The 72,089-nt window shown below is 37.0% G+C and overlaps 3 protein-coding genes across 4 annotated transcripts; 2 read left to right on the forward strand and 1 right to left on the reverse strand.

The window, feature by feature from the left end:
* The first annotated feature begins 15,135 nt into the window (after positions 1-15,135).
* Positions 15,136-19,792, forward strand: LOC104232464 (cyclic phosphodiesterase-like). Of its 2 annotated transcripts, XM_009785678.2 has the most exons (5): positions 15,136-15,183; positions 15,299-15,398; positions 16,999-17,312; positions 18,652-18,706; positions 19,432-19,792. In XM_009785678.2, the coding sequence occupies exons 2-5, from the start codon at positions 15,389-15,391 to the stop codon at positions 19,632-19,634; spliced, it is 582 nt and encodes a 193-aa protein (XP_009783980.1). In that variant the 5' UTR covers positions 15,136-15,183; positions 15,299-15,388; the 3' UTR covers positions 19,635-19,792. The 2 variants fall into 2 exon arrangements, with proteins under 2 accessions (XP_009783980.1, XP_009783979.1); XM_009785677.2 differs by lacking the exons at positions 15,136-15,183; positions 15,299-15,398 and having other exon boundaries at positions 16,685-17,312.
* Positions 19,793-44,242: 24,450 nt separating this feature from the next.
* Positions 44,243-44,650, reverse strand: LOC138884882 (uncharacterized). Its single transcript, XM_070165746.1, has one exon. It carries the CDS (start codon positions 44,648-44,650, stop codon positions 44,243-44,245), a length of 408 nt encoding a protein of 135 aa, XP_070021847.1.
* A 3,432-nt stretch (positions 44,651-48,082) lies between these two features.
* Positions 48,083-58,378, forward strand: LOC104248238 (serine/threonine-protein kinase 12-like). The gene is made up of 12 exons (XM_009804461.2): positions 48,083-48,930; positions 50,423-50,497; positions 50,638-50,733; positions 53,354-53,439; positions 53,574-53,694; positions 53,901-53,980; positions 55,226-55,288; positions 55,445-55,563; positions 55,827-55,912; positions 56,746-56,867; positions 57,460-57,571; positions 58,042-58,378. Exons 1-12 carry the CDS (start codon positions 48,586-48,588, stop codon positions 58,147-58,149), a joined length of 1,413 nt encoding a protein of 470 aa, XP_009802763.1. The 5' UTR covers positions 48,083-48,585; the 3' UTR covers positions 58,150-58,378.
* Positions 58,379-72,089: the final 13,711 nt, after the last annotated feature.

Raw genomic sequence — 72,089 nt, forward strand, 5'->3', positions numbered from 1 at the left:
GCCGCACTAGTTTTGGTGCGGTCCGCGGTGAAGAACAATTCACTGGTCCGATTTCTAAAGCCTATATCTTTTGATCTACAAGGAATTTTGAGATGATTCAAAAATAAAAGTTGTATCCCTTCATGTCTAGTTTCCAGAAAGGTAAAGAAATCACAATTTGGACATCTGTAGAGAAAGTTATGGCCAAAATATTAAAACCTGTCACTGCAGAACACAGGAAGCATGTGCGTCCGCAGTTGATTTTGTGCGGTCCGCACATGGCATCTGAGGGCAGTATATTTAGACGGGATTTTTAGTTATTTTTCATTTTTTAAGACCCCAAAAACATAAGAGGTGATTTTTCAAACAACCTTTCTTCTCCAAATCAATTGTAAGTCATTTTTAACTAGTTTTCTTCAATCATTAACATCTTTTAACATGATTTCAACTTCGAATCAATGATTTTCATGGGGGAAATTGGGAGTTTTGTGTAGAACCTAGGTTTTTCAAAAATTGGGGATTTGGACCTCGATTTGAGGTCCAATTTCAAAACAAATTACATATTTGAGCTCGTGGGGGAATGGGTAATCGGGTTTTGGTTCGAACCTCGGGTTTTGACCACGTGGGCCCGGGGGCGATTTTGACTTTTTGGGTAAAACTTTGAAAAACGCATTTTCATGCATTTAAATTGATTCATTTAGCGTTTATTGATGTAATTAAGTAACTTGTCGCTAGATACAAGTGAATTGGCGGAGGAATCAAGGGGTAAAGCTATAATTGAAACTTGAGTTGTGTTTGAGGCATCGAGGTAAGTGTTCGGTCTAACCTTAGCTTGAGGGATTAGGAGTTGAGTCCTATTTATTAATTGCTTCTTGTTGAGTACGACATATAAGCATGGTGACGGGTATCTATACGTTGGAGTCGAGCATGACCGTGAGTCTTAAATTGATAGTTGTTGTGTTCTTAAATGTTACTACGGATGCTTTAATTGATGATTCTCGATATTGAGCAAAGATTTAGTTTATTCTCGTGGATTTTATTTATGATTGAGTATTGGTATTAATTGAGCTGAGTAGAAGTTGAGTTAGGATTGGTTATAGCTGATTCTCCCTTGCCGGGATGATTGTTTCGATATTGATGCTCCCTTGCCGGGAAGTTATTATATTGCTTTTGTTCCCTTTCCGGAAAGTTATTATATTGCTTTTGTTTCCTTGTCGGGATTCCTTGTGATTTTGTGCTGGCTTGTAAATGGGAGCGGGTGGTACGCCTACCACGAGATTTAATGAAATGGGAGCGGGTGGTACGCCTACCACAAGATATGATAAAATGGGAGCGGGTGGTACGCCTACCACAAGATATGATGAAATGGGAGCGGGTGGTACGCCTACCACAAGATAAGATGAAATGGGAGCGGGTGGTACGCCTACCACGAGGTTTGATGAAATGGGACCGGGTGGTTCGCCTACCGCGAGATTTAATGAAATGGGAGCGGGTGGTACGCCTACCACAAGATATGAGAAGTGGGATCGGGTTGCACGCCTGCAACAAGATGTAAAGTGAAAGTGAAATTTGCATTTATTTTCCTTATCCTTGTTAGAAGTTAAATTTTGGTTTCCTTATAATTTTATTGAGATTCTGCCTTATCTGTTATTCCCCGAAGCATGTTTCCCCTCCCCAGTTTTAATTGTTTGTTTCCGTCTATCTTTCCACTATATATACATAACTGCACATGTTTATCTGGAGTCTGGTCCTAACCTCATCACTACCTCGCCGGGGTTAGGCCAGACACTTACCAGCACATGGGGTCGGTTGTGTTGATGCTACACTCTGCACTCTGTGCAGATACCGGAGCAGCATTTGGTCAGCAGCAGTAGGGGAGCCAGCCTTCGGTCCATTGAGACTCCGAGGTAGCCCTACAGGCGTCCGCAGGCCCGGTGTCTCCTCTATCTTTTATTATGTTATGTTATCATTTGTATCTGAGACAGACAGTGATCTTTCTTTCAGACATTTGTATGTAGTAATCATAGTTAGTCCGTGAATGTTGTGACACCAGTTTCTGGATAGAGGCATATGTTGATTTCCGTATTATTTTGGTTTATTTTGTCTAAGTCTTCCGCTTAAATTCATCTTCCGCTATTACATAAATGTTTATCACCTATTAATGCAATTTGTTAAAAGAATTAAGATAAAAGAGTTAAAGATTTCTAAACTTCGTGGCTTGCCTAGCTTCTATGAGTAGGCGATATCACGACTCCCGAGGGTAGGAAATCCGGGTCGTGATACCAACGTTGGTTGGTCTGCCTTTTGTTTGATTAGTGGAAGGGAGTATGAGCACCCCTGACTTGTGTGTCCCAGCCTACCGTATGCTTTGCATAGTATATCATCTCCTTCATATAGGATAGGTTGTTTTTGGTGACCAATCAGCAAATAATTTTGCACTGGTTGCTCCAATGGTAACTCCACACAAAGCCTGGCATATCTTTCTCTTAATGTGATTGATGTGCAGGCATCCACTTTGAGTAGTTTGCCAATGGAGTTGCCAATTCTTGTAAGAATAATTCCATCGTAAAATTCAGTGAGGAGTTATGGTAGTCGTACCCATACTACTGTATAGTTTTGATGTGCTTCTTTAGCTACAAAATTGGGCACCCATTTTTGAACTGAGAGGAAAAAACCATTGATGAACCAAGGTCCATTATGTAGTATCTTAGTCATACTTTCCTCCTTAGCCAACTTGACTGTGTAATAATCTTCTCCAAGATCAATAAGTGAAAAATTCTCATTTATCTTCCACAGGTCTTGGAGTTTCTTTTTCAAGTAGTGATGCACCAATCGTTTACCCATGAGTTTTATGATGATGGAAAATTTTCAAGGATTGTACATGCGTTTTCTGTCCTCCTCAGATAGTATTATTTGCTTTAATTTGTGGGACAAAACCTCTGGATTATGATCATCCAATTCTGGTGATTGGATGTCCATTGGAAGTGTTGAGATTTCTTCCACTGATTAAGTAGTGTTGTTGATGAAGAATTCATCTTGAATCAGTGTATCTTTGTACGATAGTGTATTAGGTGTTTGAGGATTAAATTTATCAGGGGGTTTGGGAGGAATGTGATTTTGAGTACCTGAATGTTGTTTTAGTGAGAGGTCACTCATTCTCTCTCTAAAAACTAGAATCCCTCTTACTATTTGGTTTGTTACTTGTACTTAGGGGTGTCAATGGATATTCGAAAACCGACTAAACCGATCACACCGTACCGCACTGAACCGGTTTTTAGGTTTCTTTTTAAGAAACCGTAGGTTTTTATATAAATATATAACCGCACCGAAATTAGGTTAGGAACCGAAAAAATACCGAACCTTACCGAATAAATTTTACATGTAGAAAATATATTTATTTAGTAAGTTTAAAAATAATAATGCATTAAATTTTTTTTTAGCCTTGGAATTATGAATACTATTACAAGTCAACAAGTAATTAAACTCAAAATACTAATTCCTAAAACCTATTATGCTACTTCTACTTAAACTAAGCTATTTCAAGTATCTTTATTAACAAGACACAACGTATTCTAGCGATTATGAGTAGCAAACTACAATGTATTGAATATGTTTCCTTTCATATAATTTAGATTTACCTTTTTGAATATTTAATCTTCTATAGACTTTATTCTTGAGTCCCAGCTTGGTATATCTTTCAACTCGTGTGATTAATATTTTCTTTGTCTTTGTTTGATTTCTTTTACGTTGTTGTAGAATAGTTGATGGATCTATACTCTAGCCATCTTTTTTTTTTTAATTCATCACTCTTTAAACAGTAAAAATGTCTAGAGAGTTTTGCTAAGTCCTATAAAAGAACGTATGTTATTGCAATTCTACTTCTACTGGTGACTTTTACATGATATTAAAAACAATACCGAAAATTAATCGAACCGTATCGATACAGAAGAGAAACCGACATGATTGGAATGGTTTCGAAAAGTCTAATTTTGGTTATACATAATAGAATAACCGAAAAATTAGTATGGTACAAATTTTATAAAATAACCGGCCGAACCGAACCATTGACACCCCTGCTTGTACTATTGTGTATGTTTCCTTGTAAGCCCATTTTTCTCTTAACTTAAAAGTAAGACAACTTGCTCATCTTATTAAATCAAAATAAATGGCAAAAGCATTTTTCTTGAAAAGGAAAATCTGATTCCAGAATTAATTTCCTAAATTATTAATTCCTTTCATGTGAGTGATTGAGATTGACTAAATTATTTGAATTTAGTGATGTAAAGTAAATCATAAATCTTGGGTGGTTATAAATTATTTTATTAAAATTAAATGAAATATTAAATTATATTTATTCTAAATATAAAAATATGCTATTATCTTTGTATTCAGAACAGACTAAACATGAAGAGTATCAATAAGGGCTATTATCATTTTTAACCAGCACCAGAAACTATTTATATCTGGTAGCCGAAAAGTGTATAAAATTTGTATATAACATATATATATATATATATATATATATATATATATATTGTACACACACACAGTATATTAAAAGTATGAAGACCCTTAGCGAAATGTTGTTTGCCTTTTTTACCCTTTAAAAATAAATATTATATTGGACAAAATTATAATTTAAATTATTTTTCTAATATCTAGGACAATAAAATCAACTAAATGTTTGATTGTTATATCTTTCCTTATGGAACTAAGTAAGAAATCCTAATATTTAGGTTTAATTAATTAATTTTTTTGATATTGGAAATAACATGATGCATAGGTGGTGGAAGATATCTATTTTTTTAATTTTCTTTTCTTCTTACAATTAATATTATTTTTGGTAAGTAAAAGAATTTTATTTACCAAGTAATATTTACAAAGTATAAAAATACTTTACAACCTAGACATAAATTCCCGTCTGTCGTAAACTCTCAATCTTTAGCTATAACTACGAATCCATCCTACTTTGCAAACAAACTAAATTGTACAATTAATATTATTCTTATCTTTTAACAATATACTAGTATAAGCACCCGTGTGACGCGCGGACACAAAGTATGTCAAATTATAATTTGTATTATTTAGGTTATGTGCAAATAACCTTACTATTAAATTTTCACATAAAAATTATAGATAATCATTAGATATTAAGAAAGAAGAGTACATGAAATCATTTTCCAAATCTCGTAGTGGATAAGATATTTTTTTCTTTTTGAATTTGTAAGAACATAATCTCTTGATTTTATTACTTTCATCTCATTTCGTAATTAATATTAAAGAATACTAAACATGTCATGTTGTGATCTAAACATAATTAAATCATATTATTTTAATAAAATTGTTACTAAAACTTTGTTTTACATCTCAAGTTAAAATATATCTTATCTTTCTACATTTTTTTCTCTTTTTGTTCTTTGCTTATAGTTATTGTATTACTCATTACTTAATGTTGTCTACTATCATGTGATTTTTTATTAGTTTGACTTAATGTCTTGATAATTTTTCTTATAATAATTATCGATAATTATAATTTTTATTCTTGAAATTTAATGTCTTTTTACACTTTACCCTCTTACTCGAGACTCTTTTATCATTTAAGTGTATCAATAATATTATATTATCTAGCTACTTAATTTATTTATTTAAACTAATTCAAAGTATAAGTATAATTCAAAGTATATATTTAAAGTCTAATATATATAGTATTATCACATTTTCATGTGGTTTTCATTAACTTGTCACTTCATTTAATATCATTATCCAAATATAATATAAATAGATAAGTAAAATTTTGATCTTGAATAAATATTTATTTTGTTTTTATACTATTACTCTAAATTCTTAAATTATTTCAATTAGTCAATAATTTTTGTAAGGGTTGCATATTTATTTTATTTATCTCTAATTTATTTTTATTCTTCCATTTTTTTTTTGTTTTATCTATCAGACTTTAGTTACGGGGCCTTAGCCACAATATGACACTTTTATTAATCTACTAATGTTAAGTTCGGCATTACAATTATTTATTTTAACTTTCTTAAGTGTAGCAACAACATAATCTCTTAATTTTCTTACTTGTATTTCGTTCCGCGATCAATATTAAAGAATACTAAATATCACGTTGTGATCTATCTTGTTTGAGCATATTAAATTATATTATTTTAATAAAATTGTTACTAAAATTTTGTTTTACATCTCAAGTTCAAATATGTCTTATCCTTCTGCATTTTTTTTCTTTTTGTTCTTTGCTTATAGTTATTGTATTACTCATTACTTAATATCGTCTACTGTCATGTGAATTTTTATTAATTTACCAACTGACTTAATATTTTGCTAATCTTCCTTATAATAATCATCGGTAATTATAATTTTTTATTGTTGAAATTTAATGTATTTTTACAATTTATCCTCTTACTTGGGACTCTTTTATCATTTAAATGTATCAATAAATTATATTATCTAGCTATTTAATTTATTTAGTTAAACTAATTCAAAGTATAAATATAATTCAAAGTGTATATTTAAAGTCTATATATAGTATAATCACAATTTCATGTGGTTTTTCATTAACTTGTCACTTCATTTAATATCATTATCCAAATATAATAATAGATATGTAAATTTTTTATCTTGCATAAATATTTATTTTATTTTAAACTATTGCTCTAAATTCTTAAATTATTTCAATTAGTCAATAATTTTTTTAAGTATTACATATATATTTTATTTATCTCTAATTTATTTTTATTCTTCAATTTTTATTTGTTTTATCTATTAGACTTCACTTACGTGGCTTTATCCACAATATGACATTTCTTAGTAATCTATTAATGTAAATTCAGTATTACGATTATTTATTATAACTTTTGTAAGTCTGATATATAATAGCCTATTATAAAACATGAAAGCTGAAAATGAAAAACAAAACAAACCAAAAAAAAAAGAAGAAGAAGAAGAAGAAGAAGAAGAAGAAGAGGGAGATAGAAGATTTACGTTAAATTTAGGATAGAATTGAACTAATTACTTCCATTAAATAATGTTTTTTCTAATTATTAATTGTTAATTTTATCCTAAAAGCCAAATGACTTCTTATTATTTTGCTACTTGATTTAACCACATTATAAACTATCCTCTTATTTTATGTATATAAAAAATATTGATATAGATATGAATATGGCTATGGATATATATATATATTATTAAATCAAAAAATTTTATTGCAATTTTTATTAGCTTATTCCTAATTTTGTTATGTGTCTTAACTCGGCTTAACCACATTGTAAATTACCATTATCTTATTAAAAATAAAAATTTACAATATAAATATAGATCAATAATTACTCTGCCTATATATATATATATATATATATATATATATTATTAAATAGGCACCTAAATTAAAGGGATAATATCACAAAAACTAAACCTTGAGTTGGGAAATGTATCATGAACGAAAATCAGTCCAAATTCACTGCTATTCATTTATCACTTGGACCAAAATTGAAGGGAGAATATTCCTTAAATAGAAATTTTACTATAGAAATATTTCTTGAACAATTTAATTTTGATTTTGTCATAATCTTGTTAATCTATATTAGATTTTATCATAAAATCTATTTAAATTTTATTTTAAAAGTGCCAAGTGGCTTTTTCTCAATATGCCACTTGGCTTAACCTCATGCTTGACTACTCTCTTTTTAATATAATATAGATTATAGCAAATAAAAAGTTAATTTTTTGAGAAAAAAAAAGAACAAAAAAAGCTGAGAGCCTCTAGTTGTAATTTAGTTTGATGGTAATATATATATATTTTTTAAATCTTGTATCATTTTCAAGTACTTCGGTGATATTTTTATTAGCTAGAGGCCTGCAATCCACTTGAAAACTTATCTACTTTTTACTAAGTTAGTTAAATTGGATAAGTATTTTTTAGAAACTTAAATTATTTTTATAACTCAAAATATATTTTTAATAATATTTAAGTGATATTCAACATTTTGTGCTTATTAATTCTAAGTACAAATGTGTTCTTAAGGAATTATCATTAATTATTTTTCCTTTTAAAATATGTATTCTAAATGAGTTGTCCTTCATTATTATTCTTTTCTGAATCTATTCCGACGAAGGATAACTTCCCATATTCTTCATATTTTAAGTTATTTGTCGCAAAATATGAACTCAACATTAGTCAATTTTATATTTTCATTATTAATATTTAGGAGGTCAATGCCATTCTTTTCATTCTCAAATTCTAAAAGACGAAAAGATTCAATCTAAGAATCATGAAAAAATATTTTCGTATTTTATTTTAGTATTAATCACGTAACAATAAATTTTATAAAATTTTCACATAAGTCCTCATAAATCACAATAAGGTATTTGAAAACTTCAATTGGACATAGATTTCATCATCTATTGAGCTTGCTGAATACAAAAATATCTATTTTCAAAAAAACTTTTATGTTATAATTTTATATAAATATCTAATAACATTTACATAATTTTCAAAAAAATCATATTCATTACCTAGATTATATAATATATATATATATATACATACATACTATATTAAAAGCACGAAGGTCATATCGAAATGTCGTTCGCCTTTTTTTACCTTTTAAAATAGAGCTCAAATTAGACAAAATAGTCATTTAATTAATTTTTTAAATATTTAGAACTTTAACATTAATTAAACTGCCTTTTATGAAGTCTTTCCTTATAAAAAAAATTTGGTTTGATTTCGGTAGGGCCTCCCTATTATGTTTAACCATATAATTTAGAAGAAGTCAGATTTTACGGAACCTGCCGTATAAGAAGTTAATGATGGTTCCGTAAAACGAACTGGATTTTTATTGTATGTTAAAAGTTCTAATATGGTATCCAAATCAGTCTCGAATTCGTTAAGAAGTACTTCTTGTATTGGTCGAAATCTGACCGCTACGGCCGATCCAACCGATATCTTGTTCAAGCGGCGAAGCAGCGAAAGACGACATGATTTATTTCAAATCTCGTACTCACAATACCCGTCAAGTCAAAAAACAACGTTTAGAGGACGACAAAGGCGGAGTAGTATGAAAGAGCATCAAACCAAGTACATAGCAAAGATTTCTTAACTATATATATATATGTGGGGAAACCTTCTTAAAGGGGGCGGCGGCTTCTCTCTCTGTCCCTCTCTTTCCTCTCCTCTCTAACCTTCATAGTAGAAGGAAGAACAAAGCAATCTCCCAGAAAATATGTAAAATGGTCTCCTCCACTGATTAAGGGGAGACAAAATGAAAATTATCAATAAGATTGATTACCTTTATCTCATCTTATGCATTATTTTCTGATTAGTTTATAGATCTGGAGTTTATTAAGTTTAACTAAGATTTACCCCTTCATTGTTTCTATTGATTTAATCGAAAAAGTTTCAATATCTTTTTGGTCAAATAATTTGGCGCTGTCTGTGGGAATTTCTTAGTGAAATTTCCTAGTCTCTTACAGATCAAAAACCGGAAACACGATTACCCACCAAAAAGAGCGTTAAGGCAAAGCCCAACCCACGCAGGGCAAAAGCACAACATAGAAGGGGAAAAAGAGCAGAATACAGTCACCGAATTTAGAAACCATCAACCATTGAAACGCCAGGCAAAACGAGCAACGTTGTAAATCCACCCTCATTCACCGACTCACCGGATCGGGGTAAGGAAAATATCATTTTGACTCACCTTCTGATCTTTGCTCAAACAGGAACACAAGCGTCGTGCAGGCGAGCGAGCGAGCATAGAAACATCTCAATCGGAGAATGGGAAACTACTACAAAACAACCAAAATATCGCCCACCAATGACATCTCCAGACCGGAAAGCGAAAAGATTGGACAGGGAAACTCCAATGTATGCACGAAATGAACGTGAGCAAAACAGTAATGTTTCATACTCTCCGACATTACACTCTCCGATGCAAACAAAATCAAGCAAACTGGGACTCACCCAGGAAGCGCAGAGGTCGAGCAGAACTGAGACTCCCCCAGAGGATACCCGATTCTCCAAAAAACTGGGACTGACGAAGGGTTAATATTTTGACAAGTTCGAAATAACACCCTAAAGGACAAGGGCCTTCCAAAGATTAGAGTTCGACCTTGATCGAACAATTACGGGTTAATATTTCGACAAAAGTTCGAAATAACACCCTTAAGGCCAAGGGCCTTCGCCAAAAGAGATGTGTTCGACCTCGATCGAACAACGACGGGTTAATATTTCGACAATTTCGAAATAACACCCTTAAAGCCAAGGGCCTCCTCCAAAGAGAAGAGTTCAAACTCGATCGAACAACGACGGGTTAATATTTCGGCAAAAGTTCGAAATAACACCCTTAAGGCCAAGGGCATTCGCCAAATGAGACGTGCTTGACCTCGATCGAACAACGACGGGTTAATATTTCAACAAATTCGAAAATTCACCCTAAAGGACAAGGGCCTTCGCCAAAGAGAAGAGTTCGACCTCGATCGAACAACGACAGGTTAATATTTTGACAAAAGTTTGAAATAACACCTTTAAGGCAAAGGGCCTTCGCCAAAAGAGATGTGTTCGACCTCGATCAAACAACGACGGGTTAATATTTCGACAAGTTCGAAATAATATCCTAATGGTCAAGGGCCTTCGCCAAATAGAAGAGTTCGACCTCGATCGAACCAAGACGAGTTAATATTTCGACAAAAGTTCGAAATAACACCCTTAAGGCCAAGGGCCTTCGCCAAAAGAGATGTGTTCGACCTCGATCGAACAACGACGAGTTAATATTTCGATAAGTTCGAAATAACACCCTAAAGTCCAAGGGCCTTTGCCAAAGAGAATAGTTCGACCTCGATCGTACAATGACAGGTTAATATTTCGACAAGTTCGAAATAACACCCTATATGCCAAGGGCCTTCGCCAAAGAGAAGAGTTCGACCTCGATCGAACAGCGACGGGTTAATATTTCGACAAAAGTTTGAAATAATACCCTTAAGGCCAAGGTCCTTCGGCAAAAGAGATGTGTTCGACCTTGATCGAACAACGACGAGTTAATATTTCGACAAGTTTGAAATAATACCTTAAAGGCAAAGGGCCTTCGCCAAAGAGAAGAGTTCGACCTCGATCGAATAACAACGGGTTAATATTTCGACAAAAGTTTGATTAACACCCTTAAGGCCAAGGGCCTTCGCCAAAAGAGATGTGTTCGACCTCGATCCATAATTAACACGAGCCTCTCGCGCCTTCACCCGTGATCCTTCATATGCGGCATCGGTAACATTGCTCGCCTCCCACAAACTCATATATATATATATATCCCGCTGGGCTTCAGCATGAACCCAAAGCTCGTGCAAGTGATGGGGAACAACGGCGGAGGAAGACTCGATTTAAGCCAACAATCGCTCCCTTTTGGCCTCCAGAGCGGCGACCCGATCTCCCAAGGTCGATGCTTCCCGATCTATCTCACCAATGTGTTCCTCAAGCCTCGCCTCTTTTAGCGTGGTCGTCGCCCTCTCCGATTCCTGCTCGGATTGGAGGACGAGGATAGTGTTCTCCAGGGTCGCTGACCTTGCCGAAGCCGAAGACCAGGCACTCTCGATGTTCTCCAACCAGGCAACCTTTCTCTCCAACTCAGCCAATTTTCCCATCCACTCCGTGCTCATCGCCTCCACCCGGATAAGGTTCTGATCCATCTCAGACTGCATTGACCTCAGCTTTCCCTGAAGATAATCACACTCCGCGGCAACCCCTTTGCCTAACTCAAGCTCTTCGTCCTTCGCACGAAGTTGCTCTTCGAGCACGCTACTTCTGCGAATGGCCTCCATCAATTGCTGGTCCCTCTTCTCCAATTCCTCGCCAAGGGATCGAGCATCGGGATTCTCCTTCAGCTGCTCGTACATCTCATGGCACTTATTGCGATAGCGCCAATATTTATCCAATGCCTTCAGGAAAATCTTAGTCCGAATGTGAGCCCTACGAGCGCTCTCAATATCCAACATGTACGTCTGAAAAACGAAAAGATGGGTCAAGATCGTATCGTCCTGAAAAATAAAAGAAACATGAAAGAAAAGTGGAATGTACCCTCAGGCCCATAGCGGCCACTTCATGCATCAAGTCGATATCAGGAACGTTCCGAAGAGCTTCGTTCTCGATAGTGGAATAGGTCGAACTGCGGCACCAGATCCTCTATGTCCCTCAAGAGATTAATATTTGATGGGATCTCAAGACTACGGGACGGGCCTCCCGCATGAACCACCGAGAGGGTAAGACCCTCTTCAAACATCCTAACATCATTAAGATCGAGGTCCGACTCGGATTTGTAGTCATCGACCACGACGCCCTTTCCCCTTTCAGCAACCGAGGAGGAAGCACGACCAGGTATTGAGGACGAAGGCCCGTCCAATACAACAACAACGGCCTAAAAAATCTGACCCCCCATCGTGGCAGGTTGCTGATCAACGACAGTGGCGGGAATCTCCGTCGACAGGGCAGATACAATGGCTGGCTCCGTCTCTACAGGCGAAATAGTGTCAACCCCCGCCCCAGATCCCATCAAGGGAGAGTCTTCTTCCAAATGTATTACAGCCGGAGGTGTTGTCTCGGACTCCACTCGCTGCCTCTTGGATGACCCCTCAGCATAGGAATATTCACCCGTCAGATGAGCGGCACGAGTCGGAGCCTCAGTCTGAGGGGTGGCCTCCATAGGTATGACCACAACCGTAGACTCACCTGAAGCAGCCCTCGACGAAGGTCGAGCAGTAGACACTGCAGTAGGGCGAGTAGACGATGCAGGATGGCGAAAAGATAATGGAGGAGCCCTCGCTCTCTGCACTCTCTCTGACATCGACGAATAGCACATAAGAAACCAAGTAAAAAGAGAAAAGGGAAAAATAGCGAACAGAAATGACATCTCACCTGTAAGGGGCTTGCATCCATATTTTTCATAAAAGGTCGACCATGTGCGGACCCCCGCTATATAAGGAAGGATGTCACTCACCCACTCGCAGATACCTTCAACAGGTGGAGAGGGTAGTTTCGCAGTTGCAGAAACATAAAAGGGTTTAGTACTACAACGGAAAGCGGTCAGACATCTCTCCGACTAAAAGTATAGAAACTTACGCGCAAAGTTCCACTTCTCAGGGAACCCCATAGGATCCGCCACAAGGTGCTCAATCCGCACATAGAAGTAATTCTTGTAGAAGTGAAGGTTAGCCCTGTTGTCAATCTTCACCACCAGACTCTTCGACCCTCGATGGCACATGTGAATCGTCGTGCAGTGAATGAGCTGAGGGGCGAAGATATTGAGCATGTTCCCCAAAGTGATCTCACGACCAGCGAGCTCCGTAAACTTGAGCAACATAAGGAACAGTTTATACAGGTACGACGAAAGTTGAGCGGGGCATACCTCGTAAAAGCGGCAGAAATCTACCACCAGGAGAGGGAGAGGAAGCGTGTATCCAACAAAAAAGGGGTAAGCGTAGAACACGCAGTACCCTGGGCGGTCAAAATGGACTATGTCGTCCCCTACAGCCGGCAATATTTCGATGTAGCGAGGAATTTCCCACCTAGCCTTCAATTCTGCGATCTCCTCCTCTTTTTTAACAGAGTGAACAGGTTTCGGCTCCTCCCCGGCGGGACTGCAGAAGTCGGTCCATGCTTTCCCAGGGCGAGGCAAGATCTCGGCTACCGACGGGACCTCCTCATCCTCTACCACTTCTTCTCCTCCGGTGGCCAGAACATCATTCTCCAGTATCGGAATTGTGACAGGGAGGTCAGCGCAAGAAGAATCACCAACCATTGTTTTAATTTGGTAAAGCAAATGGATAGAGAAAAGGAAAGATGAAAGTTTTTGGCTAACCGGAGAAAATAAAAAATTCAAAGTATCAGGAGGAAAGAATATTCGCAAAGTTCTTTCAAGTAAAGGATAAAGAAGTGTGCCAATCGAATGGTGTATTCCTTCTATTTATAAGAGACATAAATCCTCCAAGCACGAAATCCAAAAGTCGCCAATCGAATCTGATAGGGTACGTAACATTTCAATTCCCTGGGAACGTGTGTCATAATGGCGGCAACCACGAATAACATTTCAATCCAAACGACGTTTCGGTTCCGAAACAGCCGCAACGGTCCAAGGATACCAAAAGGGCACTGTTACCTTACTTAAACCTAAGGATCAAACCCAAGGGGTAGGTAGTCAGATTTCTCTCAGATATATAACAATCATAGTCCGTCTGCCAGGCCCGACAGGGGATGACCCCGGCAGACGGAGGGACTAACTGTATTGGTCGAAATCTGACCGCTACGGTCGATCCAACTGACATCCCGTCCAAGCGGCGAGGCAGTGAAAGACGACATGGTTTATTCCAAATTCCGTACTCACAATACCCGTCAAGTCGAAAAATAACGTTTAGGGGATGACAAAGGAAGACGTAGTATGAAAGAGCATCAAACCAAGTATATAACAAAGATTCCTTAACTATATATATGGGGGAAAACCTTCTGAAAAGGGGTGGGGGGGGAGGGCTTCTCTCTCTCTCTTTCCTCTCCTCTGTAACCTTCATAGTAGAAGGAAGAACAAAGCAATCTCCAAGAGAATATGTAAAATGGTCTCCTCCACTGATTAAGGGGAGACAAAATGAAAAGTATCAATAAGATTGATTACCTCTATCTTATCTTATGCATTATTTTTCGATTAGTTTATAGATCTGGAGTTTATTACGTTTAACTAAGATTTACTCATTCATTGTTTCTATTGATTTAATCGAAATATTTCAATATATTTTTGGTCAAACACTTCTAATATGATAATACCAGACAAATATGGTTTTTCTCTCCTCTCAGATTTCTCTTCCCCTTCTTTGTTTATACTCTTTTCTTTCTAATAGCCTTTTTACGGAGAGGTAAACGTTTAGTTCCCCCCCCCCCCCTACTATTTAGCTTCTTATCTCAAGTTGTTGGAATCGTATTATCAAGTAATTAAAATATGTTACAATTTTTTATGATGCATTGACGTTTACTTTGTAAAAGAGAATCGGATTCTCCACTTAGTTAAGTTAGTTAAATTCGTTAATAATTTACTTTGACTTTTACTCCATTGGTTTATTTTTAATATATTTCTGTAGCATATAAAGGTGTAATGGCCTTGTCACATCTTGCATGCTAATTAAGTTTACATTATAAATTGGGATTAGCTTCTTCAATTTACGGTACTTATTTTCACCTTGGCGCTATTCTGCCTCATACTTTCATGCAAACATGGTTTTGAATCTTGTTTCTATCTTTAAATAGATATATGTTATTTGATGTCTACTTCTACACCAGGTATTTATTAAATACGGGATAAAAGATTGTGAATATGGTTTTCAAGATTTAGAAAGCCAAGAAAAACTAGAGCCCAAGAGCTTGGAAATTATGAGAGCAGGTAAGATATTTGCTATATTTTTTTTTAAAAATGTGATATTTGATGTTTTTCTTGAGTTTTTTCAAAAATAATTTCTACTGATTTTTTCTGCTTTATTTGTGGTGTTTAAAATTTCTAATGAAAATTTTCACTATAATTTAAGTAGGTATTATTTTTTGCTTCAATCTTAATCAATAAATTATTTTTTAAGAAAATTGATTAGTTATGGGTGTCTCAATGAGTAAGAAATAATTAATTGGTAAAACATCATGTTGTATTTATCAATTTATGAAAATAGCAGCTGATAAAAAATTGGAATACTTTAGAATTTTATCTAATGTCTTGAAGAAACAGGATGCAGGCCTGATACAGTTTTGAAAAATTAGAATCATGATAAAGGTATGTAGTATTTTGATATTTGTTTGTTATATGCATTTTCTTTGCTCGATTCTTCTGTTGTCATTATGTTTTATTATTTGGTGGTGTAAACATATGTCTGATTGTATGTAGCATATTAAGTTTATAAGAAATTTGCAACTTTTACCAAACGGATATAAGAAAAATTTAATTGAACATGAGATGTCAAATTCAATGTATACTTTGTTGCCAATATATTTGTTAGTGTGTTGTATACATAGCTGGAATATGTACGCGCGTGTGTCATAATAAAATATCGTTCAGATAATTAATTCAATCTTTTACCTTTAAAAGGGTACTTAATGTCAACTCAAATCACCATAGAATGTGTAAGACATTAAATATTTTTATCCCAAATATAGGCTATCACGTATTTTGCAACCAACTGCTATTAGTTGTAAAGTTGCCTATAAAAGACTTGCTTAAATGTTATTACTTACTTCAATTAATTGTTATTTTCTTTAAATTGGACGATGATTTGAAAAGCTTGTGAAGGAAAAAAAATCATTATATTGAATATGGTCTGCAATATAAACTATGTTTGTTATTGGATAAAAAAACAATTAGGATAACAATAGCTAATTGATTTATCACTCAAACAAGGAGTTCAGAAATGGGATTACCTAAAATTTTATATCTTTCTACACAAATTTTATATTAACGGACATGGACAAATGTGCACTAAATTGTTCTTCTTTACAAGTTCAAAAGATAAATAAATTTTTTATTTAACTATTACGTCAATGGAATAATTGAGCATTGCATCTTCTTTAACGTACTTTACTATTTCATATGAGTCGTTTTTGTTGTACACAAATATTAATTGATTAACACGAAATACACGTACTCTAAAGCTAATATATATAATTTATACATTTTTTTGTATCAATAAACTGGAACACCGGACTCCGGAGTGTGTGATTTTTGAAATATTTGAGCCACGTGCTACGCACTCGAATATTCCGGACTTCGAAAAATTCGTTATTGCCACCCATTTGTGCTTTCCCTAAGATTTCCATTACCTCTTGAGTCTTGACAATTGCGTTGCCAAATCATAAACCAAAAATAACTGAGAATAAATAAACCATAAAAATCAAATCTCAACACCCACAATTTATTTCCCATCAGATTCCTTGGTTTTCTTCGAATTATTTGTTTCATTTCCTATCATTCAATTCCGTTCTGATGGAGGCTGGTACTGCAGTTATGCAGCAGGTACAAGTCAGTGAAGCTGTGCTGGAAAAACACGTTTACTCTGTGTGGGCTCTGCCCCGGGAGGATGTGAGAGTGAGGGTGAAGAAGTTGATGGAGGGTCTCCGATCGGAGTTTGGTGGGCCCCAGTTTGAACCTCACGTAACGGTCGTCGGAGCAATTCGGTTGACGGAGGCTGAAGCACGTGACAGGTTCAAGAAAGCTTGTGAGATAGTGAAGAAGCCTTATAGTGCTACAGTGGAGAAAGTGGATAGTGGCACTTTCTATTATCAGTGTGTTTACCTTTTGCTTCACCCTACCACTGAGGTAACGTTTTGCAATTTCATTGATTCGCTTTAGCTACTCTGTTTGTTGTCATTTTGTACTAATGTTGGTAATCTCAAATATCTTGTTTTTATTTTCAAAAGGTGAATATAAGAAATGTTTTTGGCATAATGAGTTGGCTTGATGAACGATGTTATGTTCGTTCAGCTTATGTAGTTGTAATTTGTTCAATCGCTTGTTTATTTTGTTATTTATTTTATTAGTATATTTGATGTAGAAAATGGTTCATCCAGCAGTTGTTGAATACAGCTAATGGATGATTTTGCAATCAGCAAAGTGGACTGTTTTAGTAAGAGAAACTGCACGAAGATTAGTCTAGTGTGCTGAGCAATACTAATGTTCTTGATTGTCTCCTCATACCGTCATACAGTGTGCAAGATCATATGAGGAGACAATCGCCCGTATGTGTAACACTTGACGAGCTGAATATGTTCAGGTCCTATTCTTAATTTCACCTATGTCAAACAAAGGAATAGTTTCCTTTCACTTTCACCCCGATCTTGCCTATTATTTTTCTTACATTTGCTTATTTCCAAGGAGAGCATAAGTTTGTGTGTTCACACATGTTACCCAAGTATAAGGAGACTCAAACATGAATGTATATTGAAATTTTTCCTCTAGCAGGGTCTCCAGATGCCAAGGTTTTACATTTTCATCACTTTCAATAGGAACTGAAGGCAAGTCGACAAAAATATCCCTGTTGAATTTCTGTGTTGGGAGCAACGCATAGAAAGGCAGTTGAACATGCTTTGAGACTCGTCCCAATGTGAAAGGGGCTCAAAATTAACCGAGTCAGTCATGTTGAGCAGAAGCCTCGCGGGGCAAATGTCTCTATAAGTGAGGCTGAGCAATAGCCCTCTGCATCTTAGCTCCATACCTATAAATGCCTTATACACGTGTTACACCTTAGATTGTCGCTCTTTTACATCCCAATTAGTCTTCTTTTAATTTTTTTTTTTAAATAGTTGGTTATAACTTATATAGCAGTGTAATATTTTTTCCAAATTCAAAACTTGGTAACTTAATACATTGTTATGTACATATGTCATTACGTCTAGATACTTAAATTAATTTTATACCTTTTTAGCTTTTAAAGTTTATACATTACTAAAATAACTCGTGGGGCTTATGCCCCATAACTTGGGTAATGTCCTGCTCTTTACACCTTCTAAAACACTGATTTGGAGCGACAAAAGGAAAAAGGTTTTTTTTTTGGGGGGGGGGGGGGGTGTTCAGAAGCAGTCTTACCTTTGCCATGCTTTTTTGTGTACAACTTTTGTTGTAATTACTGAGATCAGTGACCTGAAATTTGTTGTTCCAGGTTGTGGAGGCTAGTGCTCACTGCTGCAGTCACTTTGGTTACAACCGATCAGGAAGTAAGATAAACGTTCTCTGTGCAGATTTGTGCCTCATTCAGTTTCTAGAGTTGTAGTCAGAAAAAGTTTTTGCTTGTTATCTTTTTCTGTTTCTTAAATTATTGCACTTCCTGAGTAATAAAAATGGCTCCAACTGCTTTCTATTTCCCTCATTTTGGTCATCAGTCTACTTCTGTGGCAAACTCCTTCAAGCTCTCCTTCCCACCTCATTCCTAGACTCCTTCTTGCCCTCACCATCATATCCCCTACTTCGTGGATGTTCTCATTTCGCTCACACTATATATTATAGACAAAATTGGTGCCGCATGTGGCTGAAATCTAGGAGATGGTTTGGAATCCCTTGCCTGCTGTGAAGGGTAGAGTTGTAAAATCACCGCTAATTTCTTTTGAGAAAATCCTCAATTTTTTTTCTTCTCTTGTTGGAAGGGTTTGGGGGTTGGGCATGTAACAGAGAGAATATGTGAAATACTAAAACCATAATTCAAAAGCACTGATGCTAGATATTGGAAGTAATGGATGATTAATTTGTATCAATAATTTGAAAACTTGCATTGATCACATCAAGTACAAATTTCAAATTGTCAACAGTTTGGTTGTTTAGCATGTGCTATCTTTGTAGTCAACCAAATATAGTACATACAATTACCCAAACTTTGGCTGCTATTGGCTATGGAATTAATCTCCTACTCTTCCTTGGCTGATATCTTACTTTTGTGATCACGCAGCATATATGCCGCATTTGAGCCTTCTCTATGGGGATTTAACTGATGAAGAAAAGAAGAAAGCTCAAGAAAAGGCTAAAATGCTTGATGAAGGCATTTGCAGCTTGAGCTTCCCGATATCTCATCTCGCATTGTGTAAAACAGACACTGAAGACAAAAGCTGCAAATCATGGGAGAAGGTTGAAGAGTATAGTCTTCATCCCTAGCTAGCATGCTGAAACAATAACATGTCCATGAGCAAAAAACTCATCCTGTTTACTTTTACTTTACACCTTGAATTGCAGTTGCAAGGTTGAACTTTGTAATACATGTACTACTTACTACTCTTTATGTGCTATAAATAAGAACTTTGGACTTCCCTTTACTTGTATGCTTTCAAGGTTTCTTCAAGGGGTTCATTACTCAAAACAAAGCTTAAATTATCTTAAATTTCCAAACCTTCAGTCACTTGCTAATAAGCATGACAATCAGTTGGTACATTAATTTTAGTCATGACTTATGAGATTACTTCCTTTCATACACATTGACATTGGTGTACAAATTCCTGACAGGTTCATCTGTGAATCTCGTTATGGAATAGAAAAAGAAGAAAATGCTAATGCAAGGGCAAATAACTAAACTCCTGGTAACCCTTCATGAGTTGTGGCAACTGGCAAGGAACGTCTTCTGGTGATTCGTTGGAAATTGACTCCAACTTCTGGCCAGGAGGCTATTATCGCACGCTTTTTTTAAGTAGGATTAAAAGTTAAGCAGCGACACTCAAATATCCTACAACAACAACAAACTTAGTTTAATTCCGCAAGTGAAGTCTAGGGAAGATAGTGTCTACAGCTCTACGTTGACCTTATATATGCCTTGTGGAAGTAGAAAAGTTATTTCTGGTAGATTCTTAGCTCGGTACAGTGAAATAGCCTATTTGCAATAAATTTGTGCAGAAAAATAAGACTGCAATCACAAACAACTATAAAGAAAAAAAGTATTTTTTGATAAACATTGCGGGTTACAACTCCGTTTATCCTTTAATTCTTTCCTTCGATTTGTTAACCGTAATTCGAGGGTCTTAGCAGCGTATTTCTCAAATGTAGAATAATATGCATCTTCTTGATGTATTTGATGATCAAGAAGGATATAGCAGCACTTCGTTTGGATCTTGAATGTTGCTAGAACTTTGAGCAAGACATATTTGACTTGTCTTTGATCTCTTAATGAATATTACAAAAGTTTTATGGAATTTCAGAGATTGCATATTTGAATTATGGAATTGCTGAGATGGTTTTTGAAGGACATACCTAGCTTCATTTATAGGCATAAATTAGGGTTTGGATGGAGCAACCACCAAATAACCCTAATGGGCTCAGGACCTAGTCTAAATTTTTTTTTATGCACTAATTTTCAATGTCCACATAGCCTATTTGCATAAATCTCCCAATAGATACTTGGCTCAGCCATTGTTGGCAAATGCTTTCATTTTATTCATAGAACACACCAGACAAAGGGGCGTGGATTTTTTTTAACATTTTCCAAGAACATTTTGGATTCTCCAACATTTAACATATCTAATAGTAGTATTTTATTCAAGGAATATTTAACCATTTCTCGCTTACTAATGGTACATTGAACAGCGAGAATATGCTGAAACACATGAAGTCGTTGTATTTTATTCACTGTAACTAAAATACGTAAAATTCCTTAGGTTTTTAGTGTAGGAAAAATAAAATAAAAAGAAGGTTTGAAAATTGGCCGTTGTACAATTTTTCTTAAATGGCGAAACAGTCGGAAATAAGCCTCGCCCTCGTGGCAGCTTATTTTCCACAAGGTTAGACAAACAGCCAACACAGAATTATTACTAGGCAATTCACATTATAATGTATTGGCGGCTTCCCTATACCTAATTTAACACATGATGCAAGATTACTATTGGCGGTTCCCAGTTGTCACCTAATTTTTCTATTTAAGAGAAAGCCTTAGTCTTATTAGGGAATTGAAATGTAATATTTTTATTTGTTTGTTATTAATTTTTTTTCTTTATCAATTTAGAGAAAGAAATATTTTTATTATACACATTCTTGTTTCGAAAATACTCCTCATTTAGTGAAAGAAACATGTGTCATAAGATACACTTAGAAAAAACGTTTTCCATTAAAAAAAAACATTTTCCCCCTAAAAGAACTACTAAGTACTACTTTAGAAGGTATATAAGTTGATGGAGGGTGTCGGTGTGTAAAGGGTAATTAAATCAACAACAAATTAAAAAAATAGTTCTTAATTTGCAACTTGTACAACTGCTTATGATCATGTTAGTAGTAAAGAATTGAGGATAAGATCGAGAGAACTTTTCAGCTTATAGACATTTAGAGCTGTTAATATTCTTCTGATTGCGACTTACCATATCATTGGCTAGCTAGGTCATACAAATATTTCATGAATATTCTCTTTTATACTTTTTCTTTAATGAACAACTTGAACTTAATTCAACCTAGCCGGCTAGAACAAGTGGCTATATATATTATTACCTTCAACTAGCTTTTTCGTTGAAAATTTCAAAATTTTACAAGTGCATGTGTAAGAATATACCAAAGCCCGTACAATAAGAAAATAGTTAGTGTTTACAAAAATACTACACAGAAAATGTTGATTAATGAGTTTCATACTGAAAGTAAACGTTGTGCTATTTTTCGTTTCTTTGATGGTTAACCAGTAAGAAACTTGTTGAGAAGATGGTACCAAAGTTCAAATTTGGTGATTAAAATTCTCCAGCCATTAGAGCATGTGGGGTGTGGAATAAATCATAAATCACATTCATTTGGCTGCGAATGAGTTGGAAAATAGGTAGATTATGAGTTACACAAAAGTCAGACTTTGTTATTGTGCCTACTCAAACTTCAAAATCACGCATCTTTTGTGGTCGATATACGGACGACTTTGGGGCTGTAACACTTCCAATTGATTTTAGATGTTAAGTCAAAGTTTTAAACACCAACGTTAGGGTAAAACCTTTTTCGCACCACCAGGTAACATTGAGCTGCTGTAACATGTTACCAATTTTTCCTATTTATAAAATTCAAATGCTGCTTTTCCTCCCTCCCTCTCTCCCTTCAAACCCTCGTCTTCCCCGGTTTCTCAAATTCTCGTCCATTATTAGTTTTTGTAGCGACTAAGTTTGTACAAAAAGTAAACAAATATTGCACAATATATATATATAGCAGTACTTTTGGTGCCGACAAATTAAGTCGCCTCTAAATGTCGTCTCTGAAAATCGTAATTTTAAATAGGTCGCTAATTTGGATGGCCACTTGTTGACATCTTTTGCTGGCGACTACTAAAGCGCCACTAATGTCGCCTCGAAGATTTTATTTCCTATAATGCTCTAATAGTAACAAACCTAAAAGAGAGTTATTGAAGCCAAGTACACTATTATTTAAATTTTTACTTTTATTAGATAAAATATTAGCTGATCGAGATCATTTTATTTTACCTATAATTATTGTAAAAAAATTTCGCTAAGGTTTGGACCAATTTGAACGTGCATCTGTTGATATTGCATTATGTTACTTATTTTTATAGTTGCTTTGTGACAGCTAAGCTCGCCACATAAATAAATAAATATATCACAAAATAGATTTTAGGTAGGTTGTTTCAAAACACATATTGTTTTGGATATGGCTGAACAGTGACAGCAGCATGCAATAAATATTCTAGGAATATCAAAAGCAATAATGTAGCATTCAATATCAACAAACAACAATAAATGACATTTAAGTAAATAGAATGAATGCGTCACCCAAGAAAGGATGGAGTAAGTAGATGTTCTTCTGAATTTTGATAATGATAAATGATAGACAATTATCTCTTGAATATTTGAGTTATTCTCGGATCTAGTGGAAAAGCATAGGCAAGAATCTTAGTGAAAATATAATGTTTGTATATTAGCAATGAGATCTGATTCTCTTTCTTAAGTCAAATTGTATTTTTTACAAAATGAATATCACATGCCCGCTATCACAGTATCTTTTTCTATTTATAGGGAACATGCTCTTAAAAACCCTAATAGTACAAGTGCAGAAAATATCCACTAGAATTATCCACTAGAATATTTTCTGTAATATCCTATCTCGAAACTAGCCATTATTACTTCGTCAAAGGTACTCGACCTTGATCTTTGTTGACTCCTCGACTCTGTCCCTTGTTGACTCTTCGATCACAGACTTTGCTATTTCTTGGGCCATTTCGACAAATGACGACTTGGGAATTCTTCCCCTAGTATTATCTTGACTTAAATTGTCATGCTCCGAACCATGGTCTGGGCGTAACACGGCACCCGGCGCCTGACTGCATGTGACCGAGCGAACCAACTGTATGGCTAGATCAACGTGTGGTATAACTATGAGCTAGAGGTAAATATAAAACATGATAATCTACTAAAGAGTCTGACTGAAATATCATAGATGCGGAAAATACTAAAAGGTTTGCAAGTATAAACAAGTAGCCGACAAGGCTAACATATGAAAGCCTGCTAATATCTGACTGACTGGATCATAGTCTATGAAGCCTCTAAAGAACACTGAAAATGCTAACTGTTTACCAGGAGAAGGTCCCCGGTATACCTTATTAACTAAAATATTATAATGGCTAAAACAAAAGAGAGAGATAAGGCCACAAAAGACTGGGGCTCACCAATAGCTGATACGAGATGTCCTAGCAAGTAGAATCGTCAACCTGAAAATCGTTACCTGCATCGTGAGATGCAGGCCCCGAGCAAAAGGGATGTCAGTACATTTGAATTGCACTGGTATGTAAAACATATGAAGAAAAGAACTGTAAATACTGAAACTAAAACTGAACTGCTAGTTGATAAACTGATAACTGAACAAGGAAGTAAGGATATGAATGCTCCCTCTTCTGAATGATGAACAACATGTTTAACTAAATATTAAACTGCGGTCTCATGTCCTATATATATATATATATATATGCACAACTGCGGCCTCAGGCCCAAGTATACGTATACATAACTGCGGCATCAGGCCCAAAGATACATAAAACATAAACTGCGGCCTCAGGCCCAAATACAGGTGTTCAACTTTCAAGAATATAAAACTTAGGAACTGAGAATCATGTTGTAGTACATGATACTGAAATAATGAGCCATACTGGGTTACATGATACTGGAATAGTGAATAGGATTAGACTGAGATGGGTACTCATAATAAGTTGATTTGTTATAACTGAAACTCATAGAATATCGAATGATTATGAAACTATTCCATCTAGAGAATAGAAGTTCTACTACTATTTAGGGAACTAAGGCATAGTTACTTTCTGAGGAAACTGGTAATGGTCATAATGAATGGGACGTAGGGAGGATCACAGATATTTCCAAACGTAAAAAGTTAGTCTTACATACCTTAACTTCCTTCCCTTGAGCGTAATACAACGTTTGTCAACCGTCTCAACTTTAATCTACAGCAATACAAAGTCAAAGGGATTCCGTATTAGCTATGATGCTCATGTTTTGGTCACTTAAGTATCCTATCAAACACTTGGTGAGAATAAAGCTTCATAGTCCTTATTAATGGTGTCTCTACACCCAACAACCCATTCTCTTGTTCCTAGATAAATTCTAAAGTCTCAAATGATTATAATCAACATTATTCTTCATCACCCATAAGGTAAACAACACCCTTAACCAATAATCAACACTCAACACCCCAACCCTATAATCGTTCATGCTTTTCTATCAAACCCATCAACTCATATCTCATGAACTAGGGTTTATAATCATTAAGCCAATGCTAGAATCAATTCAAGGGTGAAGACATTACCTTTTTGAGGTTCAAACCTTTTGAATTCGAGTTCTAGGCTTCCTTCTCTCAACAATGATGTCCCAATCGAATATCTAATGATATGGAGGATTTACCCATGTTAGTAAGATGTTGGAAAATTGCAATTAACTTAGAATCACTATTAAAACTTACCTTGGGTGGTTGAGGGACCCTTAAGGAGTTAGATTTTTAAGAGCCTTTCTTTCTAGAGCAAGTTATGTTTTGGGGCTGTGGGGGACGAAATAAGGCTAAAAAAGTGACTTCCCAAGTCGTCCACCGCGTCCCAGTTGGCCCGACCGTAGTAAATCGCTGGGACACTCACCACCGCGGTCGCGGTAAAAACGCGGCAGGACCGCGGTGGTTACATACCATTCTGTAAAATGGACATAACCTTTTGCACAGAGCTCTGTTTGGGCTCCACAATATATCGTTGGAAAGATATTTCAAAGGCCTACAACTTTCATGCTTTGAGTGTTTTCCAATTCCTTACATATGTTCACTAAACCCTACTGGACAACAGACTTTCTGCAAACTTAGTCGATTTTATCAAATCTTATGCACCTCACTTTCCATCTTGATTTTTAAACAATTATTTTCACCTATAATCATCCCGATGGGACTTCACGTGTTCAAAATATATCCTTACTACTCCTTTAACTCATTCTTATACAAATTTTTACGGGGTGTTACATTATCTCCCCCTTGGAATCATTTGTCCTCGAATGATGGTCCTGGCTGTAACTACGACTATCTATGGACATTAAACGGGTGTGATGGAGATATGAGAATACTGAAATATCATGAATACATGTATATCAAACTGGACAAGCATGTGATCACTAAATACTAAGCTGAGTAAATACTGAAGGACATGGAGATTATAATATAAGACCTGAATGGAAAGGTTAATTTCCTTCCACATTTTCCTTTTGCTCTTCAAAGAGATGGGGATATCTGGACTTCATGTCCTCCTCGGCTTCCCATGTAGCCTCTTCAACCTTTTGATTCCTCCAGAGCACTTTTACTGAAGCAATTTCCTTAGTTCTAAGCTTGCGGATTTGACGATCAAGAATAGCCACTGGAATTTCTTCGTAAGACAGGCCGTCTTTAACCCCTATAACCTCTGTAGGAACCGCAAATGACGGGTCTCCCATGAGTTTCTTCAACATGGACACATGAAACACTAGGTGTACAACAGCTAGTTCTTGTGGCAATTCTAACTCATAAGCCACATGTCCGACCCTTCGCAGGATTCTATATGGACCAATATACTGGGGACTAAGTTTCCCCTTCTTCCCAAATCTCATAACGCCTTTCATGGGTGATACTTTCAGAAACACCCAATCATCAACTTGGAACTCTAAGTCTCTACGCCGCATGTCCGAATAGGACTTTTGGCGACTTTGAGCCGTCTTCAAATGCCTTTGTATCAAGTTGACTTTCTCCATAGCCTGATAGACCAAATCGGGTCCTAACAACTCCGCTTCTCCGACTTCGAACCAACCAATTGGTGATCTACACCTTCGCCCATACATAGCTTCGTATGGTGCCATCTTGATACTAGAGTGATAGCTGTTATTATAAGCAAACTCAATGAGAGGTAGATGATCGTCCCAATTACCTTTAAAATCAATAACATACGCCCTTAACATATCCTCAAGAGTCTGAATGGTGCACTCCTCCTGACCATCTGTCTGAGGATGAAAAGTGGTGTTGAGGTTCACCCTTGTTCCCAATCCTTTATGAAAGGATTTCCAAAAGTTTGTTGTGAACTTAGCACCACGATCTGAGATAATGGACAAAGGAGTCCCATGCAATTGGACAATTTCTTTGATATACAACTTGGCATAATCCTTGATCAAATCTGTAGTCTTCACTGGCAAGAAGTGAGCTGACTTGGTAAGTCAGTCTATAATCACCCAAATCGAATCATGCTTCCAGAACGAGTGAGGTAGAGCTATTATGAAGTCTATGTTTATCATCTCCCATTTCCAAATGGGAATTTCTATATTCTGAGTTAAACTGCCAGGTCTCTAGTGTTCGGCTTTCACTTGCTGACAATTTGGACACTTAGCCACAAAGTCTGCTATATTCTTTTTTCATATCGTTCCACTAATAAACCTCCTTAAGATCATGATACATCTTTGTGGAACCTGGGTGAATAGAATACCTGGAATTGTGGGCTTCTGACATAATCCACTCTCTAAGCCCATCTACGTTTGGAACGCATAGTTTGCCTCTGTATCTCAAAGTACCAGCATCTCCCCCTTGTTCAAAAGCCATAGTCTTGTGTTTGTGAATTCCTTCCTTCAGCTGCAATAAGTAGGGATCACTGAACTGTTTTTTTTTTACTTCGGCTACTAAGGAGGATTCAGCCCTGTTCTGGAGAACAACACCACCATCTTCGGAGTCCAAAAGTCGAACTCCTAGACTTGCTAAGCGGTGGACTTCTTTCATCATAGTTCGCTTGTCTGCCTCAACATGAGCTAAGCTTCCCATAGAACGTCGACTGAGAGCATCGGCTACAACATTTGCCTTTCTCGGATGATAGAGGATATCAACATCATAATTTTTAAGTAATTCGAGCCACCTCCTTTGACGTAAATTTAATTCTCTTTGCTTGAAGATGTACTGGAGACTCTTGTGATCTGTAAAAATGTCAACATGTACCCCATACAAATAATGGTGCCAGATCTTAAGCACAAACACCACAACTGCTAATTCAAGATCATGAGTCGGATAATTCTTCTCGTGAGCCTTGAGTTGCCTCGACGCGTAGGCTATGACTTTACCATGCTGCATTAATACACACCCAAGACCAACCCCTGAAGCATCACAATAAACAACGAACCCTTTGGTTCCTTCCGGTAGTATCAGGACTGGAGCTGAAGTCAACCTCTTCTTTAACTCCTCAAAACTTTTCTCGCACGCGTCTGATCATTGAAACTTGACTTTCTTCTGAGTTAATCTAGTCAAAGGGGACGAGATAGAAGAAAATCCCTCTACAAAACGCCTATAATAGCCTGCTAGACCCAAGAAACTTCTTATATCGGATACGGAGGTGGGTCTAGGCCAATTCTTCACTGCCTCTATTTTCTAGTCCACCTTCACGCCTTCCCCTGAGATGACATGGCCCAAAAACGCTACTGATTTCAACCAAAATTCACACTTAAATTTTTTTGCATATAGCTTGTGATCCTGCAGTGTCTGCAACACAATTCTGAGATGTTCTGCATGGTCAGTCTCGCTACGAGAATAAATCAAGATGTCATCAATAAACACGATAACAAACAAATCAAGATAAGGCTTAAAGACCCTATTCATAAGGTCCATGAAAGCTGATGGTGCATTCGTTAAACCGAATGACATTACCAAAAATTCGAAATACCCATATCGAGTCCTACAAGCTGTTTTTGGAATATCAACTTCCTTAACCTTCAACTGATGGTATCCCGATCTGAGGTCAATCTTGGAATAACACTGGACACCCTGAAGTTGATCAAATAAATCATCTATTCTGGGAAGAGGGTGTAAGCACGTGATTTTTGACCCTCCCCGAGGATTTTCACATTTTTTTAGCATAAATATGTAATTGGGTCTACTATAGTCATTTTAGCTATTTTACTTTATTTCGTTGCAAAAAGAAAAAAATCACAAAAATACATATATAAATTTTAGTTTATGTATTTCTCATAAACTTGAAAAAATACGAAAATTGTACTTTATATAAATTCGAAAATTACAAAAATATAGTTCTATTAATGTTTGCAGTCATTATAATTTTGAAAAAATACAAAAAAATATATTACTTCATATTTTGTCTTTACATATAAAAACGAAAATTACAAAAATAGTTTTATTAATATTTTGTAGCTATTTTAAATCTTGAAAAAATATTTTAAAAAAAAAGAGATATAGTGTTGTTTAAATACTAGTCTTATTTTTGGTAGTTGTTTTGCTTACATTTGGCTAGTTAAGCAACGTTTCCTATTTCTCGAGTCCGGGCAAAAGAATAATATTCGGGTTCAAACTACCCGGTTCTAGGCTTAATTCCAGACCTAGCCCATAATAAACCGAGTCCGGGACACATGGGGAACCCCACCACGCGTGGGGGACACAAATCTCGAACCCCACCACGCGTGGGCTCATTTCCCTGGGCAAAGCCATGTCAAATACACGGACAAACATTTTTGAAGGGGGGATTTTTGAATTTTGGGGTTACTGTGCATCTTCTTCTTTCTCTTTGAAAGAAGAAGCAAAGAAAAAACCCTACTGTCCCACGAAAAACCAGCAAAACCACCCAAACACCCACCTCCTTTCACCGTCGTCACTGTTCGCCATCGTCTTCCCCGGTCGCAGCCCCACTCCCCCGACGCCATAAACACCACCTCCATCAACGCCTGAACCACCGGCAGTCCACCACTGCTGCCTCACGTTCTTCACCACCAAACGACCACCCTCCTCCTCCTAGCTCCATCACCTCATCGCCAAATACCTACCCAGACCACCACCAAACCCTGCCTCCATCCAAACCAGTCCAAGGAAAACCCTAGCGAACGACCACACCATCCCTTCCGGTAGCCCCACAAACCCGTCGACCTACTGTCACAACCAAACAGGCTCGTCACCTTCCCCAGCACCCCTACACCCTACTGTCCAAACCAACGTCACAACCAGCAACCCCCGTCAGCAGTCTCCTTCCCGTCATAGCCTCGCCAGTCGACAACCAAACAGCCCGTCGCACGCTCCACCGTGAACCATCGTAGTTGCTCCTTCCTCAAGCCAAACGACCCACCACCACTGCTTCAGTTGTTCTGTCCAAAACACGACAACCAATCAGCCATGTTATCGCTGTACTTTCACTGTCGTCGTGCAGTCCGTTAAGGTCATCTTTGTTCGTCGAGGTCCGGCGCGTCTAGTTTGTTCGTTGAAGTCGATGTTGAGGTTTGGTCCATGGCCCTATGCATTTCTGTTTATTCAGGTTAGTAAACCTCGATGTATTGGATAAAGAAATTTTACGTTCAATGTTCGAAGATGCAATATATCAATTGATATGATAATTTTCTGCTTATGTTTCACCGTATGCATTTTAGTTCATTTTTGTGTTATGTTATTATTGTTTACTTGATGTCATTTGATTTAGTTGTATTAGTAGTCCTAAGACACAGTTTGACGTTGATTCGCTCGTCCCTTCATTGTCTTAGTTTATTTGGACAAAATTAGTATTAGTACCTGTTGTTACTACGCCCGAAACACTCATTCGCTTAACTTCTTTTATTAAATCCAACAAGTTATGAGATTTTAGTTGTAAAGAAGCTGTAAGGTTTAGTATGGTTAAAGGCATAAAAACGGCATCCTTTAAAAATAAAAATAAATAAATAAATAAAAAATGAGACGAGCCTCTCCAAATAAAAGAGACAAATTGCGGGACCCTCACAAAATATATGTATTAAGTACTTAGATTCCGGGACGGGCCGTTTAGCAAATTTCACGGCCCTACAAAAAAAAGTAATAATAATGCGCTAGTTGCTTTAGGCGCGCCTTTAATAATGTTATCTCCCTAAACTCGGGTGCACATTTATGTGACCCAAATCCAAATCTCAACGGAGTCGAAATATGTCTCTAGTCACGGGCACATTGATTGTGACGTGGCCCGAGATGCATGTCCATGACGTTGCAAATTCCTTTTAAAAAATAAGAATGAGATGAGCCTCGCCGAATAAAAACACAAATTGCGGGGCCCTCAGTAAATACTTGTTTAAAATTACTTAGAATTCAGGAGGGTCGTTTAGCGAATTTCACGGCCTCCGCAAAATAATAACGCGATAGTCTCTTTAGGCGCGTGTTTAATAATTTACTTTCTTAAGCTCGGGTGTGCATTTCATGCGACCCAAATCCAAATCTCAAAACATCAAATAAAATGCGTTCCGGATTGTGGGTGCATTTCATGTGACGCAGTCCAAAGACGTGTTTTAAGCGATGTTCACATTCTTGTAAAAACAATAATAATAAAGCGGTTAAAAGTTAAAATTTGCACATAAGTTCATATTCGTATAAAATCAGATAATCAAGCCAAATATAACAGTTGAGCGACCGTGCTAGAACCACGGAACTCGGGAATGCCTAACACCTTCTCCCGGGTTAACAGAATTCCTTATCCGGATTTCTGGTACGCAGACTGTAATATGGAGTCATTCGTTTCCTCGATTCGGGATTAAAATTGGTGACTTGGGACACCCTAAATCTCCCAAGTGGCGACTCTGAAATAAATAAACCAATCCCGTTTCGATTGTCCTTTAATTGGAAGAAACTCCCTTGCGCCCTCTCGGGTGCGGAAAAAGGAGGTGTGACAGCTCTGACGACTCTGCTGGGGACTTAGTGACCCAGAACCACTGGTTCAGGGTTAAGAATTCGAGCTTAGAATAATTGTTATTATTTGGCTTTATTTATTATCTTATTTTTACATGATATATGCTTAATGTGCTAAATGATGCTTTTACCGCTTTAATATTATCTGAATTGTGTATATAAAACTGCTACGAAACCCTTCTTTCTGAGTCTTCGTAATTTATGGTGTACACGTGCGCGTGACCCACCTTTCTGTTAAAGTCATACCAAATAAGACGAAGTTGGGGCAAGTAACTAGGCCGGGTAGACTTTCGTGCTCCCGGTACGTTGCCCCCACTTCAGCTCAAACTGTCCGTTTGGGTAAGCCAGGTTTAGAACAATATGCCTCAGGTTTTTACCTAGAATAACTCAACTTCATGCCGGATCCCTAGTAAAAGCGTTTATTTGCATCATGTGCATTTGACTTAGGGGACTCAACACAGGGGTTGGGTCCGTCTAGGACAAGCAACCTGAAAATAATAGACCATCTTTCGGCATCCTATGTGCTACATGTTGTATTTAGTCAAGGGCGAATGGGTCATTTGGTCATTTCCAGCATGGTGTTATTTTAATCAAAGCATGGGGAACATTTGTGGAATCCAAGAAGCCTTGGAATTCCCTATGTCCCCCACGCTTCATTTTTGGGAAAAACACCTAGGGAACATTTGTGGAATCCAAGAATTCTTGGAACTCCCTATGTCCCCCACGCTTCATTTTTGGGAAAAGCACATGGGGAACATTTGCGGAATCCAAGAAGTCTTAAAATTCCCTATGTCCCCCATGCCACATTTTTGAAAATATAATAAATATAAAAAATAAAATATATATGAAAAAAAAGAGCATGAGAATTCAAAAGATTGTGTATATTTTCATCATCATCCACAAATTAGAAAATAGTGGAAAAGAGGAGAAAATAACAGTGTAGAGATATAACTACTTATTGTTAGAAAAAAAAAACAAAAAAACAAATGTCCAAGTAGTGTCGAAACTCTGCCGAAATTTTGAGGATATAAAATAAAAAAATATATGTCTTATTAGTTTGTTTTATTAAAGCAAAGGAAAAGTAGAAAAAATAATCATTGTTTTGTCTTATTTTTTTTCTTTTTTTTTAAAAAAAAAACATTAATAGAAAAGAAAATAGTTTGTCTTGCCATAAAAATGAAAAAAAAGAGTCTTGTTTTTAAAATATGTGTTATTTATTTGTTTATGAAAATGACAAAATTAAAATAATCCAAAAATATTTTCTCCATTATTGACTTCTTTAGGAAGTCTTTCTAATTGTTTTCAAAAAAAATAATATAATATAAAAAAAAATAAACAAATCCGAAAATATTTTGATTCTTTTTTCAAAATTGAAAAGAAAATTCAAAATTCAAAAAAAAACATTTTGAGAAGCATTTCTTTTATTAAAAGCAAAATTCCGAAAAATATTTTCTTCGTCTTCTTTAGAATAAAGAAAAAAAAAGAGCAAATGAAAATTCAAAAATATATCTTAGAAGTGTTTCTTTTAAAAAGAAATCAATCAAAAAAATACTTCCTTTCTTCTTTTAAAGTAGTTCTTTTGCCCGAACTACGCGGGTTTGATTCTCACCGGATGTGAGATACGTAGGCAACCCTCATCGGGTCCAACCCCACCTTTTGCTAAAAAGCCAAAAAAAAACAAATAAATAATAATAAAATAAAAATATATATATATATATATATATATATATCAAATTTTAATTTTGTCATAAAGAAGTCGGGTGACGCTGTTTTATCAAGACATAACCGAATGTTCCCGAAAGGGACGCCGGAAGGCTGACTTTGCATAAACAGCCACTTTTTGGGTCATGTTTTGGATTTGGTCCAATTGGCCCACACAGCCTTAAAAATCTTCGTCCCCGAGACGTTGAAAGGTCGTGCTTGCGATATGGAGTTTTCTAATTTGAAAAAATGATAAAAAGAGTCATAAATAAGTCAGGTGATGTTGTTTTGCCATAAATAGCCGAATGTTCCCGAAAGGGACGCCGGAAGGCTGACTTTGCATAAATAGCCACCTTCGAGTCATGTTTAGGATTTTTGGTCTAGTTGACCCACACAGCCTTATAAATCTTCGTCCCCGAGGCGCTGAAGGGCCGTGTTTGCAATACCAGGTTTTTATTATAATTTGAAAAGAAAAACAAAAAAAAAATAACTAGTCAACAGTCAGGTGAATACCGTTCAATTTTGTCATAATAAGCCGAGCCAGCTTCGGCCGCGTCTTAAACCGTTCTTGCCGAAATAGCCTTAGAGTATCTTTCAGTTGTCGAAAGGTTATTTTCGTAAAAGAATGGACAAATTTGTAAAGTGTCATAAAATAATCCTCCCCGGCCTCAAAATTTATATGAAATTTGGAAGGGGCCACATTTGCAAAAATAACCGTCTGGTTGCATTTGGCAAACGGGGAAAGGAACTGGCCGTTTCGTTTTTGAGTTTGTAATTTTTGATTAGAGTATGCGAATTATTTTGATTTTCGAGTCCGTTTGTTGTCTCTTGCAAAAGTCTGTTAGTTAGTTTTTAAACTTTTGCAATCAAGTTTGTTTTAATTTGAAAGTTGGAAATTCCAAAAAAAAATGTGTGTTTATTATTGTTTATCTTTTATTGGTCCGAACTACGCAAGGTCTGATTCATGCGGGGTCATGATACGTAGGCAATCTCCATAAGATTCGACCACAACAAAAGAAGAGCAGAAAAAAAAGAAATGAAAAAAGAGGATGAAAAAAAAAGAAGGAAAAAGGGGAAAAAGAAAAAAAATGAAAAAAAAAACGAAGAAAAATGAAAAAAGAGAAAAGGAAAAAATCGAAAAAAAGAAGAAAAAAAGATGTTAATAATGGGGACCGACTAAGTCCATTCTAACCTGTTTGTTTTGAAGATGTTGTTAAGGTGGTTGGTTTGTGGTAAGCCGGACAATGACACCCAGAATCCTTCACTGGCATCTCATGATACACACTCTGGGGGGATTGGGCCTGATAGCAGAAGCACTCAAATCCTATCGGGAACTTGTTGACGGAGGTTGACGATACTGAAGCTGGCAATGGTCTTCACAATACTAATGCAAAGCTCAGTGGCTAAGATGCCAGTTTTGATAAAGTGGGAGGACGCTCCGTTCCTTGGTTAGCAAGAGAGAAGCTTGTGGTGGCTTATTTTGTTGTCATTTCTGTTGTTCGGATTATTAAGGTTGTAATTGGGATTTTGTCCTGTGTCAAACCTTCTTATCTTTCCATTTTGTCATAGCAGTTTGTTTAAATTTTGTCCAGTTTGTGTTAGGATTTTATTCTGGTTGTTTTGTTTGTTTTATTATTCAAACCATTTCGCCGGTAGTCTAATACAAAGTCGGTCTTTTGTTAGTTCCAGTCGTCTTTTGTTTAGTCCTTTTATCATTTCATTCAATGCCGATTCTAGGGACATGACATGCGCACACACTTTGGGCCTAGTCTTTAAAGTTAATCATAAAACCCTGGAAAGGCGATCAGACCATTTAAAGAAAATAAGGACGGTTTGAGATTATTCAGAGCTCGAGTCATGTGGAACTGGGGCAAGTTAAGCACAAAGAAAACCGTTAAAAGCAAGATTCGCCAAATTGGCATGAGGGTCGGTCATGATAATGAGAGTGTCGCCCAACGGTGCTTAGAAATGACAAAGGAAAAATAAAATGTTTAACATAATTGTCAAGTCCAGCACCATCAGAAGAGACTACAAATTTAAAGTGTGTTGTTTGCACTTGGCATGTTTTGAAGACTGGAATGGCGAAGGCATTTTGTTCTACTACCTAAACACTTTATCCTTTGTTACCCCTTTTGAGCCTTATTTATTTTTTCTTTCATACCCCTCGTTCGGAATCAGTAGCAACGACTAGAAGATGCGAACATGGAAGATAAAAAAAAGAAGAGAGAATAGCAAAACAACAAAAAACAAGCAAGAAAAAAAAAAGCAAAAGAAAAAAGAAAAGAAAGATAAGAAATGAGTGAAAAGAAAGTCACAATGAAAACAGAGGAATTGGGAACTACGTTTGACCTGATTCCTCAAAGAGGATACGTAGGCGCTTCACGGCTCGGTCATAGTTTTGAAAAATGAAAAAAAATCAATTAAAATATCCCCAAGCAAGAAACTGGGGCAAAAGTTGCGTTTGTTGTAAATAAATCTAATTCCGAAGGTTGTAACTAATAACCCAAAAATTAGTGTATTTTTGAGCCTTTTATACCCTTTCTTTCTAGCCTATCCAAAACCCACATTACGGTCCAAAGAAAGACCTTCTGATCAGTCTTTAAAAAATGCCAAGTCAGACAAATGAAGAGTCTTACCGGCGAACATAGCATTCTGTTCCACAGCAGAAAGGACTCTAATCTCCAACAGAAAGAGTCATACCAGCAACACTCCAAATCCCCAGCTGGAGAGAAATATAAAACGAGAGAGTCTTAGTGGTGAAAATCTTCACAAGCACCATAAGGCGATGAAAGTTGAGAGAAGAACCAAAAATGAGAGAGACTTGATGGTGAAAACCCTTCGGGCACTACAAGTCGAATAAGGTTGAGAATCAGATGGGGAATCGCCAATTGAAGATCTTGAAAGATGATTGACGGTAGAGGATAGGCCACATACGCATGTCATGGCCATTAGAGTCGGTATCTGCGTTTGATAGGTTTTTATTTATAGTTTCTTTTGTAAAAGAGTCATCATTTCCTTTGTCTTTTATTTTGTTTCTTTTATCTTTCTCCTTTCATAGAAAAACTCCCCAATAGAGTCTGTCTGGTCATAACAAGTGTGAATTGACTTCAAAATATGTCATCAGCTTTCCAAAATGAGATCTGACTAGTACATCCCAGTGGTATAGTCAGCAGGGAACAAACGCGAGGCCAGTGTCAAAAAGATATCCCCAGCAAAAAGGAATTGACTGAAGGATTGACAAGTGTCAAGAGGGGTACCCTTGCCAAAATCAAAGGTTATAAACCTCAAGGCCAAAACCCGTGGGCAAATCAAGGAGAGCAATGAGCATGATTTGGGAAATTTATACTAGACTAAAAGGTCGGGGAAATGCCAGTTTCCGAGCTATGTCACAAAAGAAGAGGGATATCCCCAGCAGGAAGGAATATCCCCAGCACATAATATCATCCCCAACAAGTTGTGGAGCACAGAGCAAGGAAGAGAGAAAGGGAAAGCCATCCCAATAGGAGTATCACAACCAACCACCGCGTTTTAAACTAACAAAATTTTGTTTGATTTGAAGCAGGTAACAGAAATGGCATTGATGCCAGAACCACATGCCACAAGGGATATTATCAAACTGGGGCAGAAAATTTTCCTTCCATTTAGAAAAATTTTCTGGAAGTCAGGTACCCCCAACTGATAACATTTTATCCCCCAGCAGGTAAGTAAATAATCCCCAGCAAGTGTTGAGGTAAGACATTTTCAAGCCTTAAGGATATTTTGGGTTCATCCGCCCTCGAATAGGATATTTTGGGTTCATCCGCCCTCGAATAGGATATTTTGGGTTCATCCGCCCTCGAATAGGATATTTTGGGTTCATCCGTCCTCGAATAAGATATTTTGGGTTCATCCGCCCTCGAATAGGACATTTTGGGTTCATCCGCCCTCGAATAGGATATTTTGGGTTCATCCGCCCTCGAATAGGATATTTTGGGTTCATCCGCCCTCGAATAGGATATTTTGGGTTCATCCGCCCTCGAATAGGATTCTATTTTTAAAGTTGTTGTCTATACCAGGCGCCCACCTGTATAACGAGAGGAATACTTTCAGTCTTTAAAATTCTTACCAGGCGCCCACCTGTATAACGAGAGGAATACTTTCAGTCTTTAAAATTCTTACCAGGCGCCCACCTGTATAACGAGAGGAATACGTTTCAGTCTTTAAATTTCATACCAGGCGCCCACCTGTATAACGAGAGGAATACGTTTCAGTCTTTAAATTTCATACCAGGCACCCACCAGTATAATGCGGGAATACATTTAAGTTCTAGGTCGCCCACCAGTATAATGTGGGAATACATTTAAGTTCTAGGTCACCCACCAGTATAATGCGGGAATACATTTAAGTTCTAGGTCGCCCACCAGTATAATGCGGGAATACATTTAAGTTCTAAGTCGCCCACCAGTATAATGCGGGAATACATTTAAGTTCTAGGTCGCCCACCAGTATAATGCGGGAATACATTTAAGTTCTAGGTCGCCCACCAGTATAATGCGGGAATACATTTAAGTTCTAGGTCGCCCACCAGTATAATGCGGGAATACATTTAAGTTCTAGGTCGCCCACCAGTATAATGCGGGAATACATTTAAGTTCTAGGTCGCCCACCAGTATAATGCGGGAATACATTTAAGTTCTAGGTCGCCCACCAGTATAATGCGGGAATACTTTTAAGTTCTAGGTCGCCCACCAGTATAATGCGGGAATACATTTAAGTTCTAGGTCGCCCACCAGTATAATGCGGGAATACATTTAAGTTCTAGGTCGCCCACCAGTATAATGCGGGAATACATTTAAGTTCTAGGTTGCCCACCAGTATAATGCGGGAATACATTTAAGTTCTAGGTCGCCCACCAGTATAATGCGGGAATACATTTAAGTTCTAGGTCGCCCACCAGTATAATGCGGGAATACATTTAAGTTCTAGGTCGCCCACCAGTATAATGCGGGAATACATTTAAGTTCTAGGTCGCCCACTAGTATAATGCGGGAATATTTTTAAGTTCTAGGTCGCCCACCAGTATAATGCGGGAAGACAGTTGTTTGAGTCATTGAGGTTTTATTTTAGCAGACGCATTTGCTAACAAAAGTTTTTGTTTTACTCGTAGAAGATGCACGTCCTGGCCTAGTCTTTAGTTTACTCATCATTGCATCAGTAGTATAAATGAGTTACAATTTTGCTAACGACTCACGAATCTTCCCAGCACAAACTGGGTTAGGAAATTTTGTTTGTTTTGTTTGTTTTGGTTGTCAGGGACCCGCCTGTAGAACGGAGGTTGTTGTATGCCAAAGAAAAAAGAAATCAGGCGTCCACCTGGAGAACAAGGACAAAGAAAAGAAGTAATCAGGCGTCCACCTGGAGAACAAGGACAAAGAAAAGAAGTAATTAGGCGTCCACCTGGAGAACAAGGACAAATAAAAGAAGTAATCAGGCGTCCACCTGGAGAATAAGGACAAAGAAAAATAGAAATCAGGCGTCCACCTGGAGAACAAGGACAAAGAAAAGAAGTAATCAAGCGTCCACCTGGAGAAAAAGGACAAAGAAAAGAAGAAATCAGGCGTCCACCTGGAGAACAAGGACAAAGAAAAATAGAAATCAGGCGTCCACCTGGAGAACAAGGACAAAGAAAAGAAATAATCAGGCGTCCACCTGGAGAACAAGGACAAAGAAAAGAAGAAATCAGGCGTCCACCTGGAGAACAAGGACAAAGAAAAATAGAAATCAGGCGTCCACCTGGAGAACAAGGACAAAGAAAAGAAGTAATCAGGCGTCCACCGGGAGAATAAGGACAAAGGAAGGAAGAAATCAGGCGTCCACATGGAGAACAAGGATAAAAGAAATAGAAATCAGGCACCCACCTGGAGAATAAGGGAATACAATTGAAGTATTGAAGTCAAAAGCCCGCTCATATGAGAAAGGAGCACACTTAGAATCAATAAAGCAGAGGAATACAACAGGAATCCCCAGCAGGAAGCAATAAAAATCCCCAGCATTCACAAAAGGCTGGTAAAAAAAACAACAAGAAAAAAGAGAAAAAATGAATGATGAATCCAAAGCACGGAAGTGGAGAACAGAGGTGGTCTGCTCAAGAACTAGCGCCTACAACTAACAAGTATCAAGGTTCAAATCCAAAGTCTGTATGAAGCACCATTCAAGACTCAAGATCAAGTTTCAGAAGACTTAGAGATAGGAATCCTTTTAACTAGTAGCTGATAGGTTTAGTTAATCTTTTCAGTTATCATTTTTGATGTAATGACAGGACCGCGGACCGGAACCTCAACGGAACGGCACCTCGATCGGCTCTTCACCTCGGTACACTCTACCATCTCTCTCATTCCCGAACTACACGTGGCCTGATTCCTGTATAACCAAGGATATGTAGGCAGCTCAGATACCAGGGCTCGGTCACATTCCCTCCCTTTCCTTAAGTGTAGTCCGTCCAAGTAATGGTCGGGTCAAAAACACGTCTAGTCGTTCTTTGTCGGAAAACTCTTCGTGTTTCCAGTCAAAGAGGGGCAGCTGTAAGCACGTGATTTTTGACCCTCCCCGAGGATTTTCACATTTTTTTAGCATAAATATGTAATTGGGTCTAATATAGCCATTTTAGCTATTTTTACTTTATTTCGTTGCAAAAAGAAAAAAATCACAAAAATACATATATAAATTTTAGTTTATGTATTTCTCATAAACTTGAAAAAATACGAAAATTGTACTTTATTTTGGTACTTTATATAAATTCGAAAATTACAAAAATATAGTTCTATTAATGTTTGCAGTCATTATAATTTTGAAAAAATACAAAAAAATATATTACTTCATATTTTGTCTTTACATATAAAAACGAAAATTACAAAAATAGTTTTATTAATATTTTGTAGCTATTTTAAATCTTGAAAAAATATTTTAAAAAAAAGAAAGAGATATAGTGTTGTTTAAATACTAGTCTTATTTTGGTAGTTGTTTTGCTTACATATGGCTAGTTAAGCAACGTTTCCTATTTCTCGAGTCCGGGCAAAAGAATAATATTCGGGTTCAAACTACCTGGTTCTAGACCTAATTCCAGACCTAGCCCATAATAAACCGAGTCCGGGACACATGGGGAACCCCACCACGCGTGGGGGACACAAATCTCGAACCCCACCATGCGTGGGCTCATTTCCCTGGGCAAAGCCATGTCAAATACACGGACAAACATTTTTGAAGGGGGGATTTTTGAATTTTGGGGTTATTGTGCATCTTCTTCTTTCTCTTTGAAAGAAGAAGCAAAGAAAAAACCCTACTGTCCCACGAAAAACCAGCAAAACCACCCAAATACTCACCTCCTTTCACCGTCGTCACTGTTCGCCATCGTCTTCCCCGGTCGCAGCCCCACTCCCCCGACGCCATAAACACCACCTCCATCAATGCCTGAACCATCGGCAGTCCACCACTGCTGCCTCACGTTCTTCACCACCAAACGACCACCCTCCTCCTCCTAGCTCCATCACCTCATCACCAAACACCTACCCAGACCACCACCAAACCCTGCCTCCATCCAAACCAGTCCAAGGAAAACCCTAGCGAACGACCACACCATCCCTTCCGGCAGCCCCACAAACCCGTCGACCTACTGTCACAACCAAACAGGCCCGTCACCTTCCCCAGCACCCCTACACCCTACTGTCCAAACCAACGTCACAACCAGCAACCCCCGTCAGCAGTCTCCTTCCCGTCATAGCCTCGCCAGTCGACAACCAAACAACCCGTTGCACGCTCCACCGTGAACCATCGTAGTTGCTCCTTCCTCAAGCTAAACGACCCACCACCACTGCTTCAGTTGTTCTATCCAAAACACGACAACCAATCAGCCATGTTATCGCTGTTCTTTCACTGTCGTCGTGCAGTCCGTTGAGGTCGTCTTTGTTCGTCGAGGTCCGGCGCGTCGAGTTTGTTCATTGAAGTCGATGTTGAGGTTTGGTCCATGACCCTATGCGTTTCTGTTTATTCAGGTTAGTAAACCTCGATGTATTGGATAAAGAAATTTTACGTTCAATGTTCGAAGATGCAATATATCAATTGATATGATAATTTTCTGCTTATGTTTCACCGTATGCATTTTAGTTCATTTTTGTGTTATGTTATTATTGTGTACTTGATGTCATTTGATTTAGTTGTATTAGTAGTCCTAAGACACAGTTTGACATTGATTCGCTCGTCCCTTCATTGTCTTAGTTTATTTGGACAAAATTAGTATTAGTACCTGTTGTTACTACGCCCGAAACACTCATTCGCTTAACTTCTTTTATTAAATCCAACAAGTTATGAGATTTTAGTTGTAAAGAAGCTGTAAGGTTTAGTATGGTTAAAGGCATAAAAACGACATCCTTTAAAAATAAAAATAAATAAATAAATAAAAAATGAGACGAGCCTCGCCAAATAAAAGAGACAAATTGCGGGACCCTCACAAAATATATGTATTAAGTACTTAGATTCCGGGACGGGCCGTTTAGCAAGTTTCACGGCCCTACCCCAAAAATAATAATGCGCTAGTTGCTTTAGGCGCGCCTTTAATAATGTTATCTCCCTAAACTCGGGTGCACATTTATGTGACCCAAATCCAAATCTCAACGGAGTCGAAATATGTCTCTAGTCACGGGCACATTGATTGTGACGTGGCCCGAGATGCATGTCCATGACGTTGCAAATTCCTTTTAAAAAATAAGAATGAGATGAGCCTCGCCGAATAAAAACACAAATTGCGGGGCCCTCAGTAAATACTTGTTTAAAATTACTTAGAATTCAGGAGGGTCGTTTAGCGAATTTCACGGCCTCCGCAAAATAATAACGCGATAGTCTCTTTAGGCGCGTGTTTAATAATTTACTTTCTTAAGCTCGGGTGTGCATTTCATGCGACCCAAATCCAAATCTCAAAACATCAAATAAAATGCGTTCCGGATTGTGGGTGCATTTCATGTGACGCAGTCCAAAGACGTGTTTTAAGCGATGTTCACATTCTTGTAAAAACAATAATAATAAAGCGGTTAAAAGTTAAAATTTGCACATAAGTTCATATTCGTATAAAATCAGATAATCAAGCCAAATATAACAGTTGAGCGACCGTGCTAGAACCACGGAACTCGGGAATGCCTAACACCTTCTCCCGGGTTAACAGAATTCCTTATCCGGATTTCTGGTACGCAGACTGTAATATGGAGTCATTCATTTCCTCGATTCGGGATTAAAATTGGTGACTTGGGACACCCTAAATCTCCCAAGTGGCGACTCTGAAATAAATAAACCAATCCCGTTTCGATTGTCCTTTAATTGGAAGAAACTCCCTTGCGCCCTCTCGGGTGCGGAAAAAGGAGGTGTGACAGAGGGTACTTGTTCTTGATGGTGAATTTATTCAACTGATGATAGTCAATGCACATACGCAAAGACCCATCCTTCTTTCGGACAAACAAGACCGGTGCACCCCAAGGTGAGACACTTGGCCTTATAAATCCCTCATCTAGGAGATCTTTCAACTGGACTTTTAACTCTTTCAACTCTGCTAGAGCCATTCTGTAAGGCGGAATAGATATCAGCTTAGTTCCTAGAAGTAGATCAATTCCAAAGTCAATCTCTCTATCGGGAGGGACTTCAGGGAGATCTTCGGGAAGCACTTCTGGATACTCATTTACAATTGGTACCGACTGGAGAGTGGGGATATGAGCATCTGCATCCTTAACTCGAACCACGTGATAGATATATCCCTTGGAGATCATCTTTCTGGCTTTAAGATAGGAAATAAACCTACCCCACCCTTCCATTCTAAGACTGGTTCACCAGGAAATTCAAAACTTACTATTTTGGTTCTACAACCCATTGTGGCATAACAGGACTCTAACCAATCCATGCCCATGATTACATCAAAGTCTACCATCTCCAATTCTACTAAGTCTGTTGCAGTAAGATGATGATGCACTTTGACTGGACATCCCCTATAGATACACCTTACTATAATTGATTCTCCAACTGGAGTGGATACTTCAAAGGGTTCACACAACTTTTTTGGTTCTATCCCAAATTTCTTTGCAACATATGGGATTACATAAGATAGGGTGGACCCCGAATCTGTAAGAGCATAGACATCAAAAGTGAATATTGTTAGCATACCCGTGATAACATCTCCACGAGCCTTTGTATCCTGATGGTCTGCCAGTGCATACAAGCGGTTTCGACCACCGCCTGCATTATTAGACTTTGCTGTATCGCGCCCTTGTTGGGCTTGAGAGTTATGATGGGCTGCTGAATTAGTGGACTGAGCTGCATTGCCTCTATTGTTCTGCTTTGCCTATGGACAATCCATCAAGAAGTGACCCTGCTGACCACACCCAAAGCAACCATTTGTGCCCAAATGACACAACCTTAGGTTCCTCTTACCACACGTGTTGCAAATAGGGTAACCAGGGACTCTGTAGCCCACACTAGCCTGTGACTGTGAGTCTGCTGTTCTGAAATTCTGATTTTTCTTGTTAAACTTTGACCTTTGAACCGGTGCACTAGCTGAAGATGGAACAGGTCCTGATTTTGATTTCTTGAAAAACTGGCGATTGCCTCCTGTTTGAGATCCCCCATGGTTGAAATTTCCTGCAGACTTAACTCTCTTGTTGAATTCCCTCTCCTTCTCTCTCCATAGCCGTTCTTCTTCCTTCAACCTGTCTTCGTTCCCTTGAACAAAGGCAACCATCTTAGTGATGGTCATGTCATTATTTTGAGCAGCTATATTAGCATCAACAAACAAATCATCCGAAATCCCCAACATAAACCGCCTAACTCTGGCCCTCATATCACGTACCATTTCCGGAGCATACTTGGCCAGAGACGAACTTAAGGTAGTACTCAGTCACACTCATATCATTCTATTTGAGTCTCTCAAACTCTAAAGCCTTAGCTTCCAAGACCTCAATAGGTAGAAAGTGCTCAAGGAACACATCTGCAAACTCCTTCCAAGTCGCAGGATCCGCATCCTCCCCTCGGGACTCTTCCCAGGTTTCATACCAAGCGTTGGCTACATCCTTTAGCTGGTATGCAACAAGCTCTGCTGCCTCAGTGTCCGTAGCATTGATCACTCGAAATATCTTCTGAACCTCATCAATGAAGTTTTGCGGATCCTCATCCTTTTTGGACCCTGTGAAGACGGGAGGTTTCATGTTGAGGAATTCACTAGACCTGGAACTACCCGTACCATGAACATCACTTGTTCCCTGCCTTTGAGCTTGAGTAGCAACAATCTGGGTGAGCAACTGGATAGCTCCCCTAACATCCATGTCTGAAGCACTAGTCTCTGAGCCCGGTGCAACCCCTAGGCCGGAGTGTCCTCCTGAGCAACGTTAGTTGTGGCCTCCTGGCTAGCAGCTGAGGCCCTCCTGGTGTACTTTCTTTTTGCAGGCATTCTTCTGAAATACGCAATTCGCATGGGTTAGAAAGATTCCTGAAAGCATAGCTCTAACTACACGATCTAGAGTGTGAAAGAAATGGAACAATCCTAGATATCTTGGTGGTCAACTATTTACATGTGTGGCGCGCACACACACATAAAAAAGACCCCACTGGACACGGCTTCATAGACTCCCTAGGACTCTTGAACCTAGGGCTCTGATACCAAGCTTTGTCACGCCCCGAACCATGGTCTGGGCGTAACACGACATTCGGTGACTGACTGTATGTGACAGAGCGAGCCAACTGTATGGCTGGATCAACGTGTGATATAACTATGAGCTAGAGGTAAATATAAAACATGATAATCTACTAAAGAGTCTGACTGAAATATCATAGATGCGGAAAATACTAAAAGGTCTGCAAGTATAAACAAGTAGCTGACAAGGCTAACACATGAAAGCCTGCTAATATCTGACTGACTGGGTCATAGTCTACGATGCCTCTAAAGAACACTGAAAATGCTAACTGTTTACCGGGACAAGGTCCCCGGTATACCTTATTAACTGAAATACTATAATGACTAAAACAAAAGAGAGATAAGGCCCCGAAAGACTGGGGCTCACCAATAGCTGATACGAGATGTCCTAGCAAGTAGAATCGTCAACCTGAAAATCGTTACCTGCATCGCGAGATGCAGGCCCCGGGCAAAAGGGACGTCAGTACATTTGAATTGCACTGGTATGTAAAACAGTTGAAGAAAAAAATTGTAAATACTGAAACTAGAACTGAACTGCTAGCTGATAAACTGATAACTGAACAAGGAAGTAAGGATATGAATACTCCCTCTTCTGAATGATGAACAACCTGTTTAACTGAATATTAAACTGCGGCCTCAGGCCCAAATACAAGTGTTCAACTTTCAAGAATATAACAATTAGGAACTGAGAATCATGCTGCAGTACATGATACTGAAATAATGAGCCATACTGGGTTACATGATACTGGAATAGTGAATAGGATTAGACTGAGATGGGTACTCATAATAAGTTGATTTGTCATAACTGAAACTCATAGAATATCGAATGATTATGAAACTATGTCATCTATAGAATAGAAGTTCTACTACTATTCAGGGAACTAAGGCATAGTTACTTTCTGAGGGAACTGGTAATGGTCATAATGAATGGGATGTAGGAAGAATCACAGACATTCCCAAAAGTAAAGAGTTATTTCCCGTGGTGAACGCACATACTTATCAAAAATTAAAAGTAATAAACTGGATCGAGGTTATGAATTTTGATAAAAATATTCAATAAACCATTATACTGCCAAATCTAGTTAGCTCTTGATCACTGAAAGCTTCTATGTTAAAAAATTGTAAAAATGAGGATTTCAACTTTACAATTATTTGCACTAAATATATTCAGAGATAAAAAATTTCAATTAGTAATTAAAGCCATTCCCAACAACCGAAAAAGAACAGAAGAATTGAGCACATCATGGTGGCATTTTCAGATATACTAAAAACTTTGGATGCAAACCGTAAACTAGAGAAAAATCTTAATAAGTTCGAGCACCCACAGCGTGAAGGAGCTCGCAAGTCCAGAATGTCCAAGATTATCTGTTTGGCTAAATTGGAAAAATTAATTTATTTTGAGATTTTTTTTAAAAGTATTTTTGGTGTGAAATATTTTATGTTTGACTAATTAATTTGAAAAGCATTTTTAAGCAGCAATTAGTATTTGATCAACCTTTTAAAAAGTGCTTCTAAGTGTATTTTTTTCAAAAATATTTCTAAAAAAAAGTGTTTCTAGGAAGAAGTTGTTTTTTTCTGCTTCTCTAAAACTGCTTCTGCTTCTCCTCAAAAATACTTTTTTTTCTCCTAAAAGTTTGGCCAAACACTTCAACTTTGGAAATGGAAGTTTTTATTTTTATTTTAAGAAAAACATTTTTCAACTTGAAGAAGTTTGGTCAAACATGCTATTAGAATGTTTGAGGCGTTAGAATTAGTTATTCTCCCCTTTCAATTTAAATGACACATTTTCCTTGTTAGCACGTTCCAAAGAGAATGACACATTTATATAGTTGGAAATAACAACAACAATAACAACCCAGTATAATCCCACTTAGTGGGGATCTGGGGAGGGTAGTGTGTACGCAGACCTTACCCCTACCCTAGGGTAGAGAGACTGTTTCCAATAGACTCTCGGCATCCTTCGTCCAAGAACTTTCCACCTTGCTCTTGGGGAGACTCGAACTCACAACCTCTTAGTTGGAAGTGGAAGTGGAGGTTGCTTACCATAGTTGGAAATAACTTAACTTTAATTTTTTTTTACCTACTTTATCCTTAATGAGAAGCTTTTATAGCCACACAAATATCATGACACCATAAATCTTTTACCCATTAAACTTTTAAGACCACATATTTTAAAAATCTTCGATAGAACTAGGAGATTATTTTGGTACAGCTAGGATTGGACTTGTCTTAAAATATATATTTTTAAAATTAATACTCAACAAAGAAAAAGTACAATTAATGTGACTACCTTTGAAATTACGTGATGGTGTAAAAGGTTTTACACACCGACGTGCACAAAACTTAAACTCATTATAAAAGTTTGATTGGGATTTCGAAAACGAGTTGTTCATAGAAAATTAACAATAGGTACATACTTCTTTATATATAGATGATAGTTCAGTTTCTAAATTACAAGTCAATCCTCAAAATGGTCCAATTTTAAATACTTATAAGTTATAACTAACTAATATGTCATCCTTATATATGGAGTTTAAGTACTAATTATATAGGAAAAGAATTAATCAAAGTCATAATTGAATTGAAATTCAAGAATTCTTCCTACGAAATTTGTGGGTTTCAACATAAGATCATGTTGAGGTCAAGCATTCCTTTGTTCTCAAGGCAATCAAAGAAAAGGTCAGCTGTCATCTTGTTTAATATGATCCAAATCTAACTCAAAGAGATAAAATTCCAGATAATCAAGAACCAAATTGGCTAACTTAACAATAAAATGCAAAGAGCTAAGTTTGACCAAACACCATAAATGCACTCCTAATTTTCCATAAATTTGGCCAAACGTGCTACAGTTTGAATAAAAACCCCTATGAATAATGATTGTCGACAAAAAACTCCAATATTTAGATGAAATTACATACTGACCCACGTCCGTTACAGTTGGTTTAACTTCCTTTCCGACCAACTTGCGCGTAAAATTAGATTCTCCACCAATCGCGTCCATCGACGCGTGAATACCATGCGCCTCCTTCTTCCTTATTTCCAGTTGTCAACGTTTACCAAACCCCCTCTTGACGTCTAACTTTTTTCACTTTCCTAAAACCCTCTGAAACTCTCAAAATCATCACATTGTTATCCTTTTAAAAGCCCTCATTTTAAGCAAATTCTCATTTTAAACGTTTCTTCTTAAAATTGCTAAATTTTCCTAAGTTTCTGTGTCTTTTCCTTTAATCAAAAGTTCAATTTTTTTTTCCTTCCCTTTTCTGATTGTTTTCAAAATTATTTACCTCTGATTCAAAAATTGTAGTGAAGCAATAAGTTTGGAGGCTACCCTTTTGCCGATTTTGGATTCTTGAAAAGGCTTTAGTTTGAAGCAATAGGTTTTGCTAATACCTTTTGCTAAATTTTGAATCATGAAATAAAAAGCTTTAGTCTTTTTTGATTCTTTTAAGCTTCTGAAGCTGCATTATTTATTCTTTACTGTTTTAAAGTCAAATTCATGTTTCAGTAGGCTTGTTAAGTAGAGTGATTGTAGATCTTCAAAGGGGTTTTAAGCAAATTAGTTGTTGGATGAATCCTGATCTAGAAATGGAACCGGTAAGATTCCCATTGGGTAAGCAATCGTCCCTTGCACCGGAAAAGGGGGTTGAGGTGGCAGTGGAAATTGAGAGTGAAGATGGAGAAGAAGGTGGTGTTGTAGATATTGATCCAAAGATCAGGTTGATGTATTCAGCTAATGAGGGTGATATAGAGGGGATCAAGGAGCTTTTGGAGTTAGGGACTAATGTAAACTTTCGAGACATCGATGAGAGGACTGCACTGCATGTTGCTGCTTGCCAAGGTTACAGTGATGTTGTGAAGCTGTTGCTCGATAATGGGGCTGAAATTGATCCCAAAGATCGATGGGGAAGCACGGTATATCTCATGAACTAGTTTAATTAGCTTAAAATTTCTGTTATTACTACTGATTGCTATAGTATGTCTGATTAAGAATATGATTTTCTATTGTTTGTTAGTATCATCATTTTTTCGGGAAAAAGTCTGTGAATGTATCTTTATTGGTGAAATAGGATTTTCTTAAGCTATCAGAAAGATGTGTATGTGATGTTGAATATTTGTGACTTGGTTTTTCTTTCCAAATTTATTCCAGATAATTGTGGGCTTGAGGTAATCCTCAGATGGCATGTGTTGTTGCCCTTTGTTCGTTCTGTTTACATTGATATGTATTAATCAAATGCACACTTGATCGATTGATGGTACTTTCGCCGGCATTTTGCTTGATGAGTAATATTTGCCCTTCCATTTGCCTCATCTTGCCTTTATGGTAGTTTGCTTTGTTAAATGGCACAATATGGTGAAGAACTTATACTAAAAAAGGCCTTGGTGGATGTTAGTACCCATATATGTCATGTGAATATTGTAAAATAAGGAACTATATCAACTTAAGATATTTCAAGGGTTCTAAAGCTCACATGATATCTGTTCCTTGTGAGAGGAGAAAGCAATTGTATGACGAGCTATTATAGTCTTTTCGTTTATATGATCAATGTCTACCGTCCTAAAGTTATTTTTATACTTTTAGTCTCCAAAACCACAATAAGGTTTACATATGAAGACTTGACAGCTTTTTTCTTTCTTTAAGAAGCTCTATGTCATTTCACACAAATATGCAGTGAAATGAAAGAGTTGTTTTATATGCATGTTATGTTTGTAACGTTCGAGGAACTTCAAATTGATCGTCAAGGAGCTGGTAGCCAAAGTGTTTTTGACTTAAACAGTTTACACATTGGTTAGATTTGAATCTTTAAGCAAGCTTGAGTCTTCTAGCTCCTCATTATTCTATACATAACAATTATTTGCGGAAATGATTCAGTTATTAAAAAGATGTCTTGAAAATAAAATCTACTTTTATCAAATGAGTTGTGTACATTATGAAGTTTATTTGCTAATGATTTCTGCAAAGATTAAAATTACATTCGGGGTTTGATCTGATTTAGAGAACCTCAGCTTTTATTAGTTTCTTCTCCTGGTCTGAGTTCCTCATTCCCATCTTGTACAGACTGCTAGATTCTCTAGAGCTACTTCAATTTTCTTAGGCATCACTTCATTGTTATTCTTTTAGAACGACAGTTGTTATACTTGTGTACAAATGATTTGTAGGTCATAATATCTGTACAATTTCAGTAGACCTGAGAATTGCAGCTCCCAGTTGTTTTACTTACAACTCCCTTTTGCATTGAGGGAAGAGTAAAAATGACAATAGCATTTTCATGAATCAATCACCTGCGTTTTTTGACTCCTCAAATTATTCATGACACAATGTTTCCATCTAAAACTTAAAAAACAAATATCCCGCTTTTCCTATTGATCAATACGTTCTGCACCAATGTGATATTTGGTTGAACAGCCTCTTGGAGATGCAATACATTATAAAAATCATCATGTGATCAAGTTACTGGAGGAACATGGTGCCAAACCTCCTGTAAGTTTTACTTTCCGTTCTATTTACTCATCAAGTAATTAACAAATAAATTAAGAAAGAAAAACTTTGTTTCGATAGAAGAATTCGCTTGGCTTTATTGCTGTCTAACTTTGTTTTGGCAAAATAAAATTCCCATCCAGATGGCACCCATGCATGTCAATAATTCACGTGAAGTTCCAGAATATGAGATTGATGCTAAAGAACTTGATTTCACAAACAGCGTTGAATTGACCAAGGTAAATATTTTGGTTTTAGTCTGGTGACCAGCAGAATTTTGTTTTTTATTTTAGGGGGTTCGCCATGCCTCTCTGCCAGAGTCTACACATTGCAATGCTTTTCTCTTTTCCTTTCTCTTATTTTTGCTTTAATTTTTGGCGGTGTACTGGTCTTTTTCGGTAATATCTTTGTCTTTAAGTAATCTGGTATGGGTTCTGGTAGTAACATATATAGATACTTGTTATAAATTTGCATTGATGTGTCATAGTAGCCCGACAAGTCCAGGAAATTACCTTGTTTTTGAGTTGTGAATGTTATGTGTCTCAAGCTATAGACTTATTATATTGCACTTCATAGAAGGGTCAGTCACCTGTGTGACAGCTGCATAAGGCTCGACTGCGGCTGCTGCACCTAGAAAACAAACCAGCTACAAAGTTATCAAGAAAGTTAAATAAAAATAGTTCCAGTTACAAGCAGCATACAGGTGAGACGAGGTGCCTAAACGCAGATGTCAAATGAGAAATGTTAACTTGAGCCTCCAACGAGTATCAGTCCTGTAATGGATGATTGAACTATTCTACTAAGAAGTTTCTAATGTTGAAATTGCTTTTCTAGTTTTCCACACTCTATATTGCGTGGCTTGCCTATTGTTGAGGGGTTCCACACCTTAGACGATCAGGTAAAGCAAACTGAATGTATTAATGTAATCTAAATTGGAATTCAGAGTATGAGTACGGTACATGACTGAGAAGGGACGAAAAGAGGAGGGAGAATGGAGGATCATAAGAAAAAGTAACAAACCATTCTCGGCACCTTTTAACTCTGCTATCCAACCCTCCAAATGAACATTGTCCAAAAGAAGGAGATAGCAGAACATGTATATAAGATGCGAAAGAGAAAAGCTACATAATTATTAGCTACAGAATAGGGATCTATCATTGTTGCATGGATTGTGAACAGTTAAATGATAACATTTAGATAAATTTGATTGGTAATTAGTTATTTGTCTTCAAGGCGTTGGTCTAGTGGTAAGAGCGCAACACGTGATGTGTGGATCAGGCACACGTCGGGTTTCAAAACCTTGTTGTGGACAAAAGCATAGTATTTAAGTGGAGAAGGGTAAAGGAGGACCCATTATCTCCCGAGCGTCAAATCGTGCGCCAATGGCCCTCGGGGGTTTCTCGTTTTTAAAAGAATTAGCTATTTTCAATGGGCTAGGTACGGTGATTTTCCTTACAAAATACTGTCTGTTAACCTATTATCTTGGAACATTCCCAACTAAATTGAGTAGGCACCTCAGATTTTAATATTATGCTAATACAACGATAGATCATTAGGACCACAGTTGCATGATAAAAGAATTTAGAACTATCAAACTTTTAGAGGTGAGGTCCTTATTTCTTTCATTGAGCAACTTTGGCCCCATGTACATCCATAGTCTGATAGATCCACTGAAGAGTTGATTAATGGGACAGGAATAAAGACAAAAGGTTTTATAGGTAAGACCCCAAGGAGATGGCTTATAGTTGAGGCAACGGAGAAAAACCAAGATATCCTAGGTTCGAATTCCCAGTTTAATGCTCAGTGCAAGTCCATTTGCTCTAACCTTGGTAGGTAGATTGTTGGAGGTGACCACGCATGGCCGGCTCCAACCTTATGTAGAGTAAGGCATGTGCCTTAGGCCCCCTAATTTAGAGGACCCTATTTTAAAAAATAATAGGTTCATAGGTATTTAAAAAATAATATTTAGTATTTTTAATACAAAACTAGAGTTTTTAATATAAAGGAAAGCAAACTTTTTAGATATATAAATAAATAATAATTTGACTTGCTAAAAAATGTGTAGATGAATAGTTTTCATAACTTTTAGTTTTTCCTTTTTACTCCTTCATTAAAAAATTTGCTCTCTCTTCCTTAATTTGTATAAGTCAATCTTTTTTTTTCCCAACCTCTTCATATTTCAGAAAACCCTACGTATATTTTGTGTTTCTCTTTGATATTCTTACTCACTTCTTTCTCCAAGATTTCACTAGTTCAAGTGTTCAACAATACTTTTAAGCTTCCAATAGTTCTATACTTATATTGCTTTGTAAAATCTTATCTAAGATCAACAATATCTCAAAAAAGATTAGATAGGTTGGCTATATTATCAATCGAGCAAGAATTATTAGAGAAAATCAATTATAAAAACAATTATTAACAACTTTATGTCTCAAAAAGTTAGAAGAATAGATTTCAAATAAAAACATATCTTATAACTTTCTTTTAAAAACTTAGGTCTCCTATTAAACTTTGACTTTAGGCTGGTAGACTAGCTGAGGTGCAGGCCCAGACTATAGCACCAAAAAAATAAATAAAAGGGGAGAAAAGAAATGAAAATGAAGCATTTATGAGGTAAGATCACTAACGGATACCAAATGTAGCTGACACATCTTTGCTTGATCTGATGAAAGCTGCTCAGTTGCTAGGGATAAGTTGATCTTCTTCATTGTTTCTTTCATTAGAAATCGTCTGATTGATGTGGTATGTTTGAAAAATCTGGGAATGTTCATCTGATTCTGTTCATATTCGGCTAGTATATCGCTCCAATCTTCAAACTTTTGCTTTTTTATCTTTTTGATGATTCCTGAGATATTGTAGGGAACGTTCCATATTGCCTCATGGCGTGGAATACAAGTTGCTGTTAAAAAGTTCGGAGAGGATGTGATTGCTGATGAGGATAAAGTGTGAGTATAAAATATCAATATTTCTTCTATGGCATTATGAGAACGAAAAAGCCATAAGAACTTCTTCGCATTATTTAGCTCTCCTCATATCTCGCGTATTTTATTACATTCTCTAAATATTCGGATTTTTACAGGACGGCATTTAGAGACGAACTTGCACTGCTCCAGAAGATAAGACATCCAAACGTCGTCCAATTTCTTGGTGCTGTAACACAAAGTAGCCCGATGATGATAGTGACAGAATACTTACCAAAAGTAGTCCCAAATTTACTCTCTTGTTTTTGCTTTATCTAAACTTGTTGTGGCGTGCATGGTTATGTTTCAGAATATTTCACTAGACAGTGAACTTTTCAGTTATTCAACCGATTTGTCTTAGTTGATTCCTTTCTCCATTTTGTTGTTTTCTTGCAAACGCAATTCCCTTATTACTAATTATCTTTTTCATGGCTATATATTACCAGGGTGATCTCCATGCATATTTGACGAAAGAAGGACCTCTTAGACCAACCAAAGCTATCAGATTTGCAATGGACATCGCAAGGTTCACAAGCCACCCTCTGCTATTAGCTAATGTTATAAACTCACTACCTAATTACAAGGCCAATAGTATAAATATCTGGAACCTAGGGAACTATCTGGAGTAACATTTGAATCCATAATAACTTGCATCTTTCTTAATTTCAAAAAAGTTAGCACTCTTTGGGAGGCAAAGCAAGATATCGGACTGCTGTTGATTATACTTTTGAGTAAATTAACTGCTTAATGCATCTGGTAATTTGTTATGAATCTTATGATTGAGTTAGTTATTACGTCTATTGTGTTTCTAAAGATCCCATCTAGTGTTTTCTTATCCACAAAATATGGAGAGAGAAGAAGAGAAAATACATACAATAAAAGAGAAGATCATACTTGTTATTGAACATGCCACATTTTCTACAATTGTGGGCTATCTGCTGACTAATATTGTAGTGGCCTGCATAGCTCATTTTTTCTGCATTTAGCTTTAATCAGACCCTAGTTACCTCAAATAGGATGTATTTATTAAACAAAAAAGAGAAAAAAAAATATTGAGAAACACTGTTTGCTTTTGCATTCAGACAAAATTGGCATGAAAAAGTTACTCTTGGTCATAATTCTTCTCTTCCAACTTTGGATGGTTGCAAGCACATATTCTGCCCTTAGTGCCACTCTTTCGAAATTGAAAAGTGGTAAACATCATTTGATATTACTCTCTACCTCCCACTTTTCTTACCTGCTTTCAACGTCCTAGCTAAAACTTATAACCTCTCCTATAACAGAAAAATTAACCAAATTCTAAGAATTCCATTACTACAACCTTAGTACCCTGTGTTATTTCAAATATGCATGATATCTTTACACCCATTTCATTTCCTCCTACCATTTAACATATATGTATGAAACAAAAATATATTAATCATTGGAATCTTTTCTCAAAGAATATATCATTGGAATCACTCTTAAAACTCTGTGAAAGTCAACACAGCTCAAATGAATTGGAACGGAGCACTAAGGATCTCCTTACAAGTTCTTGTACAGTTCCATTAATATTCAGATTTCCAAATTTCATATGAATTCCCCCAGCTGCTAGGCATGTGAATCATTTGATTATATTTATTTCTTTCCAATCAGCTCATGTTTGTTAGTTACTCAAATAGAACATACTGTTCCCATTCATACAGAGTTGAAGCTTGCCTTTGATATCCCTGCCAGCATGACGTACGTAAGTAGAATATGGTTCTAACACTTGTATCTTATATGGCTGCAGGGGACTGAACTATCTACATGAAATTAGACCTGAAGCAATTATTCATCGTGACCTAGAGCCTTCGTGAGTTTTCCCCTTTGGTTAGGTCTCCTTTGACTCCATTTGTGAATGCCAATTCCTATCCAAGTTTTTGTTGACTAGTCTCAACTTTGAAGCTTTCCTCCTTAAAAAATTGAGTTCCTTCAGCTTAATGTTTTAATATTTTAATTGATATGACAGAAATATTTTACGGGATGATACTGGACATCTGAAAGTTGCTGATTTTGGAGTCAGCAAGCTACTGAAAGTTACCAACAGGGTCAAAGAAGATAAGCCTCTGACATGTGATAACACTTCTTGTGAGTACTGCTTCTGTCGGATATCAAAGTGATTCTTTTCAAATGGAAATCCATGCTGACATTTGACAACAGCCTCAAACAGAATTTCTGACACTGTTTTTACTGTTTGTTATGGATGTAAAATTCCTGCGGCAGCATCGCATGGTGCCACAAAAATTTGCTTCTACTGATTTGTTTCTATTGATTGATGTTGCTGAAAAATGGATACTTGGAAATCTTTAACCCTTTTCCTCTTTGCCTTTTGTTTTGTTGGGAATAAATAGGTCGATATGTAGCTCCGGAGGTTTTCAAAAATGAGGAATATGACACCAAAGTTGATGTCTTTTCCTTTGCTTTAATTTTGCAAGAGGTAACAATTTCTTTTTTCCTTTTAAGTTTCAGGATGTAAGAAAGGACAGCTTTTTTTGTTCATTCATCGTGGATACGGACGATATGTATAAAATATAAAAGTTCGAATGCATTTATCTTGATTAACACGCTCATTCTGAAGGGAGTTGCCATTATTGCGAGAAACATGTGGGGGAAGGGGTTGATAGTTGATGGTCAGTATTGGGTCTTTTTCCTGTTTAGAGAGACACTGTAGGTTTTGTATGTACTTTTGATCAATGAAGGCATTCTTCTGCACCGCTCTGGCTCACGAAAGAGAAAATAAAGCCTTGCACATAATTGAGATAGCACATATCCTTCTGACTTTTAATTTGATCGCCTTTTCCTTCATGACTTTGACCTTGTATAATCCTTAATATAGTTTCTTTTTAACGTTCTTCCCATGCAATACCATCAAGAGGAGATTTACTGTGATGCAATAAACAAGCAATGTAATTAGTTTTCCTTTTAAAAAATAATCTCTTTAGTGAACTCTTCCTAGCTTAAAGGAGAGTTATTAAAATTGGTTGTTAGAATGCAATTTGTTGTTATTTGGAGACAGTATAACTATTTGATGAGGGGAACTCGAAAGAACAACTATCTCATGCGAATTTTATTTTCTGCCATGTAGACAAATCATTTTATGCTGCAACACATTGATTATTATAGTTTTTATCTGGTCTATGATACTGAATATCAGCTAAAACTTCTAAATTGTGCCTGATGGACTTTCATAAGTCAAGGATGTGCATATTTGCTATTTTTGTTTCCGCTAATAGGTTAGAATTTTGATAATTGTGCTGGCTTGTATTGTAGATGATTGAAGGCTGCCCTCCTTTCCATGCGAAGATAGAAAATGAAGTAGCTAAATGCTATGCTGCCAAGGAACGTCCTCCTTTTAAAGCTCCAGGGAAGTTTTATGCCCATGGACTGAGAGAGTAAGTTTTCTATTAGTTTCTCTGTAGTAGTAGTAGTAGTAGTAGTAGTAGTAGCGTCCTCCTTTTAAAGCTCCAGGGAAGTTTTATGCCCATGGACTGAGTAAGTTTTCTATTAGTTTCTCAGTAGTAGTAGTAGTAGTAGTGCAGTAGTAGTAGTAGTGCATTTGGAAATAATTTACCTTTACGCAATGATTTATAGCCACACAAAATATATGTGCCTCATTTCACACCTCAAGTTCAAAAATTTTCTCTTTTTTCTTAAACTCCGTGCTCAGTCAAATGGGTTCACATAAATTGAAACAGAGGGAGTATATTTTTTGTTATATACAAAAATTATACAAATTTTATACACTTTTTCGGTTACCAAATGTAAATAATTTCTGGCGGGCTAAAGTGATAATACTCCGCACTTAATGTGATACGTGGAAAGTTTTCACAGCGAAGGTCCATATATCCGACTTCTGGGTGAAATGACTATCCTTTCCCTGTGTGAAACTTTGTGGAGGATCTAAAATGATTTTTACGGTGATAAAATCATCACTCAACTGTTGTTAGTACTGCTGAAAATCAGAGCTGATTTTGGGTTTTCCAGGCTGATTGAAGAGTGTTGGAATGAGAAGCCGGACCTGCGTCCAACTTTCAAGCAAATTATCCCAAGGCTTGAGTCTATCTACAACAAATTTGGCCACAAAAGGCGTTGGAAGGTAAACCCTTCAGTCATCATACTCTTTTATACCATCTCTATGCGCGTAGGTGGTGTTCAGTGCATATGTATTTTGAACTTTCATATTTCGGGTCAATGAGATAAACTATTTGCCAAGTTCTAGTCAAACAGAGATGTATTACCCAATCACTTGAGCGTCAGTGATTGGGTAAGTACTAAGTAGTTCCTATACATTCCGTTCACCTGCCCATGCTTCAAGAAGTGTGTAGCAGATAATAAATGCATAGAATTGGCAGATAATAACATGTTCATGTTCTGATTGATTAGAGTCTCTCTTAGGTTTTCTGCTGATTACACTATCTTTTCTTAGGCTTAACGGTTATTTAATCTCAGTAATGGCCTGTGTTGTGTTTCGGAAATATAGTTCTGTTGCTACTTCAATGCCCATTTTAATAATTCTGAGTTAAGCATAGATCTCTCTTTTCATCCTCTATATGTTGCTCTATGCAGGTTAGACCATTGAAATGTTTTCAAAATTTCGAGGCCATGTGGAAGAAGGATCACTCAAGTTTAAGTAGCCGGAATGGCGGCTCATCTCGATCAAACAGCAGCATCTAGCAAATTGTGGATATTTCCTTAGTTCAAGTGTGCATAAGTTTCCTTCTCAGATTCTGATAAAGATTCAGTAGTAGGAAGTTGTATCACTATTTCTAGTTTTAAGTCAATCTCTCCCTGTCATTGAGGATGTCCAAAACAAATGGTCATCCTTTTTTGCTTTACCTCTTTCTATTGTTATCTATATTGTTTATGTACATTATATTTAATCACAGTGTGTTCATTGTGCAAATTCTATGCTTTCTCTTCACTTTGTTTTGTGGAAGCAAGCAAATAACAAATTGACTTGAAAGTTGAAGGCTACACTTCCAGCCAAGAGATTGTGAGTTCGAGTCACCCCAAGAGCAAGGTGGGAAGCTCTTGGAGGGAGGGAGCCAAGGGTCTATCGAAAACAGCTTGTTGTTGTTCTCTCTTTGGTATAAAACATCTATTTTTTCAAGATTAAAAGGCGATACTATATTCCTTGAGTGAAAGATGAACTTTAACTTACATAATTCTAGTCCATTGCATAACGGAGAGTAAGAGGATTACAGGATAATAAAAGGGAGCTTTTTACCCATTCGATTCTCATTTTAAATCTGTAAAATAATGATATTAATTTGAATTTTATAACTTACAACTTTATCTGAATTCAAAGTGTATGCATATTTTTTTTAAAAAAAACTTTTTTGTGGCCCCTATTCGGCCTTGGGAAAGAAAACTAAACCCAAATGTGAACAAGATGGAATATTGATTTATATTTTTTCCGAGTGGTGTCGCGTGGATGTTATACATTATGTAAAGTAAGTTGCTAGTGCGAGTACACAACCTAACAGGACAAAATCTATATATGTTACTCTTAACCTTTTTTTATGGTCTAAAATAAATAATTATTTTTTAGATTTCAAGAATGAATTAATTTTTTCCTACATTGCCCTTGGAGTAAATAGTGTTGGAGTATGTATTAGAAGTGTTTATGTGAAGAGATAGTAAAGGTTAAATGGTCAATTTCATTGCTAATTAATATTAAAAGATGAATTTCTTAATCTGTGTGAAAACAACTAAAAGATTACTTATTTTATCGGAGGGAGTACCAGTTTATTGTGTTTTTCGGGATTGCATTTAATATTTTCCCTATGTTTTCTATATTTATGTGATATATACACATTTTAGATATTTTTTGGTTACAAAAAATGACTTTTAATGTAAAATAGAGTTAAGTTGGATGACCAACTCCGAGTCAACCCCCCACCCCCACCCCCACCCCCACCCCCTCTCAAAAAGTAAAGAAAAAAGAAAACAAGGGGAGAAAAGGCAATTTCTTTAGAAACTTTCCCAAAGGTTAAGGTTAAAGTATCTCTCTTCTCAAAACTTAGGTTAAGGCTCCTCTCTTCCCAAAGATTTAGGTCAAGGCATCTTTCTGAAGTCCAGTCTTTACACAACTTATGGTGGGGACCCTGACCATAAGCAGCAAAGCCAGCACACAATAAATTGACTACAAAAACCTTATTGAAAACACCATACATATTGTTAGCTAAATTAGTTAAGTTTTCATTATCTAGGACCACACTAACTTTAGAAATGCTTTCCCAATATAGAAACACAACGAATACTTAACAAATTCTTGATAGATGGTCCGAAATTTACTCTTAATTCTATGGTATTTTGCCTCTCTAGTCTTTTCACTTAGCCTTAAGCATAATCCCAATTCCCAACTGGTTTAAAAAGTTACTTAACTAAGAAATTTTTGATTCTATGCCGAAATAAATTAAATGCAAACACATCCATGTCAGTCCAAATTGTATTGGGAAAACTTGAGTTTACATATTAAAGTGGTGTAAAGATAACGTGTCATGACACATAAACTGATCAAAGAGTTACAACTGGCAAAGAGGCACGAGTTGCAACAGATACGAATAAAGGCAAAGGAAGAGACACGAGCGGTTATCCAAAAGACTCAGCGCTCGTACTTATTTGAGTCCAAGATTCAAGGGGAATGAATCTGACACTACATGGGAGTACAAATACAATATTTAATGAGCTTTAAATACTAAAAACGTTAGAGAATCTGTATTAAATGCAATGATTATGTAACGTAGCATTTAATGTCTTTAATTGTCCATAATGACCTTATTATGACAAAGTCAAAACACATATCTCCAAAGTAGCTATAAAAGGGAGAGAACAGATCAATTGTAGGGACACAAAAAATATCTAAAGATACCGATTTACTTGTTTTTCTTCTGATTATATTATTGCTAGCCAAATTACTTTCTTTCATATATTCTTTTGATTATCAGTAACCCGAGTTCTTCTAAATTAAAGCTTTGACCGAAATCCCATTTTTTGGTTAAACAAATTGGTTCCGTTACCGGGAATCTGATAATCTATCCTCTTTTAGCTTAACTTTCCTTGTTGTATCAACCATGTCGAACAACAATGACAACATTCAAGGAAACCAACAACTTCAGGGAAATCCACAGGGTAATCAAACCCCGGTCCCTTCTCCACAAGGCTCTCCTCGGCGATCTCGTGAAAGCTCTTATGATGGATCTCATACAAATGGAAACGCTCAATTTGAAAATGTTGAAGCTATCAATGAAGCTTTGCAGAAACTAATTGCTGCACAGGTCAATAAAGCTCTTGAGGCTTTTGCTAGCCAGTTACCTGCTGCACCACCCACACCCACTCCAAATAACAACACTTTGGAGAACCCTCGTTCCGGGCTTGTTAATTCAGGTAGCGGTGGAACCTCCAGCGAATCACAGGAGGGAGAACCAGGTAACTTAGTTAATTCTGATTTACAAAATTTAGTATTAACATTGTAGAAACAACTCAAGAAGCAAAGTGACCGCATAGAGCAAATACCCGGGGTGCCGCCTGTAATCAAAGGGATAGATACAGATAAATACTCGCAACAACCCTGGAAGCCAAGTGCTGCTCCCCTCCCAATTTCAAAGAAATTCAAAATGCCTGCTATTCTAAAATACGATGGAACAACAGACCCACGAGACCACGTAACTGCATTCACAACAGGCGTAAAAGGCAACGGCTTGACCAAGCAGGAGATTGAATCAGTATTAGTCAAAAAATTCGGTGAAACACTCACCAAGGGTGCATTAACATGGTATTCTGTTTTACCCGAAAATTCTATAAATTCTTTTGCTGAGCTTGCAGATTCTTTCATCAAAGCACACTCGGGAGCTCAAAAGGTCGAAAAAAGAATAGAAGATATTTTCAAGATCAAGCAAGGAGACTCAGAATTGCTTAGGGAGTTCGTGTACAGATTCCAATGTGAAAGAATGACATTACCACGAGTACCTGATAATTGGGCAGCTATAGCTTTCACAAGTAATTTGAATGAAAAGAGCTCAAAAGCTATGAGGCGACTCAAGGAAAGTCTTCGTGAATTCCCAGCTACAACATGGAATGACGTTTACAACAGGTATAACACGAAGCTAAGGATAAAAGAAGATACTGTTCCACGATTCCAAAAAGAAGAAAAAGTAAGTTCGAGACGGGCGGAAACCGAAAAAAGGTCCGGTAAAAACAAGTACGAGCCATACATGGGATCTGCGGGAAAAGATTCACGGTCAAAACAGGACAATCAAAGGTATGATCATAAATCAAGGAATAGAGAGTCAGGCTCTTCATCAAGATTTAGGAATAATCGAAACACCCATGAGTCACGAGATGATGATAGAAATTTGAAGGCAGATTTGGTGGTTACAATTTCAATGTGAGCACTTCCGAGCTCGTAGCTGTTTTGAGAAACATGGGTGACAAGGTACGATGGCCAAAAAAGATGAGATCGAATCCAAACAGGCACAACCCTGATCATTGGTGTGAGTTTCATAATGATCATGGGCATAAAACAACAGACTGTAAATTTTTACAAAGTGAAGTTGATCATTTATTAAAAAAAGGGTATCTCACCGAGTTATTCGGTGATAAAGGTAAGCAAGCTTACATGAAGAATAGGCAGGGAGCCCCTAAACCACCTTCTCCCAAAAGGACCGTCAACGTTATAAGCGGGGGTGAAGACATCAGTGGCGTAACGTACACTGCAGCTAATAAAATTTCCAAAGTCACAATTACTCAAGGGAAACGGGTGCAACATGTATAAGAGGAAGACATCATTACATTTGATGATGCTGATGTGGATGGCGTATTATCTCCTCATAACGATGCTCTAGTAATATCTTTAATTGTACATGATACTAATGTGAAACGAGTTTTGATTGATCTAGGTAGTTCCGTGAACATTATTTTGCTAAGAGTATTACGTGAGATGCAAGCTGAGGATAAGTTAATACCAAAGGTGCATACTTTATCGGGATTTGACAATTCCAGTATTGTGACGAAAGGAGAGGTAACACTCACCACATTCGCAGAAGGAATCGTCAAAGATACAAAGTTTCAAGTAGTAGATATGGAGATGACTTACAATATGATCCTTGGGAGACCATGGATCCATGAAATGGATGTCGTTCCTTCAACCTTGCATCAAGTTATCACCATGGGGAATATGTAAAATTCACGGGGATCAACTTACATCCAGGAGCATCAACTCTGTAGCAGATTCAAGAACGAAAAAGAAGAAAAATAGCAATCACAGAAGACAGTTGAGGGTACCACATCACAAACCTCAACTGAACAAGGGCGGACAGATGTGGATTCAAGGCCTGATACCATTCAAGAACCAGAAGAAAACGAAAATATCAAAACAACAATTGAAAAACTGGAGGTTGTGATGTTATTTGAACAATAGCCTGATAAGAAAGTCTACGTAGGGGCCAATCTAAGCCAAGGCATGAGAGGTAAGTTAATTGAATTTTTGAAAACTAACGTGGACTATTTTGCTTGGTCCCACTCTAACATGACAGGAATACCACCGGAGGTAATGACTCACAAATTAAATGAAGATCCAACGTACCCTCCTGTCAAACAAAAGAAAAGAAAGCAGGGAGCTTTCAAGAATCAGGTGATTCAAAAAGAGGTTAAAAAATTGCTAAAGATTGGATCCATCAGCGAGGTAAAGTATCCTAATTGGTTAGCCAATACTGTTGTAGTTCCAAAGAAGAATGGTAAGTGGCGAGTTTGTGTGGATCACATACCTTAATAAAGCTTGTCCTAAAGATTCTTTTCCACTACCACATATAGATCAGCTAATTTATGCTACTGCAGGATATGAACTATTAAGTTTTTTAGATGCATATTCAAGGTATAATCAGATCAAAATGGATCCGGTAAATGAGGAAAAAACTTTATTCATAACAGACAGGGAGACTTACTGTTATAAAGTAATGCCTTTTGGTCTCAAAAATGCTGGTGCAACATATCAAAGGCTGGTTACTAAAATGTTTCAAGAACATCTGGGAAAAACCATGGAGGTTTATATAGACGATATGCTCATTAAAACTCAGCATTCGAGAGATCATATATCACACTTGTCTGATACATTTCAGATTTTGCGCAAATTTAATATGAAATTAAATCCAGAGAAATGTGCATTTGGTGTCGTGTCAGGTAAGTTATTGGGTTTTCTTGTTTCTAACCGTGGTATTGAAGTGAATCCCGCACAGATCAAGGCCATTGAAGAAATTCCTGATATGTTTTCAAGCAAAAAAGAAGTGCAGAGGTTGACAGGAAGAATTGCAGCCTTGAGAAGATTCATTTCTAAGTCATCAGAAAAGTGCTTTAAATTCTTTTCAGCTCTTAAAAAGCAAGATCACTTTGAATGGAACGAGGAATGTTAGCAGACACTCAAATATTTGAAGACATACTTATCAAATCCACCATTGTTCGCAAAACCAAAGGCTGGGGAAAGACTGCTCATCTACCTTGCTGTTTCAAAAGTAGCGGTAAGTGTAGTTTTAGTCCGTGAGGACCAAGGTAAACAATCTCCGATCTATTATGTTAGCAAATCTTTGTTAGATGCGGAGACACGATACCCTCAATTGGAAAAGCTTGCACTTGCATTAATCATGACATCTAGAAAATTAAGGCCTTATTTTCAATGTCATCCTATTGCTGTAGTAACTGCTTATCCATTACGCAATATATTATATAAGCATGAATTATCAGGTAAGTTAGCTAAATGGGCTATAGAATTAAGTGAATATGATATCACCTACCAACCTAGAAATGCTATAAAATCTCAAGTGTTAGCTGATTTTAGCCAAGGGATGCAATTAGAAGCAGAAAAAAAGTTGCAGGTGTTCAATGGAGCTAACCCAGGAACTTGGACCTTGTTCACTGATGGTTTATCTAACGTAAAGGGTACTGGTTTAGGGATTGTTTTGGTACCACCTACGGGTAAAACCATTCGACAAGCCATAAAATGTCATTCTATAACTAACAATGAGGCAGAGTATGAAACTGTAATTGCAGGTTTAGAACTGGCACGAGAACTTGGCATAAATCAGATTATAATCAAAAGCGATTCACAATCATAGTTAATCAAATGATGGGGACTTATACGGTCATGGAAGCAAGGATGCAGCAATACTTAGAGAAGGTACGGGATTTTATAAAGCAATTTCAAACCTGAAAAGTAACACAAATACCAAGGGATGAAAATGTTGAAGCCGATGCCCTAGCTAATCTTGCATCTGCGGCAGACGTGGCAAGCAATGCAAATGCTTCAGTTATTCATTTGTTTCATTCAGTTCTCGACCTCGATAAAAATGAGGTAAATTTTAATAACTTAACTTGGGATTGGAGGAACGAGATTGTTGCTTTTTTGCAGTATGGTACCATCCCTGAAGATAAGAAAAAAGCTCATGCGCTTCGAAAAAAGGCTGCTCGGTATTGCTTAAAGCAAGGCAATCTTTACCGAAAAATGTTTGGTGGTCCCTTAGCAAGATGCCTCGGACCTTCTCAGACGGAATACGTAATGAGAGAAATACACGAGGGGCATTGTGGGAATCATGCAGGAGGAAGGTCATTGGTAAGAACCTTAATCAGGGCAGATTATTATTGGCCCAAAATGGAAGAAGAAGCGGAAAGTTTTATGGCTAAATGTGATAAATGCCAAAGGTACGGTAATAATATGCATAGGCCCGCGGAGTTATTACATCTGGTCATTGCACCGTGGCCATTTATGAAATGGGGGATGGATATCGTGGGTCCACTACCACAAGCAAAAGGACAGGTAAAATTTTTGCTCGTACTCACTGATTATTTTACTAAATGGGTAGAGGCAGGAGCATTTAAACAGGTTCGAGAAAAGGAAGTTAAAGATTTCATTTGGCGGAATATCATATGCCGATTCGGTGTGCTAAAGGAGATCGTGTGTGATAATGGTCCTAAGTTTATAGGCACTTAAATCACAGAATTCTTTCAAAGTTGGCAGATTAAAAGGATTACGTCTACACTTTATCATCCGGTGGGTAATGTGCAAGCTGAGTCACCAAACAAAATCATTATCAATAATTTAAAGAAGCGTTTAGAGGAATACAAAGGTAATTGGCCAGAAGTGTTACCTGGTGTTTTATGGGCATATCGCACAATAGCAAAAACAAGTACAGGAGAAACACCATTTTTATTGGTATATGGAGCTGAAGCTTTAATTCCAGTTGAGATAGGAGAGCCACGTACACGATTCACACAAGCGACAGAAGAATCTAATGATGAGGAAATGCATGTAAATCTTGATTTACTTGAAGGAAGAAGAGAATCTGCACTAATAAGAATGACAACACAGAAGCAGGTTATAGAACGATACTACAACCGAAAAGCACGCCTCAGATTCTTCAAAATTGGGGACTTCGTGCTCAAAAAGGTTTTTCAATCTACGAAGGCAGCTAACTCGGGGAAATTAAGTCCAACATGGGAAGGACCCTATAGAATTCATGATATTGCAGGTAAATGAGCATACGAGATGGAAACAATGGATGGCAAGATACTACCGTCACATTGGAATGTTGTTCATCTGAAGAGATATTATTCCTGAAGAATACCCACGGTCAGGTATCCATATTTTAAAATTTAATTTTTGAATTGTTAAAATTTTACTAACGATTTTAGATGATAGGAAAAATGCTAACCCGTACTAAATGATGAGTCACGACCTGCAAGGCATGTGGAATAAATTAAACTTCCTGGCCTAGGGTCACAATTATTCTGATAGAAATTCAAACAGGTAAAGCAGTCTTCATCTATAATCGTACCTCCGAGTCCCCTATGTTTTTCCTTTACAGGGAAAGGACCAAATAAGAGGAACAATCAAGTGCTTGAGGCTTCATACTTCAACGCTGAAACACTTGGGGGACTACATAATATACACGGACATGTGTATAAGGAAGACAAAGAAGATCAAGCCCTGAAAAATTCACTCATTGAATAAAGTACAGAGCAAAGTCACGAGCTAAGGCCAAAGAAAAACCTTACCATAGTTAGGGTAAAGGTTATGTACTGAAATGAGTTATAGATAAAAACCTCGTGTTTATTACCTTACCATAGTTAGGGTAAATGCTACGTACTGAAACGGGTTATGGATAAAAATCTCGTGGTTATTTTTCCTTTTTAAATATGTTACAAGAAAAATAGTTACGAGAAAGTTATAGATGTAATTCAAATGCGTGTAAAGTGTTATTCAAAACTAGACAAAGTTTAAATAAAAACTTGTCAAAGTTATTTCAAAGAAACATGTGTATATTCCTATTTCTTTTATTGTATGTTACACCATTTTGAAGTTGAGACGTCTTCTTCATTAAGTGTCGAATATAAAAGGACTCTCTTTTATAAAATTCATGATTAATGTAAATATTCATGAAGTTAATAGAAGCATTTTTAAAGTATAAAAATGCAAATTATTCTATAAGTCCTTAGAAATAAAGGCAAGAATAAACTAAACGGAAGTTCAAGATAGTAACGAGAAAACTTCTTAATATTAAAAAGCTTAAGACTAAGTACGAACTTAGTCATAAACTGCGAATTGTTTATGCAAATTGCCCCATGAAAGGTCCAGGGACTTGAATTTCCAAAACAAACCCTCAAATGAGACCAAGGGTTTTACCACAATTTTCCTAAAAAACAAAACAACACAAAGAAATTCAAATGACTTAAACTTATCACTAAGAAGATGTAGGAACTGAAGTAGGTGCATCAACAGCAGCAGGCTCAACTTGGTTTACAGCAACGAGCTCAACTGGGCTTGAAGAAGTTGGGATACCCGTATCAACTTCAACATTCACGAAAGCTTCGGCTACGGGAGAAGGAAAATCTTGAGTTTGCTGAGCCTTCTCAATAGTTTCATTGATTTTAGCTAACCCAGATTCCAAGTTAAAAGTCTCTTGGCTAGCTTCAACTAGGGTATCACGGCGAGAATTCAAAAATGCCCAACTCACTTCAATGGCATATTTATCCTTAAGAATTTCATAATCCCTTTCCCAGTCAGCAATTTCATTCTTTAATTTCTCATTTTCAGCCAAGGCAGAAGTGTAAGAAGCTTGAAGAGAGGCATGAGAACTTTCCAAGGAACAAACCTTATTAGAAGAAGTTCGGAGGTCTTCTTGTGCTTGAGTCAAATTCTGCACGAGCTCTCCAGCATAAGCCTTTTTCTCACCCAAGAGAGCCTTCAACTCTCTAATCTCTTCACTTGCCTTGGACAGCTGCTCGGAGAAAGAGGTTTCAAGACGAGCCTTTTCTTTATCCGCTTGACTTGAGGAAGCCTTTTCAACTGCCAACTTTGAAGTCAAGGCCCGTACCTACTTCTCCAAGGTACTCTTACTTTCTTCTAAGTAATCCACATCAATCTGAAGGCTTTCATACTGTTCCTCCCAATTGCACGCCTCTAATTGAGAATCACACACTAATTGCTCTAAGAGGGCAACCCTTTTTATCATCTCCGTACCGATAAGATTGGCCTATAAAAAGAAGAAAAGGAAGGGAAATGAGAATCTCAAAGATAGGAAAATTTTAAAGCACAACAAAGGAAAAAAGAGAAGGGGAATACCTTTAAAGAAGCGTGCACAATATCATTCATCAAAGTTAAGGAGCTATGACTCTCTAGCTTGGCTCTTTCAATTGCTCCAATTAAGGGCTTTGTCCATACATCTGCTCGACCCGATTTCCTTAAGAGATTGCCCTCAGCGGGGACTTCAATGATCACTTGCCTCATAGCACCACTCCTACTTGAGGAGCCAACTTCAGCACGATGAATGATTGGGGGAAGAATTGTAGAAGGAGGAATAGTAGAAGGAGGAACAGTAGAAGGAGGAACAGTAGAAGTAGGAACAGTATAAGTAGTAAAGACAGTCTGGGGAGGAACGGAAACAACCGAGATCGGCAAAGAAGGAGTCATAGACACGGGTCTAGAAAAAGAAGCCGGAGGTGCTTTATCCAAAACTAGGCCTAAGCCTTCACCACCAAACCCGCTGATAAAAAGCTGCTCAATAGAGTCATGAGCAGCAGCGGGAGCAACATCATCGTCAAGAATCACTACCGGGGTCTCAACAGACTCGGTAAAGGGAATAGAACGGCGAGGGGATTCTTCTTCTTCATCATCAGAAATGATGCGTCTTCGAGCCAGTGGCCTTGTTACCAAAGAACCCCCGTCTTCATCTTCTTCAGAATCTTGTTCATCAATGGGTTTTCTCTTTGATGAAGAACTCAAGATTATTTCTTGGGCCCTTTCCAAAGAGATACGAGAAGCTGCGACCGCCTCGGCAGTAACTCCTCGAATAGAAAATCCTGATAGAAAGAAAGATTGAAATTAGTTCAGAGAAATAAAAAATATATGTAAGATAAAATAAAATCTCTTACCATGAGTTTTTACTTTCCAACCAAATCGTTGGGAAAGGGTCTTCCAAGATCTACCATCCATTGGAGCAATCTTCAATAGCTTGTCTACCCAATCACGAAAATTGGGAACATCTTCCACAACTCCCATGGTTGCTGAAAAAGAAAAGCAAAATTAGAAGAAAAATCAACAAACTTGAAGAAAAAGGTACGAAAAAGTTGAAAGTCTCACGTGCAAAATTCCACTTCTCAGGGAAGGGAACGTTCTCATCACCCACTAAACCAACAGTGGGGGCAGCAACAAACCTGGCATACCAGCCACGGTCTTTGTCATCTTCAGGGCTCACCAAAACTCTTTTGCTCCTGGCTACTAGTGTAAAAATACCATTGCGAAAGAGTCTAGGTGAGTAAAGGTGGATCAGATGTGGGAAAGTAAAAGGCATACTGGTTGTGTTGGTCAAATGCCTCAAACAGGCAACAACCCTCTATATTATTGGGCCAATTTGACCCAAGCAAACATCAAAAAAACGACAGAACTCAAGGATAACAGGGTCAATAGCTGGTTTAAATCCTAAAGTGAAAAGGTATGTATAAATAAAGGAAAATCCGGTTAAGTAGGAAGTAATTCTTTGGTTCGGATTGGGAATGATAATAGGAAAATCATGACTCCAATGGCAGTCTCTACGAACTATAGAAATCAAACCTTCAGTAATTTGAGTGGGATAGATATCAGCACGATCTAAAGAAGATACTTGGTTTCTAAGAGATTTTTTGTCACGATAAAAAGATAGTTCCGCAGGAACTATCTCTTCTACTGAAGGCTCACGAAGAAGTTCAGAAGGTTATTTACCCCTAGAAGAAGATTTTTGTGAAAAAGAACCTCTAGTTCTAGAAGAAGGGCCAGAACTAGGTGAAGGAATAGAAGAACCACGTGCAGATCCTAAACTACGGAGCCTACCTCCTCTTCTGCTCCTACTGGGGGCATTAGGGAAGGTATCAACAATGGGAACCCTTATAGGGTTAGGGTTTGATGAAGACATGATGATACGATGAAGAAGCAAATAGAGATTTGAGAAAATTGGATGTTCAGAAAACTTTATGTGGTAAAGATAAAGAAGGAAGTTATATTTATACTGATAAGAAACCGCCAAAGGAAAAGGTACAATGATGGAAGGACCATAATAATGATAACAGACGCTTCGTGAATAGTGAAGTCGTGAAAAAATCTTAAAAAGTGCTGCAAAACTGCAGAACTAATGAAAAGGTGACTCGTGTGAAGAATATTAAATGGAACTGACAATTAAAGCATCGATTCTGTCATGGCATTAATGGTGACAAAAATCCTCATTTTTAATGAAATCCACTTCCCAAATATTCAATCGATGAATAAATGGCAAGTGAGGGGACTATCTGTATTGGGAAAAATTGAGTTTACATGTTAAAGTGGTGTAAAGATGACGTGTCATGACACATAGACTGGTCAAAGAGTTACAACTGGCAAAGAGGCACGAGTTGCAACAGATACGAGCAGAGGCAAAGGAAGAAGCACGAGCGGTTATCCAAAAGACTCAGCGCTCGTACTTATTTGAGTCCAAGATTCAAGGGGAATGAATCTGAAACTACATGAGAGTACAAATACAGTATTTAATGAGCCTTAAATACTAAAAACGTTAGAGAATCTGTATTAAATGCAATGATTATGTAACGTAACATTTAATGTCTTTAATTGTCCATAATGGCCTTATTATGCCAAAGGCTAAATGCATATATCCAAAGTAGCTATAAAAGGGAGAGAACGGATCAATTGTAGGGACACAAAAAATATCTGAAGATACCGATTTACTTGATTTTCTTCTGATTATATTATTGCTAGCCAAATTACTTTCTTTCATATATTTTTTTGATTATCAGTAACCCGATTTCTTTTAAATTAAAGCTTTGATCGAAATTCCATTTTTTGGTTAAACACAAATCTTGTTAAGTTATTGTCCAAAATTAGTATAAGATGCCATTTTAGTCAAATTTCCATTAGCTTATCGAGAAGCTAAATAGAAAAGTGTTTCATGGTTTGGTTGTGGAGCACTTCCATGATAAGTACTTTATGTATGGAGTTCGTGGTTTTTGGCAATACTTGTCTTATGAGTTAATTTTTGAGTATGAATTAGGCACAAATATCACTTTTTACCATAATATCATAATCAAATTTGTCGTTGTTCTTAGTTTATTCAATGTTAGGCCTCGTATATTATGTTATCCACGTTTCAGATTTAAACCCTTAGGCATGTGTGGTTATAATTATAGTGTTTTATATTATAAGATGAGAGAATGAAGTGTTGTGCTTTATATGACCTTAAGCGATTCTCACATCAATAGTTAAAAAATAGTAAATGAGAAAAATAAAAGTGTATAAAGGGGCAGAAATCATGTTCACGGCCGAAAGTTGGTGTGAAGCAATAATTGGATCAAGACTATGCGCTTTTACAGAACTTGAACTGAATTTTCCTTAAAAATCTCATGTTGCTTTGTGGTCCCATTCGTCATGATGAATAATATTGGCTGTTATAATGTGTTTGGAGAACAGACGAAGTGTCCTTTTAACTATAATTACCATAATTAATGGAAGCAAGAAAAGCCAGAGTATAGTTTAAACGCCTTGGTTTCTTATTAAAATGTTATCTTGCCGCTTGATAGAGGTAGAACAGGAGGTCACTCTGAGCTATTGTATCAAGTGTTGGGATTGAAAGAGGAAAAGTTGTTGATTGTGTTCTGGAATATTTATGTTTTTAACTTTTCTGTAACTCTTGCTAGTCTTCTTGAAGAAATGGTTGTCTGTGTGGTCGGAACCAGGATTTCAACATTATAGGTTCTGAATTTTAGAACGATAATTTTAAGTATTAACAATTGGATTCTAAATTTAATATCTATACATATTTAGTAAACTTTTTAACACAAATATATTTGAGCAAAAAATTATTGGGTTTGGTCGAACCTGTAGCCGGGATTCTAGCTCCGCCCATTATGCCCGGAGGCCCCCGGTACTTTCAAAATATATAGATATATATTTAATTGGCACTCAAATACTCAAGCTTAGGTAGCTCCATTGTGCTGCCTGGGTTCGATTCCTACTCCAAAACTTTTATTCAATAGTAGTGTCATCGCCACTTTCAAATCCTGATTACGTTTCTGTTTGTGCCTCAATATCTCTTTTTTGATTTTGT

This window comes from Nicotiana sylvestris, chromosome 2 (assembly GCF_000393655.2).
Source record: "Nicotiana sylvestris chromosome 2, ASM39365v2, whole genome shotgun sequence".
Classification (NCBI taxonomy): domain Eukaryota; kingdom Viridiplantae; phylum Streptophyta; class Magnoliopsida; order Solanales; family Solanaceae; genus Nicotiana; species Nicotiana sylvestris.

Excerpts from the sequence above, each read along its gene's own strand:
- LOC104232464 (XM_009785677.2), top strand. The coding sequence starts at position 16,980 with ATGGAGGCTGGTACTGCAGTTATGCAGCAGGTACAAGTCAGTGAAGCT. Across the intron at positions 17,313-18,651 it reads TGCTTCACCCTACCACTGAG|GTTGTGGAGGCTAGTGCTCA; the intron begins GTAACGTTTTGC and ends TTGTTGTTCCAG. Across the intron at positions 18,707-19,431 it reads TGGTTACAACCGATCAGGAA|CATATATGCCGCATTTGAGC; the intron begins GTAAGATAAACG and ends GTGATCACGCAG.
- LOC138884882 (XM_070165746.1), bottom strand. The coding sequence starts at position 44,650 with ATGGATGTTAGGGGAGCTATCCAGTTGCTCACCCAGATTGTTGCTACT.
- LOC104248238 (XM_009804461.2), top strand. The coding sequence starts at position 48,586 with ATGAATCCTGATCTAGAAATGGAACCGGTAAGATTCCCATTGGGTAAG. Across the intron at positions 50,734-53,353 it reads ACAGCGTTGAATTGACCAAG|GGAACGTTCCATATTGCCTC; the intron begins GTAAATATTTTG and ends GAGATATTGTAG. Across the intron at positions 55,913-56,745 it reads TTGCTTTAATTTTGCAAGAG|ATGATTGAAGGCTGCCCTCC; the intron begins GTAACAATTTCT and ends CTTGTATTGTAG.